We start from the raw sequence: 57,601 nt of genomic DNA, 5'->3' as shown, positions 1-57,601 counted from the left end.
AATATTATCTTGACAGTTGGTTAAAACCAGGCACAACTTGAGGAATAATGGAACTCAAAATGGGCTGGGATATCCCTGATCTGTCTGCCAGTTCCTTTCGGTATGTTCCGCGACAAATTCATCGTTCAGTTCTACCAGAATCACTCTTGGCACTCTGAAAGAGCGGATAAGCCACAAATCATCACTGGGAAGATAATCATTGTCATCTCTAAATACTCCCTCCCTTAATATTTGGGCACAATGTCCTCTGCCATAATCAAGCTGCATGTTATGGATTTTTACACTGATGGTTCACACTCTTCCCCAATCAGGAACCGTGGGTTGACAGATTGATCCGCGCTGCAGTGAACGCCCAGACCACCGCTTATAATGCTGGTCTCAACACTGGACTTTCTACTACGGCGCTGTGGAGAGCATCCCGACTCAGAACATTACTTCCTGATTTGGGAATAGCTGTGTTCAGGATCGAAAAGCCTGCAATTATTTAAATCTGATTTTAGGAAAACTTGTCATGGTATAAAAAGCACACCACCAAATGCATGAAATCTGAGTAAAATGTTTACCTTTTTAACGCAACCATAATAGAGGGGTCTGCATTTGCATTTATCACAGTCCCTGTAACAATCTAACATCATAGCACCACAACTATTGCGGATTCAGCCAACGGTGGCAACGTTACTAGCCAGCAGCGTTGTGCAGGTTACTGGAAATTACTAGTTATCAATTACTGCATATAAAAGTACTTATAACGAGGGTGGGACTGGGCCATGAGTCTGCGAGGAGTTTCGACGTGTGGTGGGTGCGGCAAGGGGCAGCATCAGCGCATGCTCCCCCAGCTTGACCTAACCTGTATATATATATATATATATGTATATATATAGCCTGATAAAGGAAGATAAGAGTGGGCTAAAGGTTGCATATTGATCACTTTAACATCGCGCCAACATCGGGGGAATATGGAATCAAATGATCGGTGGCGATGTTTCTGCAACACAGAGATGTTTGCTGATGGGTTTTCAAGCATCGCGGAGATATAGTGCCAATGCATGTGTGCTCTCTGGCTAGTTATATTATTTCAGCGTTGCAGCCATGACAGTGCCAGACAATACAACCGTCTAATTGTATCTGTCAGCGTACCTACAATATCACACATTCATCACGCCACGGTGAGGTCGGATGGCGTTACATCATAAACAGGAAATTAGGGGAACATGCTAACACTGATATCTCTTCAAGCCATCATTAGTGGCTCCCTCATCTGGCCTCAGAAGTGGTTGCATCCCAGAGCCACCTGCTGGTCTTGGTGGCACTTCAGTGTTTGCCTGTAGAGGAGATGCTCAGTGGCAGTGATGGTGGGAGTCCCAGATGAGACAAGATGAGCACAGAGCTGTCCAGCCCATTGTTGCCAAAGGTCACATTCTACCAGAATGCCCTGACACTAACTTCCAAACATCCCACGGACCCCAGCTATCCCCTGTAGGGAAACTGAATAAGAAGCCTTTACCCTGGGCAGAAAATGCATTGTTTGTACAGTACGTCTTAGTGACAGAGTACCAATTTCAGAGGGCATTTTGTTGAAAAACATGCAGTGAAATATCTAATAACGATATCGGAACATTCAAACACAGCATACAATACAGTTTGCAAATGTAAACAGTTTTATTTAAAAGGACAGTTTAATTTCAGAGCCAATGGCCGTGTGACCAAAAACATTTGAATCATTATTATTCTCTTAGTAAAATGAAAAGCAGAAAACATTCCTGGAGCCTTCAATTTAGCGTGCACAGTGCCCTCTACAGGATTCTGTCGAAACAGCATCCCCGTCAGCCTCGTTCGCAGAACGTAGGAGTTCTTTTCCCAGCGTACCCTTTTCTTTATAAATCCCAAAATCTCCTTACAAATGTAAGTATGAATGTTTGTCATCTTTTTCGGTCACACGAAGCCTTTATAAATGAGATTCCCCCATTAATGCGTTTACATGGCTATGCTCTGTAACTGCGCCATTAAAAACACATGAAAACATCTTAATTGCGTCAAGGCACGTAAACGTAGTCACTTGACAAAAGATAACTTCGTGACTTAGCAAAGTGCAGGTTCTTCGTTTCCTCTGTGTGGACCATAGAGCTGTGTATCCGAGTCTGACGACCCGCCACGTTTTAAGATACAGAGAATACACGTCAATATGCTGCTATATTTTGGAATTTTTTTAATCTGATCTCAGGAAAACTTGTCAAGGTATAAAAAGCACACCGCCATGAAATCTGAGTACAAATGTTTGCTTTTTTTTTTTAACGCAACCATAATAGAGGGGTCTGCATTTATCACAGTCCCTGTAACAATCTAACATCATAGCACCATAACTACTGCGGATTCAGCCAACGGCGGCAACGTCACTAGTCAGCAGTGTTGTGCAGGTTACTGGAAATTACTACTCATCAATTACCGCATATAAATGTACTTTTAATACGGGTGGGATTGGACCATGTGTCTGCCAGGAGTTTCGACGTGTGGTGGGTGCAAATGGTCGGTGGCGATGTTTCTGCAACACAGAGATGTTTGCTGATGGGTTTTCAAGCATCGCGGAGACATAGTGCCAATGCATGTGTGCTCTCTGGCTAGTTATATTATTTCAGTGTTGCAGCTATGACAGTGCCAGACAATACAACCGTCTAATTGTATCTATCAGCGTACCTACAATACCACCCATTCATTGCGCCATGGTGAGGTCGGGTGGCGTTACATCATAAACGGGAAATTAAGGGAACATGCTGCCTTTATCCATTAATATTTTCACGCAAGACAAAGGTAAAGAGTGCATTTAAATTTCAGCACCTTCCGTGTTTTTTAATGGCAATTAGTTACATTACTCCTTACAGACAAGAGTAGTGGGATTATAGTAACGCCTTACTACCAACACTGCTAGGCTTGCTAATGCTAACGTTAGCAGTACAGCCTTATGCTACTTCCTCTCGCAAGATAAGATAGCGTTACTGTCACTGTGCAAATACAATTTGATGTCTTTGGAGCAAGGCTGTCGACGCCATGTTAAGGATAAAAGTACAAGTAAAATACAATATAAAATCAAAGAAACATACACCAACAGTAAAGAAGAACAAGGATGCGTAAAATACTGGTACCGGAAGCAAATAAACCAATAAAACACAGTCAGAGGAACACTGGAGAGTTCGGAGCAGCTGCGAATGTGCCGCCATCATTGTTCAGAATTCTTCACTTTGCGTTGCTACAGTGGAAGAGTGAAATGGCTGAAGATGGATTACAGAATTTTCCAAGTGTGCTAAACATTCAGTTGTAAATAAAAACCAGTGTGAGATAAGAACGTCTCCTCGCCATTTCCTTCTATTCTGATTGAATGGGTCGCTTAACGATCGCTGTGAATTCTGGGAGTCTGTGGAACGTCACGTCTGCAGCTCTCGCGTTACTTGCTGCCAGGAAGGAATTCTATTTAAATACTTCAATACATTTTATTTATAACATTTTCTGTTTTTAGGCGCGTCTTCTAAATTTACGGTGCTTCTATTATCTTTCCGCGCTTTTGTCAATATATATCGTGTGTCTGGTCATTTGATTAAAGTGCTTGAAGACTTTGCCACGCGCTGACACTAATCGACCACCATATCTTAGCAACCGCATCATAACAATTCTAATTCCGTTTCGAGTTTTGATTCAAACATTCAAAGCAGCTCAGATTTGCACTTTCCCAGCAAAAGACAAGACGCGAAAGATGTCTGCCTTCATCTACCTGCGGAGAATCGACTGGCTCCTGCCAAATGACGCCGTCAGTGTCCGGATTGCTCCGGAAGACATCCCCGGTTCAGTCAGCCATGGTAAGAACGGCAAAATGATGCCTAGAATATCTCAGCACTCGAAGAATGAAAGTCAGAACAGGCTTGGCTGGTCTTGTTGAATCTTGCAGTCTGTGATAACTATCTTATTTTGGAACTACGTGTCTTAGGATACTAAATAATAAAATGGTTCACCTTTAGCCCAACGGTGATTTGTTACCATGAAGCAGTAAAAATACGGGGCTCTTTTCAGCATGTCTGCTGTACTGCACAATGAAATCCGTAAAATCTGTGGCTGTGATGTGTTTGAACATAACAGGAAAGCGACGTCAAATGGTAAGGTAACAGGTGAACATGTCCCACATTGGCAAAAGCCAGCCAACGGGAGTAACCCCCCTCCTTCTGGGGGTGTGCCTAAATTCTCGTCTGAACGCGCTCATTTATTCACTTGCAGGGTGTTGCCATGAGATGGCGCTTTCTTTACAAAAACACATTTTAGTTGTGGTCACAAGTTCATACACAAGTACAACAAGTATCAACGAGAATCTTTTGGTAGCCATTAGCAAGCTTCTGGCATAATTGATACTTTAAAGTAAACTGAAGCTACAGCCAAAGTTTTTACAACACCGGAGACAAACAGGGCTAGGTACTTGGATAGCGAGCATGCCGGTACATACTAATCCAGCGCTATGATGTCATACAGTAACGAGACAGGAACTGTTTTGAAGCTTGGCATCCTGATCAGGAGTGACAATTTGTTGTTCTAATATTCATTTATTGTTTTGCATTGTTCCTGGAATAATGTGATTGCACATTTTATTCATCGACGTTTAATCCGTTGCATGTTATAAACTGTAAAAAGGCTAGTATTGTGTCTTTTCTTACAGTTGTTTTCAATTGCTAAGACAGGGTAGTATCTAGGGTAGCATCTCCACATGCCTGATCCATCCTTGGCATTGCTCTGGAGGAATATCCTGGCATCCAACATTCATTGTTTGATCTTGTGTCAACTGACATAATTTCTTTGTATTATGTGTTTTTTACAATCTGTTTTAGAAAGGGTCTTGATAGTGATTTAGCAAAATGACATGTTTCAGTTTTGACTGTCTTATTAGCAGTTTTTGGGTCAGTATGTAGGTATGTGCAAATTGGCCTCTGAAAATGTAATATTGTGAGTGAGACAGGAATCCATGGCTTTTGAAGCATTTAGTCATTGATTGCATTTTGTATGAAAGCAAAGTGAAATGCTAAACAGTTTAGCCCACATAAGTAAATGTTGTGGTGACTGCATGAAGAGTTTTGAGAAAGCAACTTCAGTATTGCAGTATTTGTCTTAGCAAATGAAAAAAAAACCTGTAAAATTCACACTGCCTTTCCAAACTGATTGGTGTGAAGAGCAGTGACAGACAGTCCAGACTGATGGGCCATTGACAGTATGCAAAGGTCTGGTGACTCCAAAGTCACTTCAAAGTTGTAACACTTTAGTAATCAAACCTCATACAATTTTCTGAATGTCTCATTCACCTTTGTGTAGCCATCCCCTATGTCTGTAAGCTTCAGAACTCAAGCTTAGGCTAGAAATATTTATAATGTGATTTTTTACAATTTGTCAGCACCACTGAAAATAAGTTTTTGAAAAGTGTATGTTTAAAGTAGATTTTAACAAAAAAAAAAATATATATAGAATAATCACATTCTAAATGTTGACAGATTATTGGTGCTGAGTTTGTGCTGAATAAAAGCATTCGTAGCACTTTGGGATAAATGTTTTTTAGACAGGTGAAATATTTAACAGTTTTTCTGAATTGCTGAAATATTAGAAATCGTTTTGGGAACAAAACTGCCGATTGCCAAAAGTCATTTATTGAATCAGTTACTTCTTTGGCAAAACTTTAAACCATGGTCACCTAGTTAGACACAATTTGCAGATCTCAGTCATCCTTTTTGCAAAACTCAAAACACATTCCCATTCATCAAAACACATTTTGCGCTATGGTGAACTTTGATGCAAAATAGAAAACACAGGCCACAGAAGTTAAGCGCAGCCAGCACACAGTAGTCATTTGAACACAATGACTCAAAACTATTCACACACATTTCTAAACATTTGAGGAAGCCAAAGAGTGACTAGAACATAGAATACATGCCATAGAAGGATAGGAGTTGCATTTTGAAGTCAAGGTACAAATGGGTCACACAGAGGATTCTTTCTGCATCACTCAACAAGGGATAGCATCGCTAGACCCAGCCCTGAGACATGGCGATGAGGCAGGATGAATATTCTTCTGTGACTCTGGCTTGGCAGTTGCACAACATTTTACTGTAATATGCCTCTCGTTTGTTTACTTTTTGGCGTTGTTCTTTACAGTCACTTTTCTGGAGTACTGAGTATGGCAAACGTTACATATTAATTATCAGTCATATGGTAGACGACCATAATTTTTTTAAACTATTATTATAGTCTTACGGTTTCTCATTTACATGTCAACAACAGTTTTGATTGGTACTGTTTTCATTTTTTGCTGTAGAGTGCTATGACTGTTCAGTAGTGTACCTTTACCCAACTGACGAGATGCATGGTCTGAAAACAGTGTTTGCTTTTGAGCAAAGATAATATAGTTTTGAGAAGATTGTTTGATTTTGCAAGACAAGCGTAAGGTTTTGTGAGTTTAGCTTGAATTTTAGAGTTTGTGCTTAGTGGTTTGATTACAGGAGATGAGAGATTTTAGGACATGTGTTTTAGCAATTCAGAAAAACAGTAAAATGTCAAGGCCTGTCAGACTACTTTGAAAGTGGGTGAGAGGCCTCAGACTCCATAGGGTTACAGTAAATACTTGTTATGCTATGTTTCTTTTATGTTCCTCTTTTTGTGTCTGGTACTATGACAAAAAATCCCAGTCTATCTATCTAGTGCTACTTCATTATCCCATTGTCTTTCTGCAATGTTCTCATGTACAGTACTGTCAGCAAAACAGCATGATACTACCACCACCATGCTTGACCGTTGGTTCAGTGTTCTTAGGTTAAGAAAACAACCTCACCTTGATCCCCTGCAAACATATCTCTTTTCATTGTGGCCAAGCAGAGAAGTTTATGACAGATTCACACGTCATCGTGACTGCCCCCAGCCCTCCTGTGAATGTGCAGCCATCAGCAGCCTTTCAGACTGTTAGCCAGAAGGAAAGACAGAACAGACTAAGGAATGCGTCCGTTTTATTCAAGCACAGTACAGAACCATAAGCATTTTTATTTTTCATTTTCCACTCTGTCCACCTTTATTCTCCACAAGCAACCGTATTACTTTGTTTAGGCCTGTAATTATTGTATTGCACACATCTTGGGTCCGCCTTATCTCCAAAAGGTGAAGTAAAATACAAAATTCTAATTTCATCAATAAACTGACTAAAACACATTTTGCTAGTTTTAGGCCATCTTTGCCTCACAACAGAAACAATTTCTTACATTTCTCAGGCCATCTATTGCAGTGTAGTCAGTTTATTAATGAAATTGGAATTTTGTCTAAATATAAGAAAATTATACTTCCTTAGATTTTCATTTTCTGCAGTGGAGTTACAATACCTGATTTCAGGTAAGTCATTTCTGCTTCCATAATCACTGCTCTCCCTGGTGGATGGATAAATCATTGCAAGTACTTTACACACATCATCGTGGGGGATCTCATTATAGCCAAGGTGCCACCCAAGGCCCAGCAGGGACCTGTCATGGACCAGCCAAGGACCAGCCAAGGCCCCATCATGGAAACAGGGGAAAATTCAAGCGGCTACATCTGTAAATTTGGTGCACATGAACCTTTCCAGTGTTGTTTTTCGCTGTTGTTCTGCATATCAGGGAATCTGTGCACTACATGGTGTGTTTTTATAGGTCAAGTTCCCCTGCTGAAATGCAGGCAGCCCAATTCAAGACCAGCGCATAAGTCTCCCAAGCATGTGTTTCCTATATCCGATAAGATGGCAGAATTTCTCTCAATGTGCAATACTGACTGCCAAGTGCGATATCTGTGATGTATGTGATGTACTTTTCTTGTAGAGTGACATAAGGATTCACTTTAATTAAATGTGTGTCCCCTATCTTTATAATCCAAAAGGACGAACCAGTACCAGCAGTGGAGGCCGTCAGAAGAAATGCCGCACTGGGCCACCGGCACCCAGCTCCCAAACCATATCTGGATCTGCTCCCATCCCGTTGGCGACCAGCAGGGCTCAGCAGGGCAGAAGACGCCGTAGAAATACGGCGGGAGGCCGGTCAGGCCGTAGAAAGAAGTGTAAAAAACAGAAGGGGCCATTTACAAAAAATTTGCAGAACCTGCTAACCTTCAGTAACCCCTTTGATTCAATCCAGGTGGGTGACAAGATCCCGTGTGTGGATCTCACCCAGAGTGACGACGAGGTTGCTACCATCCTGTGTCGCACTCCATCAATGTCAGAGCCTGAGCCCTGCTCACCAGCCTTCTCCTCCACTTCCTTCTTATTTCCATCACCAGTCCCATCCTCTTTTGCCTCCTCTCCATCCCCATCTTTTTTTACAGACTCTCCTCCTCCGTCACCATGTGTAGTCTCACCTGTAAGCCCATCTCCACACCCATCTTCACCTCCAGCCACAGTTCATCCCACCCCTCTGTATCAGGTTCCAGCGCAAGCTGCAGCCCCCTCATCTGAGCTGGTTACGGGTCCGACACCCCTACTTATTTCCCCTTCTGTTGTTTTTGAGAAAATGGAAAGATTCAATAAGATGCATAACTTTTATCTATGCAACTATTCTAAAATGACCTATGATGCCAAGTGCCTTGCTCATTACTGGTGTAATCAGTTTTGGAATGATTTTCAACATGCAGTTTACATCTGCAAGCAGGGGAAGAATCAAAATTCAGAGAATCACTACTCATATGGTGATAATGAGGGTGCCCAAGCTGAGCTGATATTTGATGATGAGGCGCTGGATCAGCTAAGTGCCATCCCCGGGGTCCTGGAGATGGCTGTGGAGATGGGCTATCAGTGTGATGTAAATAGTTTTTCATAGAACCTGTAAATAATTAGGTGAGACATCTCACAAGTACTTAGGATAATATAAGATTAAGGTAGTTTAACCTTATCTTAACTAATCCTAAGATTGTATGATATAAGATTACATAGGATAAGACTAAGAATAGGTTAAGATAAGGTTGTATATAATGTAAGATAACATAGAATAAGATAAGACTAAGATAGGATAAGTTAAGATTAAAGTAAGATAGTATGACATAAGATTACATAGGATAAGATAAGAATAGGTTAAGATAAGACTTCTTATTCTTGTTTTTCTATTAAATAAATATGGATTATTTTGCGTATGGTTTGTGTCTGTGAGGTTATTTAAAATATTGTGAAGTTTGACACAAAATTTGATTAGTTTAAATAATGATTGGTTAAACTGATGTACATGTAGAGAATTGTAGTGGTCTTGCTATTGAATTAAAGGACTCTTCAGATCTCAAGTGCAGTGCAAAAAGTATAGAGGGGTAATTCATTAAATGCTGCACGCACAGGGACATTTTTTTGGTGTTAAATCCAAATTGCATGACCATTCTACTGCAAATACAGGCCTTTAAGTTTAAAGGTGCCATGGAACTCTACTTTGAAAGCTTGTGAAACAGCAAAAAAGTTGTTGTTTCTTTGTTTTCTGCACATGCGTCCACCAACCGGAAGGAGCCAGAGAGTGGCATTAAGAGTCTGCAGCTGTGTATTATTGCAACAGTAGACTAAGCTAATTTCCTAGATCCTTAAATTTGCAAGCACTCATTTGAAGAGACAATGAACCTTTACCATATGTAAACTTAATCAACTTAAAACACATAAAAGACATTCTCCTTCACCTTCTCCCTTATACTACAAGCCTTCCATTTCAGTTTAGCTGATTTTTAACACAGCTGACTTCTCCACTTGTAATGAATCCTGCATATGTGACAAACCACGATACGCCACTGCCTGGTCATGCCTGTGAAGTTAACTAGAATGTCACTAGCAGGCTGGCAAATTAATCCACAAGTTGTAGAGTACAGCACTGCTGCTTGCTAATTGCTTTATTTTTCCCGCCTATAATGACATTCAGTGAGGAATATTTGATAGCGTACTTTCCTGCATACTTTGTCAATTTGCACCAGGCACCAACGCAGCTTCTCCCCTTGGTTTACTAGTCATGGGAAAACAATGTTCGCGGTGAGCAAGCTGGGCCCAACAGGGTGTGTCACGTGACTTACTTGCATCTTGCCACAGGCAGTGATGGGCTATATTAAAATGTCTGTAAGCCTAGTGATAAAGGTCCTTAAAATGACAGAAAGCAAACTAATAAATAAAACTACACATTTTTGTTAATACTTTCAAATGCGTCAGACACATACAGTAAGATCTCTCAAAGTATTTTCTGACATTTTTTTTTCCCGCCCACTAAAATACAAATCAGAAAATGCTCAGAAGCAATTACACATGTATTCTAAATACGTTGAACTACATCCACACTAGGGAAACTTAAAATATTATCTTGACAGTTGGTTAAAACCAGGCACAACTTGAGGAATAATGGAACTCAAAATGGGCTGGGATATCCCTGATCTGTCTGCCAGTTCCTTTCGGTATGTTCCGCGACAAATTCATCGTTCAGTTCTACCAGAATCACTCTTGGCACTCTGAAAGAGCGGATAAGCCACAAATCATCACTGGGAAGATAATCATTGTCATCTCTAAATACTCCCTCCCTTAATATTTGGGCACAATGTCCTCTGCCATAATCAAGCTGCATGTTATGGATTTTTACACTGATGGTTCACACTCTTCCCCAATCAGGAACCGTGGGTTGACAGATTGATCCGCGCTGCAGTGAACGCCCAGACCACCGCTTATAATGCTGGTCTCAACACTGGACTTTCTACTACGGCGCTGTGGAGAGCATCCCGACTCAGAACATTACTTCCTGATTTGGGAATAGCTGTGTTCAGGATCGAAAAGCCTGCAATTATTTAAATCTGATTTTAGGAAAACTTGTCATGGTATAAAAAGCACACCACCAAATGCATGAAATCTGAGTAAAATGTTTACCTTTTTAACGCAACCATAATAGAGGGGTCTGCATTTGCATTTATCACAGTCCCTGTAACAATCTAACATCATAGCACCACAACTATTGCGGATTCAGCCAACGGTGGCAACGTTACTAGCCAGCAGCGTTGTGCAGGTTACTGGAAATTACTAGTTATCAATTACTGCATATAAAAGTACTTATAACGAGGGTGGGACTGGGCCATGAGTCTGCGAGGAGTTTCGACGTGTGGTGGGTGCGGCAAGGGGCAGCATCAGCGCATGCTCCCCCAGCTTGACCTAACCTGTATATATATATATATATATATATGTATATATATAGCCTGATAAAGGAAGATAAGAGTGGGCTAAAGGTTGCATATTGATCACTTTAACATCGCGCCAACATCGGGGGAATATGGAATCAAATGATCGGTGGCGATGTTTCTGCAACACAGAGATATTTGCTGATGGGTTTTCAAGCATCGCGGAGATATAGTGCCAATGCATGTGTGCTCTCTGGCTAGTTATATTATTTCAGCGTTGCAGCCATGACAGTGCCAGACAATACAACCGTCTAATTGTATCTGTCAGCGTACCTACAATATCACACATTCATCACGCCACGGTGAGGTCGGATGGCGTTACATCATAAACAGGAAATTAGGGGAACATGCTAACACTGATATCTCTTCAAGCCATCATTAGTGGCTCCCTCATCTGGCCTCAGAAGTGGTTGCATCCCAGAGCCACCTGCTGGTCTTGGTGGCACTTCAGTGTTTGCCTGTAGAGGAGATGCTCAGTGGCAGTGATGGTGGGAGTCCCAGATGAGACAAGATGAGCACAGAGCTGTCCAGCCCATTGTTGCCAAAGGTCACATTCTACCAGAATGCCCTGACACTAACTTCCAAACATCCCACGGACCCCAGCTATCCCCTGTAGGGAAACTGAATAAGAAGCCTTTACCCTGGGCAGAAAATGCATTGTTTGTACAGTACGTCTTAGTGACAGAGTACCAATTTCAGAGGGCATTTTGTTGAAAAACATGCAGTGAAATATCTAATAACGATATCGGAACATTCAAACACAGCATACAATACAGTTTGCAAATGTAAACAGTTTTATTTAAAAGGACAGTTTAATTTCAGAGCCAATGGCCGTGTGACCAAAAACATTTGAATCATTATTATTCTCTTAGTAAAATGAAAAGCAGAAAACATTCCTGGAGCCTTCAATTTAGCGTGCACAGTGCCCTCTACAGGATTCTGTCGAAACAGCATCCCCGTCAGCCTCGTTCGCAGAACGTAGGAGTTCTTTTCCCAGCGTACCCTTTTCTTTATAAATCCCAAAATCTCCTTACAAATGTAAGTATGAATGTTTGTCATCTTTTTCGGTCACACGAAGCCTTTATAAATGAGATTCCCCCATTAATGCGTTTACATGGCTATGCTCTGTAACTGCGCCATTAAAAACACATGAAAACATCTTAATTGCGTCAAGGCACGTAAACGTAGTCACATGACAAAAGATAACTTCGTGACTTAGCAAAGTGCAGGTTCTTCGTTTCCTCTGTGTGGACCATAGAGCTGTGTATCCGAGTCTGACGACCCGCCACGTTTTAAGATACAGAGAATACACGTCAATATGCTGCTATATTTTGGAATTTTTTTAATCTGATCTCAGGAAAACTTGTCAAGGTATAAAAAGCACACCGCCATGAAATCTTAGTACAAATGTTTGCTTTTTTTTTTTTAACGCAACCATAATAGAGGGGTCTGCATTTATCACAGTCCCTGTAACAATCTAACATCATAGCACCATAACTACTGCGGATTCAGCCAACGGCGGCAACGTCACTAGTCAGCAGTGTTGTGCAGGTTACTGGAAATTACTACTCATCAATTACCGCATATAAATGTACTTTTAATACGGGTGGGATTGGACCATGTGTCTGCCAGGAGTTTCGACGTGTGGTGGGTGCAAATGGTCGGTGGCGATGTTTCTGCAACACAGAGATGTTTGCTGATGGGTTTTCAAGCATCGCGGAGACATAGTGCCAATGCATGTGTGCTCTCTGGCTAGTTATATTATTTCAGTGTTGCAGCTATGACAGTGCCAGACAATACAACCGTCTAATTGTATCTATCAGCGTACCTACAATACCACCCATTCATTGCGCCATGGTGAGGTCGGGTGGCGTTACATCATAAACGGGAAATTAAGGGAACATGCTGCCTTTATCCATTAATATTTTCACGCAAGACAAAGGTAAAGAGTGCATTTAAATTTCAGCACCTTCCGTGTTTTTTAATGGCAATTAGTTACATTACTCCTTACAGACAAGAGTAGTGGGATTATAGTAACGCCTTACTACCAACACTGCTAGGCTTGCTAATGCTAACGTTAGCAGTACAGCCTTATGCTACTTCCTCTCGCAAGATAAGATAGCGTTACTGTCACTGTGCAAATACAATGAGATGTCTTTGGAGCAAGGCTGTCGACGCCATGTTAAGGATAAAAGTACAAGTAAAATACAATATAAAATCAAAGAAACATACACCAACAGTAAAGAAGAACAAGGATGCGTAAAATACTGGTACCGGAAGCAAATAAACCAATAAAACACAGTCAGAGGAACACTGGAGAGTTCGGAGCAGCTGCGAATGTGCCGCCATCATTGTTCAGAATTCTTCACTTTGCGTTGCTACAGTGGAAGAGTGAAATGGCTGAAGATGGATTAGAGAATTTTCCAAGTGTGCTAAACATTCAGTTGTAAATAAAAACCAGTGTGAGATAAGAACGTCTCCTCGCCATTTCCTTCTATTCTGATTGAATGGGTCGCTTAACGATCGCTGTGAATTCTGGGAGTCTGTGGAACGTCACGTCTGCAGCTCTCGCGTTACTTGCTGCCAGGAAGGAATTCTATTTAAATACTTCAATACATTTTATTTATAACATTTTCTGTTTTTAGGCGTGTCTTCTAAATTTACGGTGCTTCTATTATCTTTCCGCGCTTTTGTCAATATATATCGTGTGTCTGGTCATTTGATTAAAGTGCTTGAAGACTTTGCCACGCGCTGACACTAATCGACCACCATATCTTAGCAACCGCATCATAACAATTCTAATTCCGTTTCGAGTTTTGATTCAAACATTCAAAGCAGCTCAGATTTGCACTTTCCCAGCAAAAGACAAGACGCGAAAGATGTCTGCCTTCATCTACCTGCGGAGAATCGACTGGCTCCTGCCAAATGACGCCGTCAGTGTCCGGATTGCTCCGGAAGACATCCCCGGTTCAGTCAGCCATGGTAAGAACGGCAAAATGATGCCTAGAATATCTCAGCACTCGAAGAATGAAAGTCAGAACAGGCTTGGCTGGTCTTGTTGAATCTTGCAGTCTGTGATAACTATCTTATTTTGGAACTACGTGTCTTAGGATACTAAATAATAAAATGGTTCACCTTTAGCCCAACGGTGATTTGTTACCATGAAGCAGTAAAAATACGGGGCTCTTTTCAGCATGTCTGCTGTACTGCACAATGAAATCCGTAAAATCTGTGGCTGTGATGTGTTTGAACATAACAGGAAAGCGACGTCAAATGGTAAGGTAACAGGTGAACATGTCCCACATTGGCAAAAGCCAGCCAACGGGAGTAACCCCCCTCCTTCTGGGGGTGTGCCTAAATTCTCGTCTGAACGCGCTCATTTATTCACTTGCAGGGTGTTGCCATGAGATGGCGCTTTCTTTACAAAAACACATTTTAGTTGTGGTCACAAGTTCATACACAAGTACAACAAGTATCAACGAGAATCTTTTGGTAGCCATTAGCAAGCTTCTGGCATAATTGATACTTTAAAGTAAACTGAAGCTACAGCCAAAGTTTTTACAACACCGGAGACAAACAGGGCTAGGTACTTGGATAGCGAGCATGCCGGTACATACTAATCCAGCGCTATGATGTCATACAGTAACGAGACAGGAACTGTTTTGAAGCTTGGCATCCTGATCAGGAGTGACAATTTGTTGTTCTAATATTCATTTATTGTTTTGCATTGTTCCTGGAATAATGTGATTGCACATTTTATTCATCGACGTTTAATCCGTTGCATGTTATAAACTGTAAAAAGGCTAGTATTGTGTCTTTTCTTACAGTTGTTTTCAATTGCTAAGACAGGGTAGTATCTAGGGTAGCATCTCCACATGCCTGATCCATCCTTGGCATTGCTCTGGAGGAATATCCTGGCATCCAACATTCATTGTTTGATCTTGTGTCAACTGACATAATTTCTTTGTATTATGTGTTTTTTACAATCTGTTTTAGAAAGGGTCTTGATAGTGATTTAGCAAAATGACATGTTTCAGTTTTGACTGTCTTATTAGCAGTTTTTGGGTCAGTATGTAGGTATGTGCAAATTGGCCTCTGAAAATGTAATATTGTGAGTGAGACAGGAATCCATGGCTTTTGAAGCATTTAGTCATTGATTGCATTTTGTATGAAAGCAAAGTGAAATGCTAAACAGTTTAGCCCACATAAGTAAATGTTGTGGTGACTGCATGAAGAGTTTTGAGAAAGCAACTTCAGTATTGCAGTATTTGTCTTAGCAAATGAAAAAAAAACCTGTAAAATTCACACTGCCTTTCCAAACTGATTGGTGTGAAGAGCAGTGACAGACAGTCCAGACTGATGGGCCATTGACAGTATGCAAAGGTCTGGTGACTCCAAAGTCACTTCAAAGTTGTAACACTTTAGTAATCAAACCTCATACAATTTTCTGAATGTCTCATTCACCTTTGTGTAGCCATCCCCTATGTCTGTAAGCTTCAGAACTCAAGCTTAGGCTAGAAATATTTATAATATGATTTTTTACAATTTGTCAGCACCACTGAAAATAAGTTTTTGAAAAGTGTATGTTTAAAGTAGATTTTAACAAAAAAAAAAATATATATATAGAATAATCACATTCTAAATGTTGACAGATTATTGGTGCTGAGTTTGTGCTGAATAAAAGCATTCGTAGCACTTTGGGATAAATGTTTTTTAGACAGGTGAAATATTTAACAGTTTTTCTGAATTGCTGAAATATTAGAAATCGTTTTGGGAACAAAACTGCCGATTGCCAAAAGTCATTTATTGAATCAGTTACTTCTTTGGCAAAACTTTAAACCATGGTCACCTAGTTAGACACAATTTGCAGATCTCAGTCATCCTTTTTGCAAAACTCAAAACACATTCCCATTCATCAAAACACATTTTGCGCTATGGTGAACTTTGATGCAAAATAGAAAACACAGGCCACAGAAGTTAAGCGCAGCCAGCACACAGTAGTCATTTGAACACAATGACTCAAAACTATTCACACACATTTCTAAACATTTGAGGAAGCCAAAGAGTGACTAGAACATAGAATACGTGCCATAGAAGGATAGGAGTTGCATTTTGAAGTCAAGGTACAAATGGGTCACACAGAGGATTCTTTCTGCATCACTCAACAAGGGATAGCATCGCTAGACCCAGCCCTGAGACATGGCGATGAGGCAGGATGAATATTCTTCTGTGACTCTGGCTTGGCAGTTGCACAACATTTTACTGTAATATGCCTCTCGTTTGTTTACTTTTTGGCGTTGTTCTTTACAGTCACTTTTCTGGAGTACTGAGTATGGCAAACGTTACATATTAATTATCAGTCATATGGTAGACGACCATCATTTTTTTTTAACTATTATTATAGTCTTACGGTTTCTCATTTACATGTCAACAACAGTTTTGATTGGTACTGTTTTCATTTTTTTCTGTAGAGTGCTATGACTGTTCAGTAGTGTACCTTTACCCAACTGACGAGATGCATGGTCTGAAAACAGTGTTTGCTTTTGAGCAAAGATAATATAGTTTTGAGAAGATTGTTTGATTTTGCAAGACAAGCGTAAGGTTTTGTGAGTTTAGCTTGAATTTTAGAGTTTGTGCTTAGTGGTTTGATTACAGGAGATGAGAGATTTTAGGACATGCGTTTTAGCAATTCAGAAAAACAGTAAAATGTCAAGGCCTGTCAGACTACTTTGAAAGTGGGTGAGAGGCCTCAGACTCCATAGGGTTACAGTAAATACTTGTTATGCTATGTTTCTTTTATGTTCCTCTTTTTGTGTCTGGTACTATGACAAAAAATCCCAGTCTATCTATCTAGTGCTACTTCATTATCCCATTGTCTTTCTGCAATGTTCTCATGTACAGTACTGTCAGCAAAACAGCATGATACTACCACCACCATGCTTGACCGTTGGTTCAGTGTTCTTAGGTTAAGAAAACAACCTCACCTTGATCCCCTGCAAACATATCTCTTTTCATTGTGGCCAAGCAGAGCAGTTTATGACAGATTCACACGTCATCGTGACTGCCCCCAGCCCTCCTGTGAATGTGCAGCCATCAGCAGCCTTTCAGACTGTTAGCCAGAAGGAAAGACAGAACAGACTAAGGAATGCGTCCGTTTTATTCAAGCACAGTACAGAACCATAAGCATTTTTATTTTTCATTTTCCACTCTGTCCACCTTTATTCTCCACAAGCAACCGTATTACTTTGTTTAGGCCTGTAATTATTGTATTGCACACATCTTGGGTCCGCCTTATCTCCAAAAGGTGAAGTAAAATACAAAATTCTAATTTCATCAATAAACTGACTAAAACACATTTTGCTAGTTTTAGGCCATCTTTGCCTCACAACAGAAACAATTTCTTACATTTCACAGGCCATTTATTGCAGTGTAGTCAGTTTATTAATGAAATTGGAATTTTGTCTAAATATAAGAAAATTATACTTCCTTAGATTTTCATTTTCTGCAGTGGAGTTACAATACCTGATTTCAGGTAAGTCATTTCTGCTTCCATAATCACTGCTCTCCCTGGTGGATGGATAAATCATTGCAAGTACTTTACACACATCATCGTGGGGGATCTCATTATAGCCAAGGTGCCACCCAAGGCCCAGCAGGGACCTGTCATGGACCAGCCAAGGACCAGCCAAGGCCCCATCATGGAAACAGGGGAAAATTCAAGCGGCTACATCTGTAAATTTGGTGCACATGAACCTTTCCAGTGTTGTTTTTCGCTGTTGTTCTGCATGTCAGGGAATCTGTGCACTACATGGTGTGTTTTTATAGGTCAAGTTCCCCTGCTGAAATGCAGGCAGCCCAATTCAAGACCAGCGCATAAGTCTCCCAAGCATGTGTTTCCTATATCCGATAAGATGGCAGAATTTCTCTCAATGTGCAATACTGACTGCCAAGTGCGATATCTGTGATGTATGTGATGTACTTTTCTTGTAGAGTGACATATGGATTCACTTTGATTAAATTTGCTGTCCCCTGTCTTTATAATCCCAAAGGACGAACCAGTACCAGCAGTGGAGGCCGTCGGAGGAAATGCCACACTGGGCCGCCGGCACCCAGCTCCCTCACCATATCTGGATCTGCTCCCATCCCGGTGGCGACCAGCAGGGCTCAGCAGGGCAGAAGACGCCGTAGAAATACGGCGGGAGGCCGGTCAGGCCGTAGAAAGAAGTACAAAAAACAGAAGGGGCCATTTACCAAAAATTTACAGAAGCTGCTAACCTTCAGTGACAGCAAATTGGCAAACCCCTTTGACTCAATCCAGGTGGGTGACCAGATCCCGTGTGAGGATCTCACCCAGAGTGACGACGAGGTTGCTAGCATCCTGTGTCGCACTCCATCAATTTTAGAGCCTGAGCCCTGCTCACCAGCCTTCTCTTCCACTTCCTTCTTATTTCCATCACCAGTCCCATCCTCTTTTGCCTCCTCTCCATCCCCATCTTTTTTTACAGACTCTCCTCCTCCGTCACCATGTGTAGTCTCACCTGTAAGCCCAGCTCCACACCCATCTTCAGCTCCAGCCATGGTTCATCCCACCCCTCTGTATCAGGTTCCAGCGCAGGCTGCAGCCCCCTCATCTGAGCTGGTTACGGGTCCGAAACCCCCACTTATGTCCCCTTCTATTGTTTTTGAAAAAATGGAAAGATTCAATAAGTTCCATAACTTTTATCTATGCAACTACTCAGCCATGACCTACGATGCCAAGTGCCTTGCTCATTACTGGTGTAATCAGTTTTGGAACGATTTTCAGCATGCAGTGTACATCTGCAAGCAGGGGAGGAATCAAAATTCAGGGGGTCACTATTCATATGGTGATAATGAGGGTGCCCAAGCTGAGCTGATGTTTCCTGATGAGGCGCTGGATCAGCTGTGTGCCATTCCCGGGGTCCTGGAGATGGCTGTGGAGATGGGCTATCAGTGTGATGTAAATAGTTTTTCATAGAACCTGTAAATAATTAGGTGAGACATCTCACAAGTACTTAGGATAATATAAGATTAAGGTAGTTTAACCTTATCTTAACTAATCCTAAGATTGTATGATATAAGATTACATAGGATAAGACTAAGAATAGGTTAAGATAAGGTTGTATATAATGTAAGATAACATAGAATAAGATAAGACTAAGATAGGATAAGTTAAGATTAAAGTAAGATAGTATGACATAAGATTACATAGGATAAGATAAGAATAGGTTAAGATAAGACTTCTTATTCTTGTTTTTCTATTAAATAAATATGGATTATTTTGCGTATGGTTTGTGTCTGTGAGGTTATTTAAAATATTGTGAAGTTTGACACAAAATTTGATTAGTTTAAATAATGATTGGTTAAACTGATGTACATGTAGAGAATTGTAGTGGTCTTGCTATTGAATTAAAGGACTCTTCAGATCTCAAGTGCAGTGCAAAAAGTATAGAGGGGTAATTCATTAAATGCTGCACGCACAGGGACATTTTTTTGGTGTTAAATCCAAATTGCATGACCATTCTACTGCAAATACAGGCCTTTAAGTTTAAAGGTGCCATGGAACTCTACTTTGAAAGCTTGTGAAACAGCAAAAAAGTTGTTGTTTCTTTGTTTTCTGCACATGCGTCCACCAACCGGAAGGAGCCAGAGAGTGGCATTAAGAGTCTGCAGCTGTGTATTATTGCAACAGTAGACTAAGCTAATTTCCTAGATCCTTAAATTTGCAAGCACTCATTTGAAGAGACAATGAACCTTTACCATATGTAAACTTAATCAACTTAAAACACATAAAAGACATTCTCCTTCACCTTCTCCCTTATACTACAAGCCTTCCATTTCAGTTTAGCTGATTTTTAACACAGCTGACTTCTCCACTTGTAATGAATCCTGCATATGTGACAAACCACGATACGCCACTGCCTGGTCATGCCTGTGAAGTTAACTAGAATGTCACTAGCAGGCTGGCAAATTAATCCACAAGTTGTAGAGTACAGCACTGCTGCTTGCTAATTGCTTTATTTTTCCCGCCTATAATGACATTCAGTGAGGAATATTTGATAGCGTACTTTCCTGCATACTTTGTCAATTTGCACCAGGCACCAACGCAGCTTCTCCCCTTGGTTTACTAGTCATGGGAAAACAATGTTCGCGGTGAGCAAGCTGGGCCCAACAGGGTGTGTCACGTGACTTACTTGCATCTTGCCACAGGCAGTGATGGGCTATATTAAAATGTCTGTAAGCCTAGTGATAAAGGTCCTTAAAATGACAGAAAGCAAACTAATAAATAAAACTACACATTTTTGTTAATACTTTCAAATGCGTCAGACACATACAGTAAGATCTCTCAAAGTATTTTCTGACATTTTTTTTTCCCGCCCACTAAAATACAAATCAGAAAATGCTCAGAAGCAATTACACATGTATTCTAAATACGTTGAACTACATCCACACTAGGGAAACTTAAAATATTATCTTGACAGTTGGTTAAAACCAGGCACAACTTGAGGAATAATGGAACTCAAAATGGGCTGGGATATCCCTGATCTGTCTGCCAGTTCCTTTCGGTATGTTCCGCGACAAATTCATCGTTCAGTTCTACCAGAATCACTCTTGGCACTCTGAAAGAGCGGATAAGCCACAAATCATCACTGGGAAGATAATCATTGTCATCTCTAAATACTCCCTCCCTTAATATTTGGGCACAATGTCCTCTGCCATAATCAAGCTGCATGTTATGGATTTTTACACTGATGGTTCACACTCTTCCCCAATCAGGAACCGTGGGTTGACAGATTGATCCGCGCTGCAGTGAACGCCCAGACCACCGCTTATAATGCTGGTCTCAACACTGGACTTTCTACTACGGCGCTGTGGAGAGCATCCCGACTCAGAACATTACTTCCTGATTTGGGAATAGCTGTGTTCAGGATCGAAAAGCCTGCAATTATTTAAATCTGATTTTAGGAAAACTTGTCATGGTATAAAAAGCACACCACCAAATGCATGAAATCTGAGTAAAATGTTTACCTTTTTAACGCAACCATAATAGAGGGGTCTGCATTTGCATTTATCACAGTCCCTGTAACAATCTAACATCATAGCACCACAACTATTGCGGATTCAGCCAACGGTGGCAACGTTACTAGCCAGCAGCGTTGTGCAGGTTACTGGAAATTACTAGTTATCAATTACTGCATATAAAAGTACTTATAACGAGGGTGGGACTGGGCCATGAGTCTGCGAGGAGTTTCGACGTGTGGTGGGTGCGGCAAGGGGCAGCATCAGCGCATGCTCCCCCAGCTTGACCTAACCTGTATATATATATATATATATGTATATATATAGCCTGATAAAGGAAGATAAGAGTGGGCTAAAGGTTGCATATTGATCACTTTAACATCGCGCCAACATCGGGGGAATATGGAATCAAATGATCGGTGGCGATGTTTCTGCAACACAGAGATGTTTGCTGATGGGTTTTCAAGCATCGCGGAGATATAGTGCCAATGCATGTGTGCTCTCTGGCTAGTTATATTATTTCAGCGTTGCAGCCATGACAGTGCCAGACAATACAACCGTCTAATTGTATCTGTCAGCGTACCTACAATATCACACATTCATCACGCCACGGTGAGGTCGGATGGCGTTACATCATAAACAGGAAATTAGGGGAACATGCTAACACTGATATCTCTTCAAGCCATCATTAGTGGCTCCCTCATCTGGCCTCAGAAGTGGTTGCATCCCAGAGCCACCTGCTGGTCTTGGTGGCACTTCAGTGTTTGCCTGTAGAGGAGATGCTCAGTGGCAGTGATGGTGGGAGTCCCAGATGAGACAAGATGAGCACAGAGCTGTCCAGCCCATTGTTGCCAAAGGTCACATTCTACCAGAATGCCCTGACACTAACTTCCAAACATCCCACGGACCCCAGCTATCCCCTGTAGGGAAACTGAATAAGAAGCCTTTACCCTGGGCAGAAAATGCATTGTTTGTACAGTACGTCTTAGTGACAGAGTACCAATTTCAGAGGGCATTTTGTTGAAAAACATGCAGTGAAATATCTAATAACGATATCGGAACATTCAAACACAGCATACAATACAGTTTGCAAATGTAAACAGTTTTATTTAAAAGGACAGTTTAATTTCAGAGCCAATGGCCGTGTGACCAAAAACATTTGAATCATTATTATTCTCTTAGTAAAATGAAAAGCAGAAAACATTCCTGGAGCCTTCAATTTAGCGTGCACAGTGCCCTCTACAGGATTCTGTCGAAACAGCATCCCCGTCAGCCTCGTTCGCAGAACGTAGGAGTTCTTTTCCCAGCGTACCCTTTTCTTTATAAATCCCAAAATCTCCTTACAAATGTAAGTATGAATGTTTGTCATCTTTTTCGGTCACACGAAGCCTTTATAAATGAGATTCCCCCATTAATGCGTTTACATGGCTATGCTCTGTAACTGCGCCATTAAAAACACATGAAAACATCTTAATTGCGTCAAGGCACGTAAACGTAGTCACATGACAAAAGATAACTTCGTGACTTAGCAAAGTGCAGGTTCTTCGTTTCCTCTGTGTGGACCATAGAGCTGTGTATCCGAGTCTGACGACCCGCCACGTTTTAAGATACAGAGAATACACGTCAATATGCTGCTATATTTTGGAATTTTTTTTTATCTGATCTCAGGAAAACTTGTCAAGGTATAAAAAGCACACCGCCATGAAATCTGAGTACAAATGTTTGCTTTTTTTTTTTAACGCAACCATAATAGAGGGGTCTGCATTTATCACAGTCCCTGTAACAATCTAACATCATAGCACCATAACTACTGCGGATTCAGCCAACGGCGGCAACGTCACTAGTCAGCAGTGTTGTGCAGGTTACTGGAAATTACTACTCATCAATTACCGCATATAAATGTACTTTTAATACGGGTGGGATTGGACCATGTGTCTGCCAGGAGTTTCGACGTGTGGTGGGTGCAAATGGTCGGTGGCGATGTTTCTGCAACACAGAGATGTTTGCTGATGGGTTTTCAAGCATCGCGGAGACATAGTGCCAATGCATGTGTGCTCTCTGGCTAGTTATATTATTTCAGTGTTGCAGCTATGACAGTGCCAGACAATACAACCGTCTAATTGTATCTATCAGCGTACCTACAATACCACCCATTCATTGCGCCATGGTGAGGTCGGGTGGCGTTACATCATAAACGGGAAATTAAGGGAACATGCTGCCTTTATCCATTAATATTTTCACGCAAGACAAAGGTAAAGAGTGCATTTAAATTTCAGCACCTTCCGTGTTTTTTAATGGCAATTAGTTACATTACTCCTTACAGACAAGAGTAGTGGGATTATAGTAACGCCTTACTACCAACACTGCTAGGCTTGCTAATGCTAACGTTAGCAGTACAGCCTTATGCTACTTCCTCTCGCAAGATAAGATAGCGTTACTGTCACTGTGCAAATACAATGAGATGTCTTTGGAGCAAGGCTGTCGACGCCATGTTAAGGATAAAAGTACAAGTAAAATACAATATAAAATCAAAGAAACATACACCAACAGTAAAGAAGAACAAGGATGCGTAAAATACTGGTACCGGAAGCAAATAAACCAATAAAACACAGTCAGAGGAACACTGGAGAGTTCGGAGCAGCTGCGAATGTGCCGCCATCATTGTTCAGAATTCTTCACTTTGCGTTGCTACAGTGGAAGAGTGAAATGGCTGAAGATGGATTACAGAATTTTCCAAGTGTGCTAAACATTCAGTTGTAAATAAAAACCAGTGTGAGATAAGAACGTCTCCTCGCCATTTCCTTCTATTCTGATTGAATGGGTCGCTTAACGATCGCTGTGAATTCTGGGAGTCTGTGGAACGTCACGTCTGCAGCTCTCGCGTTACTTGCTGCCAGGAAGGAATTCTATTTAAATACTTCAATACATTTTATTTATAACATTTTCTGTTTTTAGGCGTGTCTTCTAAATTTACGGTGCTTCTATTATCTTTCCGCGCTTTTGTCAATATATATCGTGTGTCTGGTCATTTGATTAAAGTGCTTGAAGACTTTGCCACGCGCTGACACTAATCGACCACCATATCTTAGCAACCGCATCATAACAATTCTAATTCCGTTTCGAGTTTTGATTCAAACATTCAAAGCAGCTCAGATTTGCACTTTCCCAGCAAAAGACAAGACGCGAAAGATGTCTGCCTTCATCTACCTGCGGAGAATCGACTGGCTCCTGCCAAATGACGCCGTCAGTGTCCGGATTGCTCCGGAAGACATCCCCGGTTCAGTCAGCCATGGTAAGAACGGCAAAATGATGCCTAGAATATCTCAGCACTCGAAGAATGAAAGTCAGAACAGGCTTGGCTGGTCTTGTTGAATCTTGCAGTCTGTGATAACTATCTTATTTTGGAACTACGTGTCTTAGGATACTAAATAATAAAATGGTTCACCTTTAGCCCAACGGTGATTTGTTACCATGAAGCAGTAAAAATACGGGGCTCTTTTCAGCATGTCTGCTGTACTGCACAATGAAATCCGTAAAATCTGTGGCTGTGATGTGTTTGAACATAACAGGAAAGCGACGTCAAATGGTAAGGTAACAGGTGAACATGTCCCACATTGGCAAAAGCCAGCCAACGGGAGTAACCCCCCTCCTTCTGGGGGTGTGCCTAAATTCTCGTCTGAACGCGCTCATTTATTCACTTGCAGGGTGTTGCCATGAGATGGCGCTTTCTTTACAAAAACACATTTTAGTTGTGGTCACAAGTTCATACACAAGTACAACAAGTATCAACGAGAATCTTTTGGTAGCCATTAGCAAGCTTCTGGCATAATTGATACTTTAAAGTAAACTGAAGCTACAGCCAAAGTTTTTACAACACCGGAGACAAACAGGGCTAGGTACTTGGATAGCGAGCATGCCGGTACATACTAATCCAGCGCTATGATGTCATACAGTAACGAGACAGGAACTGTTTTGAAGCTTGGCATCCTGATCAGGAGTGACAATTTGTTGTTCTAATATTCATTTATTGTTTTGCATTGTTCCTGGAATAATGTGATTGCACATTTTATTCATCGACGTTTAATCCGTTGCATGTTATAAACTGTAAAAAGGCTAGTATTGTGTCTTTTCTTACAGTTGTTTTCAATTGCTAAGACAGGGTAGTATCTAGGGTAGCATCTCCACATGCCTGATCCATCCTTGGCATTGCTCTGGAGGAATATCCTGGCATCCAACATTCATTGTTTGATCTTGTGTCAACTGACATAATTTCTTTGTATTATGTGTTTTTTACAATCTGTTTTAGAAAGGGTCTTGATAGTGATTTAGCAAAATGACATGTTTCAGTTTTGACTGTCTTATTAGCAGTTTTTGGGTCAGTATGTAGGTATGTGCAAATTGGCCTCTGAAAATGTAATATTGTGAGTGAGACAGGAATCCATGGCTTTTGAAGCATTTAGTCATTGATTGCATTTTGTATGAAAGCAAAGTGAAATGCTAAACAGTTTAGCCCACATAAGTAAATGTTGTGGTGACTGCATGAAGAGTTTTGAGAAAGCAACTTCAGTATTGCAGTATTTGTCTTAGCAAATGAAAAAAAAACCTGTAAAATTCACACTGCCTTTCCAAACTGATTGGTGTGAAGAGCAGTGACAGACAGTCCAGACTGATGGGCCATTGACAGTATGCAAAGGTCTGGTGACTCCAAAGTCACTTCAAAGTTGTAACACTTTAGTAATCAAACCTCATACAATTTTCTGAATGTCTCATTCACCTTTGTGTAGCCATCCCCTATGTCTGTAAGCTTCAGAGCTCAAGCTTAGGCTAGAAATATTTATAATGTGATTTTTTACAATTTGTCAGCACCACTGAAAATAGGTTTTTGAAGAGTGTATGTTTAAAGTAGATTTTAACAAAAAAATAAAAAATAAATAGAATAATCACATTCTAAATGTTGACAGATTATTGGTGCTGAGTTTGTGCTGAATAAAGCCAAAGAGTGACTAGAACATAGAATACGTGCCATAGAAGGATAGGAGTTGCATTTTGAAGTCAAGGTACAAATGGGTCACACAGAGGATTCTTTCTGCATCACTCAACAAGGGATAGCATCGCTAGACCCAGCCCTGAGACATGGCGATGAGGCAGGATGAATATTCTTCTGTGACTCTGGCTTGGCAGTTGCACAACATTTTACTGTAATATGCCTCTCGTTTGTTTACTTTTTGGCGTTGTTCTTTACAGTCACTTTTCTGGAGTACTGAGTATGGCAAACGTTACATATTAATTATCAGTCATATGGTAGACGACCATAATTTTTTTTAACTATTATTATAGTCTTACGGTTTCTCATTTACATGTCAACAACAGTTTTGATTGGTACTGTTTTCATTTTTTGCTGTAGAGTGCTATGACTGTTCAGTAGTGTACCTTTACCCAACTGACGAGATGCATGGTCTGAAAACAGTGTTTGCTTTTGAGCAAAGATAATATAGTTTTGAGAAGATTGTTTGATTTTGCAAGACAAGCGTAAGGTTTTGTGAGTTTAGCTTGAATTTTAGAGTTTGTGCTTAGTGGTTTGATTACAGGAGATGAGAGATTTTAGGACATGCGTTTTAGCAATTCAGAAAAACAGTAAAATGTCAAGGCCTGTCAGACTACTTTGAAAGTGGGTGAGAGGCCTCAGACTCCATAGGGTTACAGTAAATACTTGTTATGCTATGTTTCTTTTATGTTCCTCTTTTTGTGTCTGGTACTATGACAAAAAATCCCAGTCTATCTATCTAGTGCTACTTCATTATCCCATTGTCTTTCTGCAATGTTCTCATGTACAGTACTGTCAGCAAAACAGCATGATACTACCACCACCATGCTTGACCGTTGGTTCAGTGTTCTTAGGTTAAGAAAACAACCTCACCTTGATCCCCTGCAAACATATCTCTTTTCATTGTGGCCAAGCAGAGCAGTTTATGACAGATTCACACGTCATCGTGACTGCCCCCAGCCCTCCTGTGAATGTGCAGCCATCAGCAGCCTTTCAGACTGTTAGCCAGAAGGAAAGACAGAACAGACTAAGGAATGCGTCCGTTTTATTCAAGCACAGTACAGAACCATAAGCATTTTTATTTTTCATTTTCCACTCTGTCCACCTTTATTCTCCACAAGCAACCGTATTACTTTGTTTAGGCCTGTAATTATTGTATTGCACACATCTTGGGTCCGCCTTATCTCCAAAAGGTGAAGTAAAATACAAAATTCTAATTTCATCAATAAACTGACTAAAACACATTTTGCTAGTTTTAGGCCATCTTTGCCTCACAACAGAAACAATTTCTTACATTTCACAGGCCATTTATTGCAGTGTAGTCAGTTTATTAATGAAATTGGAATTTTGTCTAAATATAAGAAAATTATACTTCCTTAGATTTTCATTTTCTGCAGTGGAGTTACAATACCTGATTTCAGGTAAGTCATTTCTGCTTCCATAATCACTGCTCTCCCTGGTGGATGGATAAATCATTGCAAGTACTTTACACACATCATCGTGGGGGATCTCATTATAGCCAAGGTGCCACCCAAGGCCCAGCAGGGACCTGTCATGGACCAGCCAAGGACCAGCCAAGGCCCCATCATGGAAACAGGGGAAAATTCAAGCGGCTACATCTGTAAATTTGGTGCACATGAACCTTTCCAGTGTTGTTTTTCGCTGTTGTTCTGCATGTCAGGGAATCTGTGCACTACATGGTGTGTTTTTATAGGTCAAGTTCCCCTGCTGAAATGCAGGCAGCCCAATTCAAGACCAGCGCATAAGTCTCCCAAGCATGTGTTTCCTATATCCGATAAGATGGCAGAATTTCTCTCAATGTGCAATACTGACTGCCAAGTGCGATATCTGTGATGTATGTGATGTACTTTTCTTGTAGAGTGACATATGGATTCACTTTGATTAAATTTGCTGTCCCCTGTCTTTATAATCCCAAAGGACGAACCAGTACCAGCAGTGGAGGCCGTCGGAGGAAATGCCACACTGGGCCGCCGGCACCCAGCTCCCTCACCATATCTGGATCTGCTCCCATCCCGGTGGCGACCAGCAGGGCTCAGCAGGGCAGAAGACGCCGTAGAAATACGGCGGGAGGCCGGTCAGGCCGTAGAAAGAAGTACAAAAAACAGAAGGGGCCATTTACCAAAAATTTACAGAAGCTGCTAACCTTCAGTGACAGCAAATTGGCAAACCCCTTTGACTCAATCCAGGTGGGTGACCAGATCCCGTGTGAGGATCTCACCCAGAGTGACGACGAGGTTGCTAGCATCCTGTGTCGCACTCCATCAATTTTAGAGCCTGAGCTGCTCACCAGCCTTCTCTTCCACTTCCTTCTTATTTCCATCACCAGTCCCATCCTCTTTTGCCTCCTCTCCATCCCCATCTTTTTTTACAGACTCTCCTCCTCCGTCACCATGTGTAGTCTCACCTGTAAGCCCAGCTCCACACCCATCTTCAGCTCCAGCCATGGTTCATCCCACCCCTCTGTATCAGGTTCCAGCGCAGGCTGCAGCCCCCTCATCTGAGCTGGTTACGGGTCCGAAACCCCCACTTATGTCCCCTTCTATTGTTTTTGAAAAAATGGAAAGATTCAATAAGTTCCATAACTTTTATCTATGCAACTACTCAGCCATGACCTACGATGCCAAGTGCCTTGCTCATTACTGGTGTAATCAGTTTTGGAACGATTTTCAGCATGCAGTGTACATCTGCAAGCAGGGGAGGAATCAAAATTCAGGGGGTCACTATTCATATGGTGATAATGAGGGTGCCCAAGCTGAGCTGATGTTTCCTGATGAGGCGCTGGATCAGCTGTGTGCCATTCCCGGGGTCCTGGAGATGGCTGTGGAGATGGGCTATCAGTGTGATGTAAATAGTTTTTCATAGAACCTGTAAATAATTAGGTGAGACATCTCACAAGTACTTAGGATAATATAAGATTAAGGTAGTTTAACCTTATCTTAACTAATCCTAAGATTGTATGATATAAGATTACATAGGATAAGACTAAGAATAGGTTAAGATAAGGTTGTATATAATGTAAGATAACATAGAATAAGATAAGACTAAGATAGGATAAGTTAAGATTAAAGTAAGATAGTATGACATAAGATTACATAGGATAAGATAAGAATAGGTTAAGATAAGACTTCTTATTCTTGTTTTTCTATTAAATAAATATGGATTATTTTGCGTATGGTTTGTGTCTGTGAGGTTATTTAAAATATTGTGAAGTTTGACACAAAATTTGATTAGTTTAAATAATGATTGGTTAAACTGATGTACATGTAGAGAATTGTAGTGGTCTTGCTATTGAATTAAAGGACTCTTCAGATCTCAAGTGCAGTGCAAAAAGTATAGAGGGGTAATTCATTAAATGCTGCACGCACAGGGACATTTTTTTGGTGTTAAATCCAAATTGCATGACCATTCTACTGCAAATACAGGCCTTTAAGTTTAAAGGTGCCATGGAACTCTACTTTGAAAGCTTGTGAAACAGCAAAAAAGTTGTTGTTTCTTTGTTTTCTGCACATGCGTCCACCAACCGGAAGGAGCCAGAGAGTGGCATTAAGAGTCTGCAGCTGTGTATTATTGCAACAGTAGACTAAGCTAATTTCCTAGATCCTTAAATTTGCAAGCACTCATTTGAAGAGACAATGAACCTTTACCATATGTAAACTTAATCAACTTAAAACACATAAAAGACATTCTCCTTCACCTTCTCCCTTATACTACAAGCCTTCCATTTCAGTTTAGCTGATTTTTAACACAGCTGACTTCTCCACTTGTAATGAATCCTGCATATGTGACAAACCACGATACGCCACTGCCTGGTCATGCCTGTGAAGTTAACTAGAATGTCACTAGCAGGCTGGCAAATTAATCCACAAGTTGTAGAGTACAGCACTGCTGCTTGCTAATTGCTTTATTTTTCCCGCCTATAATGACATTCAGTGAGGAATATTTGATAGCGTACTTTCCTGCATACTTTGTCAATTTGCACCAGGCACCAACGCAGCTTCTCCCCTTGGTTTACTAGTCATGGGAAAACAATGTTCGCGGTGAGCAAGCTGGGCCCAACAGGGTGTGTCACGTGACTTACTTGCATCTTGCCACAGGCAGTGATGGGCTATATTAAAATGTCTGTAAGCCTAGTGATAAAGGTCCTTAAAATGACAGAAAGCAAACTAATAAATAAAACTACACATTTTTGTTAATACTTTCAAATGCGTCAGACACATACAGTAAGATCTCTCAAAGTATTTTCTGACATTTTTTTTTCCCGCCCACTAAAATAAAAATCAGAAAATGCTCAGAAGCAATTACACATGTATTCTAAATACGTTGAACTACATCCACACTAGGGAAACTTAAAATATTATCTTGACAGTTGGTTAAAACCAGGCACAACTTGAGGAATAATGGAACTCAAAATGGGCTGGGATATCCCTGATCTGTCTGCCAGTTCCTTTCGGTATGTTCCGCGACAAATTCATCGTTCAGTTCTACCAGAATCACTCTTGGCACTCTGAAAGAGCGGATAAGCCACAAATCATCACTGGGAAGATAATCATTGTCATCTCTAAATACTCCCTCCCTTAATATTTGGGCACAATGTCCTCTGCCATAATCAAGCTGCATGTTATGGATTTTTACACTGATGGTTCACACTCTTCCCCAATCAGGAACCGTGGGTTGACAGATTGATCCGCGCTGCAGTGAACGCCCAGACCACCGCTTATAATGCTGGTCTCAACACTGGACTTTCTACTACGGCGCTGTGGAGAGCATCCCGACTCAGAACATTACTTCCTGATTTGGGAATAGCTGTGTTCAGGATCGAAAAGCCTGCAATTATTTAAATCTGATTTTAGGAAAACTTGTCATGGTATAAAAAGCACACCACCAAATGCATGAAATCTGAGTAAAATGTTTACCTTTTTAACGCAACCATAATAGAGGGGTCTGCATTTGCATTTATCACAGTCCCTGTAACAATCTAACATCATAGCACCACAACTATTGCGGATTCAGCCAACGGTGGCAACGTTACTAGCCAGCAGCGTTGTGCAGGTTACTGGAAATTACTAGTTATCAATTACTGCATATAAAAGTACTTATAACGAGGGTGGGACTGGGCCATGAGTCTGCGAGGAGTTTCGACGTGTGGTGGGTGCGGCAAGGGGCAGCATCAGCGCATGCTCCCCCAGCTTGACCTAACCTGTATATATATATATATATAGCCTGATAAAGGAAGATAAGAGTGGGCTAAAGGTTGCATATTGATCACTTTAACATCGCGCCAACATCGGGGGAATATGGAATCAAATGATCGGTGGCGATGTTTCTGCAACACAGAGATGTTTGCTGATGGGTTTTCAAGCATCGCGGAGATATAGTGCCAATGCATGTGTGCTCTCTGGCTAGTTATATTATTTCAGCGTTGCAGCCATGACAGTGCCAGACAATACAACCGTCTAATTGTATCTGTCAGCGTACCTACAATATCACACATTCATCACGCCACGGTGAGGTCGGATGGCGTTACATCATAAACAGGAAATTAGGGGAACATGCTAACACTGATATCTCTTCAAGCCATCATTAGTGGCTCCCTCATCTGGCCTCAGAAGTGGTTGCATCCCAGAGCCACCTGCTGGTCTTGGTGGCACTTCAGTGTTTGCCTGTAGAGGAGATGCTCAGTGGCAGTGATGGTGGGAGTCCCAGATGAGACAAGATGAGCACAGAGCTGTCCAGCCCATTGTTGCCAAAGGTCACATTCTACCAGAATGCCCTGACACTAACTTCCAAACATCCCACGGACCCCAGCTATCCCCTGTAGGGAAACTGAATAAGAAGCCTTTACCCTGGGCAGAAAATGCATTGTTTGTACAGTACGTCTTAGTGACAGAGTACCAATTTCAGAGGGCATTTTGTTGAAAAACATGCAGTGAAATATCTAATAACGATATCTGAACATTCAAACACAGCATACAATACAGTTTGCAAATGTAAACAGTTTTATTTAAAAGGACAGTTTAATTTCAGAGCCAATGGCCGTGTGACCAAAAACATTTGAATCATTATTATTCTCTTAGTAAAATGAAAAGCAGAAAACATTCCTGGAGCCTTCAATTTAGCGTGCACAGTGCCCTCTACAGGATTCTGTCGAAACAGCATCCCCGTCAGCCTCGTTCGCAGAACGTAGGAGTTCTTTTCCCAGCGTACCCTTTTCTTTATAAATCCCAAAATCTCCTTACAAATGTAAGTATGAATGTTTGTCATCTTTTTCGGTCACACGAAGCCTTTATAAATGAGATTCCCCCATTAATGCGTTTACATGGCTATGCTCTGTAACTGCGCCATTAAAAACACATGAAAACATCTTAATTGCGTCAAGGCACGTAAACGTAGTCACATGACAAAAGATAACTTCGTGACTTAGCAAAGTGCAGGTTCTTCATCTCCTCTGTGTGGACCATAGAGCTGTGTATCCGAGTCTGACGACCCGCCACGTTTTAAGATACAGAGAATACACGTCAATATGCTGCTATATTTTGGAATTTTTTTAATCTGATCTCAGGAAAACTTGTCAAGGTATAAAAAGCACACCGCCATGAAATCTGAGTACAAATGTTTGCTTTTTTTTTAACGCAACCATAATAGAGGGGTCTGCATTTATCACAGTCCCTGTAACAATCTAACATCATAGCACCATAACTACTGCGGATTCAGCCAACGGCGGCAACGTCACTAGTCAGCAGTGTTGTGCAGGTTACTGGAAATTACTACTCATCAATTACCGCATATAAATGTACTTTTAATACGGGTGGGATTGGACCATGTGTCTGCCAGGAGTTTCGACGTGTGGTGGGTGCAAATGGTCGGTGGCGATGTTTCTGCAACACAGAGATGTTTGCTGATGGGTTTTCAAGCATCGCGGAGACATAGTGCCAATGCATGTGTGCTCTCTGGCTAGTTATATTATTTCAGTGTTGCAGCTATGACAGTGCCAGACAATACAACCGTCTAATTGTATCTATCAGCGTACCTACAATACCACCCATTCATTGCGCCATGGTGAGGTCGGGTGGCGTTACATCATAAACGGGAAATTAAGGGAACATGCTGCCTTTATCCATTAATATTTTCACGCAAGACAAAGGTAAAGAGTGCATTTAAATTTCAGCACCTTCCGTGTTTTTTAATGGCAATTAGTTACATTACTCCTTACAGACAAGAGTAGTGGGATTATAGTAACGCCTTACTACCAACACTGCTAGGCTTGCTAATGCTAACGTTAGCAGTACAGCCTTATGCTACTTCCTCTCGCAAGATAAGATAGCGTTACTGTCACTGTGCAAATACAATGAGATGTCTTTGGAGCAAGGCTGTCGACGCCATGTTAAGGATAAAAGTACAAGTAAAATACAATATAAAATCAAAGAAACATACACCAACAGTAAAGAAGAACAAGGATGCGTAAAATACTGGTACCGGAAGCAAATAAACCAATAAAACACAGTCAGAGGAACACTGGAGAGTTCGGAGCAGCTGCGAATGTGCCGCCATCATTGTTCAGAATTCTTCACTTTGCGTTGCTACAGTGGAAGAGTGAAATGGCTGAAGATGGATTAGAGAATTTTCCAAGTGTGCTAAACATTCAGTTGTAAATAAAAACCAGTGTGAGATAAGAACGTCTCCTCGCCATTTCCTTCTATTCTGATTGAATGGGTCGCTTAACGATCGCTGTGAATTCTGGGAGTCTGTGGAACGTCACGTCTGCAGCTCTCGCGTTACTTGCTGCCAGGAAGGAATTCTATTTAAATACTTCAATACATTTTATTTATAACATTTTCTGTTTTTAGGCGTGTCTTCTAAATTTACGGTGCTTCTATTATCTTTCCGCGCTTTTGTCAATATATATCGTGTGTCTGGTCATTTGATTAAAGTGCTTGAAGACTTTGCCACGCGCTGACACTAATCGACCACCATATCTTAGCAACCGCATCATAACAATTCTAATTCCGTTTCGAGTTTTGATTCAAACATTCAAAGCAGCTCAGATTTGCACTTTCCCAGCAAAAGACAAGACGCGAAAGATGTCTGCCTTCATCTACCTGCGGAGAATCGACTGGCTCCTGCCAAATGACGCCGTCAGTGTCCGGATTGCTCCGGAAGACATCCCCGGTTCAGTCAGCCATGGTAAGAACGGCAAAATGATGCCTAGAATATCTCAGCACTCGAAGAATGAAAGTCAGAACAGGCTTGGCTGGTCTTGTTGAATCTTGCAGTCTGTGATAACTATCTTATTTTGGAACTACGTGTCTTAGGATACTAAATAATAAAATGGTTCACCTTTAGCCCAACGGTGATTTGTTACCATGAAGCAGTAAAAATACGGGGCTCTTTTCAGCATGTCTGCTGTACTGCACAATGAAATCCGTAAAATCTGTGGCTGTGATGTGTTTGAACATAACAGGAAAGCGACGTCAAATGGTAAGGTAACAGGTGAACATGTCCCACATTGGCAAAAGCCAGCCAACGGGAGTAACCCCCCTCCTTCTGGGGGTGTGCCTAAATTCTCGTCTGAACGCGCTCATTTATTCACTTGCAGGGTGTTGCCATGAGATGGCGCTTTCTTTACAAAAACACATTTTAGTTGTGGTCACAAGTTCATACACAAGTACAACAAGTATCAACGAGAATCTTTTGGTAGCCATTAGCAAGCTTCTGGCATAATTGATACTTTAAAGTAAACTGAAGCTACAGCCAAAGTTTTTACAACACCGGAGACAAACAGGGCTAGGTACTTGGATAGCGAGCATGCCGGTACATACTAATCCAGCGCTATGATGTCATACAGTAACGAGACAGGAACTGTTTTGAAGCTTGGCATCCTGATCAGGAGTGACAATTTGTTGTTCTAATATTCATTTATTGTTTTGCATTGTTCCTGGAATAATGTGATTGCACATTTTATTCATCGACGTTTAATCCGTTGCATGTTATAAACTGTAAAAAGGCTAGTATTGTGTCTTTTCTTACAGTTGTTTTCAATTGCTAAGACAGGGTAGTATCTAGGGTAGCATCTCCACATGCCTGATCCATCCTTGGCATTGCTCTGGAGGAATATCCTGGCATCCAACATTCATTGTTTGATCTTGTGTCAACTGACATAATTTCTTTGTATTATGTGTTTTTTACAATCTGTTTTAGAAAGGGTCTTGATAGTGATTTAGCAAAATGACATGTTTCAGTTTTGACTGTCTTATTAGCAGTTTTTGGGTCAGTATGTAGGTATGTGCAAATTGGCCTCTGAAAATGTAATATTGTGAGTGAGACAGGAATCCATGGCTTTTGAAGCATTTAGTCATTGATTGCATTTTGTATGAAAGCAAAGTGAAATGCTAAACAGTTTAGCCCACATAAGTAAATGTTGTGGTGACTGCATGAAGAGTTTTGAGAAAGCAACTTCAGTATTGCAGTATTTGTCTTAGCAAATGAAAAAAAAACCTGTAAAATTCACACTGCCTTTCCAAACTGATTGGTGTGAAGAGCAGTGACAGACAGTCCAGACTGATGGGCCATTGACAGTATGCAAAGGTCTGGTGACTCCAAAGTCACTTCAAAGTTGTAACACTTTAGTAATCAAACCTCATACAATTTTCTGAATGTCTCATTCACCTTTGTGTAGCCATCCCCTATGTCTGTAAGCTTCAGAACTCAAGCTTAGGCTAGAAATATTTATAATGTGATTTTTTACAATTTGTCAGCACCACTGAAAATAAGTTTTTGAAAAGTGTATGTTTAAAGTAGATTTTAACAAAAAAAAATATATATATATAGAATAATCACATTCTAAATGTTGACAGATTATTGGTGCTGAGTTTGTGCTGAATAAAAGCATTCGTAGCACTTTGGGATAAATGTTTTTTAGACAGGTGAAATATTTAACAGTTTTTCTGAATTGCTGAAATATTAGAAATCGTTTTGGGAACAAAACTGCCGATTGCCAAAAGTCATTTATTGAATCAGTTACTTCTTTGGCAAAACTTTAAACCATGGTCACCTAGTTAGACACAATTTGCAGATCTCAGTCATCCTTTTTGCAAAACTCAAAACACATTCCCATTCATCAAAACACATTTTGCGCTATGGTGAACTTTGATGCAAAATAGAAAACACAGGCCACAGAAGTTAAGCGCAGCCAGCACACAGTAGTCATTTGAACACAATGACTCAAAACTATTCACACACATTTCTAAACATTTGAGGAAGCCAAAGAGTGACTAGAACATAGAATACGTGCCATAGAAGGATAGGAGTTGCATTTTGAAGTCAAGGTACAAATGGGTCACACAGAGGATTCTTTCTGCATCACTCAACAAGGGATAGCATCGCTAGACCCAGCCCTGAGACATGGCGATGAGGCAGGATGAATATTCTTCTGTGACTCTGGCTTGGCAGTTGCACAACATTTTACTGTAATATGCCTCTCGTTTGTTTACTTTTTGGCGTTGTTCTTTACAGTCACTTTTCTGGAGTACTGAGTATGGCAAACGTTACATATTAATTATCAGTCATATGGTAGACGACCATCATTTTTTTTAACTATTATTATAGTCTTACGGTTTCTCATTTACATGTCAACAACAGTTTTGATTGGTACTGTTTTCATTTTTTGCTGTAGAGTGCTATGACTGTTCAGTAGTGTACCTTTACCCAACTGACGAGATGCATGGTCTGAAAACAGTGTTTGCTTTTGAGCAAAGATAATATAGTTTTGAGAAGATTGTTTGATTTTGCAAGACAAGCGTAAGGTTTTGTGAGTTTAGCTTGAATTTTAGAGTTTGTGCTTAGTGGTTTGATTACAGGAGATGAGAGATTTTAGGACATGCGTTTTAGCAATTCAGAAAAACAGTAAAATGTCAAGGCCTGTCAGACTACTTTGAAAGTGGGTGAGAGGCCTCAGACTCCATAGGGTTACAGTAAATACTTGTTATGCTATGTTTCTTTTATGTTCCTCTTTTTGTGTCTGGTACTATGACAAAAAATCCCAGTCTATCTATCTAGTGCTACTTCATTATCCCATTGTCTTTCTGCAATGTTCTCATGTACAGTACTGTCAGCAAAACAGCATGATACTACCACCACCATGCTTGACCGTTGGTTCAGTGTTCTTAGGTTAAGAAAACAACCTCACCTTGATCCCCTGCAAACATATCTCTTTTCATTGTGGCCAAGCAGAGCAGTTTATGACAGATTCACACGTCATCGTGACTGCCCCCAGCCCTCCTGTGAATGTGCAGCCATCAGCAGCCTTTCAGACTGTTAGCCAGAAGGAAAGACAGAACAGACTAAGGAATGCGTCCGTTTTATTCAAGCACAGTACAGAACCATAAGCATTTTTATTTTTCATTTTCCACTCTGTCCACCTTTATTCTCCACAAGCAACCGTATTACTTTGTTTAGGCCTGTAATTATTGTATTGCACACATCTTGGGTCCGCCTTATCTCCAAAAGGTGAAGTAAAATACAAAATTCTAATTTCATCAATAAACTGACTAAAACACATTTTGCTAGTTTTAGGCCATCTTTGCCTCACAACAGAAACAATTTCTTACATTTCACAGGCCATTTATTGCAGTGTAGTCAGTTTATTAATGAAATTGGAATTTTGTCTAAATATAAGAAAATTATACTTCCTTAGATTTTCATTTTCTGCAGTGGAGTTACAATACCTGATTTCAGGTAAGTCATTTCTGCTTCCATAATCACTGCTCTCCCTGGTGGATGGATAAATCATTGCAAGTACTTTACACACATCATCGTGGGGGATCTCATTATAGCCAAGGTGCCACCCAAGGCCCAGCAGGGACCTGTCATGGACCAGCCAAGGACCAGCCAAGGCCCCATCATGGAAACAGGGGAAAATTCAAGCGGCTACATCTGTAAATTTGGTGCACATGAACCTTTCCAGTGTTGTTTTTCGCTGTTGTTCTGCATGTCAGGGAATCTGTGCACTACATGGTGTGTTTTTATAGGTCAAGTTCCCCTGCTGAAATGCAGGCAGCCCAATTCAAGACCAGCGCATAAGTCTCCCAAGCATGTGTTTCCTATATCCGATAAGATGGCAGAATTTCTCTCAATGTGCAATACTGACTGCCAAGTGCGATATCTGTGATGTATGTGATGTACTTTTCTTGTAGAGTGACATATGGATTCACTTTGATTAAATTTGCTGTCCCCTGTCTTTATAATCCCAAAGGACGAACCAGTACCAGCAGTGGAGGCCGTCGGAGGAAATGCCACACTGGGCCGCCGGCACCCAGCTCCCTCACCATATCTGGATCTGCTCCCATCCCGGTGGCGACCAGCAGGGCTCAGCAGGGCAGAAGACGCCGTAGAAATACGGCGGGAGGCCGGTCAGGCCGTAGAAAGAAGTACAAAAAACAGAAGGGGCCATTTACCAAAAATTTACAGAAGCTGCTAACCTTCAGTGACAGCAAATTGGCAAACCCCTTTGACTCAATCCAGGTGGGTGACCAGATCCCGTGTGAGGATCTCACCCAGAGTGACGACGAGGTTGCTAGCATCCTGTGTCGCACTCCATCAATTTTAGAGCCTGAGCCCTGCTCACCAGCCTTCTCTTCCACTTCCTTCTTATTTCCATCACCAGTCCCATCCTCTTTTGCCTCCTCTCCATCCCCATCTTTTTTTACAGACTCTCCTCCTCCGTCACCATGTGTAGTCTCACCTGTAAGCCCAGCTCCACACCCATCTTCAGCTCCAGCCATGGTTCATCCCACCCCTCTGTATCAGGTTCCAGCGCAGGCTGCAGCCCCCTCATCTGAGCTGGTTACGGGTCCGAAACCCCCACTTATGTCCCCTTCTATTGTTTTTGAAAAAATGGAAAGATTCAATAAGTTCCATAACTTTTATCTATGCAACTACTCAGCCATGACCTACGATGCCAAGTGCCTTGCTCATTACTGGTGTAATCAGTTTTGGAACGATTTTCAGCATGCAGTGTACATCTGCAAGCAGGGGAGGAATCAAAATTCAGGGGGTCACTATTCATATGGTGATAATGAGGGTGCCCAAGCTGAGCTGATGTTTCCTGATGAGGCGCTGGATCAGCTGTGTGCCATTCCCGGGGTCCTGGAGATGGCTGTGGAGATGGGCTATCAGTGTGATGTAAATAGTTTTTCATAGAACCTGTAAATAATTAGGTGAGACATCTCACAAGTACTTAGGATAATATAAGATTAAGGTAGTTTAACCTTATCTTAACTAATCCTAAGATTGTATGATATAAGATTACATAGGATAAGACTAAGAATAGGTTAAGATAAGGTTGTATATAATGTAAGATAACATAGAATAAGATAAGACTAAGATAGGATAAGTTAAGATTAAAGTAAGATAGTATGACATAAGATTACATAGGATAAGATAAGAATAGGTTAAGATAAGACTTCTTATTCTTGTTTTTCTATTAAATAAATATGGATTATTTTGCGTATGGTTTGTGTCTGTGAGGTTATTTAAAATATTGTGAAGTTTGACACAAAATTTGATTAGTTTAAATAATGATTGGTTAAACTGATGTACATGTAGAGAATTGTAGTGGTCTTGCTATTGAATTAAAGGACTCTTCAGATCTCAAGTGCAGTGCAAAAAGTATAGAGGGGTAATTCATTAAATGCTGCACGCACAGGGACATTTTTTTGGTGTTAAATCCAAATTGCATGACCATTCTACTGCAAATACAGGCCTTTAAGTTTAAAGGTGCCATGGAACTCTACTTTGAAAGCTTGTGAAACAGCAAAAAAGTTGTTGTTTCTTTGTTTTCTGCACATGCGTCCACCAACCGGAAGGAGCCAGAGAGTGGCATTAAGAGTCTGCAGCTGTGTATTATTGCAACAGTAGACTAAGCTAATTTCCTAGATCCTTAAATTTGCAAGCACTCATTTGAAGAGACAATGAACCTTTACCATATGTAAACTTAATCAACTTAAAACACATAAAAGACATTCTCCTTCACCTTCTCCCTTATACTACAAGCCTTCCATTTCAGTTTAGCTGATTTTTAACACAGCTGACTTCTCCACTTGTAATGAATCCTGCATATGTGACAAACCACGATACGCCACTGCCTGGTCATGCCTGTGAAGTTAACTAGAATGTCACTAGCAGGCTGGCAAATTAATCCACAAGTTGTAGAGTACAGCACTGCTGCTTGCTAATTGCTTTATTTTTCCCGCCTATAATGACATTCAGTGAGGAATATTTGATAGCGTACTTTCCTGCATACTTTGTCAATTTGCACCAGGCACCAACGCAGCTTCTCCCCTTGGTTTACTAGTCATGGGAAAACAATGTTCGCGGTGAGCAAGCTGGGCCCAACAGGGTGTGTCACGTGACTTACTTGCATCTTGCCACAGGCAGTGATGGGCTATATTAAAATGTCTGTAAGCCTAGTGATAAAGGTCCTTAAAATGACAGAAAGCAAACTAATAAATAAAACTACACATTTTTGTTAATACTTTCAAATGCGTCAGACACATACAGTAAGATCTCTCAAAGTATTTTCTGACATTTTTTTTTCCCGCCCACTAAAATACAAATCAGAAAATGCTCAGAAGCAATTACACATGTATTCTAAATACGTTGAACTACATCCACACTAGGGAAACTTAAAATATTATCTTGACAGTTGGTTAAAACCAGGCACAACTTGAGGAATAATGGAACTCAAAATGGGCTGGGATATCCCTGATCTGTCTGCCAGTTCCTTTCGGTATGTTCCGCGACAAATTCATCGTTCAGTTCTACCAGAATCACTCTTGGCACTCTGAAAGAGCGGATAAGCCACAAATCATCACTGGGAAGATAATCATTGTCATCTCTAAATACTCCCTCCCTTAATATTTGGGCACAATGTCCTCTGCCATAATCAAGCTGCATGTTATGGATTTTTACACTGATGGTTCACACTCTTCCCCAATCAGGAACCGTGGGTTGACAGATTGATCCGCGCTGCAGTGAACGCCCAGACCACCGCTTATAATGCTGGTCTCAACACTGGACTTTCTACTACGGCGCTGTGGAGAGCATCCCGACTCAGAACATTACTTCCTGATTTGGGAATAGCTGTGTTCAGGATCGAAAAGCCTGCAATTATTTAAATCTGATTTTAGGAAAACTTGTCATGGTATAAAAAGCACACCACCAAATGCATGAAATCTGAGTAAAATGTTTACCTTTTTAACGCAACCATAATAGAGGGGTCTGCATTTGCATTTATCACAGTCCCTGTAACAATCTAACATCATAGCACCACAACTATTGCGGATTCAGCCAACGGTGGCAACGTTACTAGCCAGCAGCGTTGTGCAGGTTACTGGAAATTACTAGTTATCAATTACTGCATATAAAAGTACTTATAACGAGGGTGGGACTGGGCCATGAGTCTGCGAGGAGTTTCGACGTGTGGTGGGTGCGGCAAGGGGCAGCATCAGCGCATGCTCCCCCAGCTTGACCTAACCTGTATATATATATATATATAGCCTGATAAAGGAAGATAAGAGTGGGCTAAAGGTTGCATATTGATCACTTTAACATCGCGCCACCATCGGGGGAATATGGAATCAAATGATCGGTGGCGATGTTTCTGCAACACAGAGATGTTTGCTGATGGGTTTTCAAGCATCGCGGAGATATAGTGCCAATGCATGTGTGCTCTCTGGCTAGTTATATTATTTCAGCGTTGCAGCCATGACAGTGCCAGACAATACAACCGTCTAATTGTATCTGTCAGCGTACCTACAATATCACACATTCATCACGCCACGGTGAGGTCGGATGGCGTTACATCATAAACAGGAAATTAGGGGAACATGCTAACACTGATATCTCTTCAAGCCATCATTAGTGGCTCCCTCATCTGGCCTCAGAAGTGGTTGCATCCCAGAGCCACCTGCTGGTCTTGGTGGCACTTCAGTGTTTGCCTGTAGAGGAGATGCTCAGTGGCAGTGATGGTGGGAGTCCCAGATGAGACAAGATGAGCACAGAGCTGTCCAGCCCATTGTTGCCAAAGGTCACATTCTACCAGAATGCCCTGACACTAACTTCCAAACATCCCACGGACCCCAGCTATCCCCTGTAGGGAAACTGAATAAGAAGCCTTTACCCTGGGCAGAAAATGCATTGTTTGTACAGTACGTCTTAGTGACAGAGTACCAATTTCAGAGGGCATTTTGTTGAAAAACATGCAGTGAAATATCTAATAACGATATCGGAACATTCAAACACAGCATACAATACAGTTTGCAAATGTAAACAGTTTTATTTAAAAGGACAGTTTAATTTCAGAGCCAATGGCCGTGTGACCAAAAACATTTGAATCATTATTATTCTCTTAGTAAAATGAAAAGCAGAAAACATTCCTGGAGCCTTCAATTTAGCGTGCACAGTGCCCTCTACAGGATTCTGTCGAAACAGCATCCCCGTCAGCCTCGTTCGCAGAACGTAGGAGTTCTTTTCCCAGCGTACCCTTTTCTTTATAAATCCCAAAATCTCCTTACAAATGTAAGTATGAATGTTTGTCATCTTTTTCGGTCACACGAAGCCTTTATAAATGAGATTCCCCCATTAATGCGTTTACATGGCTATGCTCTGTAACTGCGCCATTAAAAACACATGAAAACATCTTAATTGCGTCAAGGCACGTAAACGTAGTCACATGACAAAAGATAACTTCGTGACTTAGCAAAGTGCAGGTTCTTCGTTTCCTCTGTGTGGACCATAGAGCTGTGTATCCGAGTCTGACGACCCGCCACGTTTTAAGATACAGAGAATACACGTCAATATGCTGCTATATTTTGGATTTTTTTTTATCTGATCTCAGGAAAACTTGTCAAGGTATAAAAAGCACACCGCCATGAAATCTGAGTACAAATGTTTGCTTTTTTTTTTTTTTAACGCAACCATAATAGAGGGGTCTGCATTTATCACAGTCCCTGTAACAATCTAACATCATAGCACCATAACTACTGCGGATTCAGCCAACGGCGGCAACGTCACTAGTCAGCAGTGTTGTGCAGGTTACTGGAAATTACTACTCATCAATTACCGCATATAAATGTACTTTTAATACGGGTGGGATTGGACCATGTGTCTGCCAGGAGTTTCGACGTGTGGTGGGTGCAAATGGTCGGTGGCGATGTTTCTGCAACACAGAGATGTTTGCTGATGGGTTTTCAAGCATCGCGGAGACATAGTGCCAATGCATGTGTGCTCTCTGGCTAGTTATATTATTTCAGTGTTGCAGCTATGACAGTGCCAGACAATACAACCGTCTAATTGTATCTATCAGCGTACCTACAATACCACCCATTCATTGCGCCATGGTGAGGTCGGGTGGCGTTACATCATAAACGGGAAATTAAGGGAACATGCTGCCTTTATCCATTAATATTTTCACGCAAGACAAAGGTAAAGAGTGCATTTAAATTTCAGCACCTTCCGTGTTTTTTAATGGCAATTAGTTACATTACTCCTTACAGACAAGAGTAGTGGGATTATAGTAACGCCTTACTACCAACACTGCTAGGCTTGCTAATGCTAACGTTAGCAGTACAGCCTTATGCTACTTCCTCTCGCAAGATAAGATAGCGTTACTGTCACTGTGCAAATACAATGAGATGTCTTTGGAGCAAGGCTGTCGACGCCATGTTAAGGATAAAAGTACAAGTAAAATACAATATAAAATCAAAGAAACATACACCAACAGTAAAGAAGAACAAGGATGCGTAAAATACTGGTACCGGAAGCAAATAAACCAATAAAACACAGTCAGAGGAACACTGGAGAGTTCGGAGCAGCTGCGAATGTGCCGCCATCATTGTTCAGAATTCTTCACTTTGCGTTGCTACAGTGGAAGAGTGAAATGGCTGAAGATGGATTACAGAATTTTCCAAGTGTGCTAAACATTCAGTTGTAAATAAAAACCAGTGTGAGATAAGAACGTCTCCTCGCCATTTCCTTCTATTCTGATTGAATGGGTCGCTTAACGATCGCTGTGAATTCTGGGAGTCTGTGGAACGTCACGTCTGCAGCTCTCGCGTTACTTGCTGCCAGGAAGGAATTCTATTTAAATACTTCAATACATTTTATTTATAACATTTTCTGTTTTTAGGCGTGTCTTCTAAATTTACGGTGCTTCTATTATCTTTCCGCGCTTTTGTCAATATATATCGTGTGTCTGGTCATTTGATTAAAGTGCTTGAAGACTTTGCCACGCGCTGACACTAATCGACCACCATATCTTAGCAACCGCATCATAACAATTCTAATTCCGTTTCGAGTTTTGATTCAAACATTCAAAGCAGCTCAGATTTGCACTTTCCCAGCAAAAGACAAGACGCGAAAGATGTCTGCCTTCATCTACCTGCGGAGAATCGACTGGCTCCTGCCAAATGACGCCGTCAGTGTCCGGATTGCTCCGGAAGACATCCCCGGTTCAGTCAGCCATGGTAAGAACGGCAAAATGATGCCTAGAATATCTCAGCACTCGAAGAATGAAAGTCAGAACAGGCTTGGCTGGTCTTGTTGAATCTTGCAGTCTGTGATAACTATCTTATTTTGGAACTACGTGTCTTAGGATACTAAATAATAAAATGGTTCACCTTTAGCCCAACGGTGATTTGTTACCATGAAGCAGTAAAAATACGGGGCTCTTTTCAGCATGTCTGCTGTACTGCACAATGAAATCCGTAAAATCTGTGGCTGTGATGTGTTTGAACATAACAGGAAAGCGACGTCAAATGGTAAGGTAACAGGTGAACATGTCCCACATTGGCAAAAGCCAGCCAACGGGAGTAACCCCCCTCCTTCTGGGGGTGTGCCTAAATTCTCGTCTGAACGCGCTCATTTATTCACTTGCAGGGTGTTGCCATGAGATGGCGCTTTCTTTACAAAAACACATTTTAGTTGTGGTCACAAGTTCATACACAAGTACAACAAGTATCAACGAGAATCTTTTGGTAGCCATTAGCAAGCTTCTGGCATAATTGATACTTTAAAGTAAACTGAAGCTACAGCCAAAGTTTTTACAACACCGGAGACAAACAGGGCTAGGTACTTGGATAGCGAGCATGCCGGTACATACTAATCCAGCGCTATGATGTCATACAGTAACGAGACAGGAACTGTTTTGAAGCTTGGCATCCTGATCAGGAGTGACAATTTGTTGTTCTAATATTCATTTATTGTTTTGCATTGTTCCTGGAATAATGTGATTGCACATTTTATTCATCGACGTTTAATCCGTTGCATGTTATAAACTGTAAAAAGGCTAGTATTGTGTCTTTTCTTACAGTTGTTTTCAATTGCTAAGACAGGGTAGTATCTAGGGTAGCATCTCCACATGCCTGATCCATCCTTGGCATTGCTCTGGAGGAATATCCTGGCATCCAACATTCATTGTTTGATCTTGTGTCAACTGACATAATTTCTTTGTATTATGTGTTTTTTACAATCTGTTTTAGAAAGGGTCTTGATAGTGATTTAGCAAAATGACATGTTTCAGTTTTGACTGTCTTATTAGCAGTTTTTGGGTCAGTATGTAGGTATGTGCAAATTGGCCTCTGAAAATGTAATATTGTGAGTGAGACAGGAATCCATGGCTTTTGAAGCATTTAGTCATTGATTGCATTTTGTATGAAAGCAAAGTGAAATGCTAAACAGTTTAGCCCACATAAGTAAATGTTGTGGTGACTGCATGAAGAGTTTTGAGAAAGCAACTTCAGTATTGCAGTATTTGTCTTAGCAAATGAAAAAAAAACCTGTAAAATTCACACTGCCTTTCCAAACTGATTGGTGTGAAGAGCAGTGACAGACAGTCCAGACTGATGGGCCATTGACAGTATGCAAAGGTCTGGTGACTCCAAAGTCACTTCAAAGTTGTAACACTTTAGTAATCAAACCTCATACAATTTTCTGAATGTCTCATTCACCTTTGTGTAGCCATCCCCTATGTCTGTAAGCTTCAGAACTCAAGCTTAGGCTAGAAATATTTATAATGTGATTTTTTACAATTTGTCAGCACCACTGAAAATAAGTTTTTGAAAAGTGTATGTTTAAAGTAGATTTTAACAAAAAATAAAATATATATAGAATAATCACATTCTAAATGTTGACAGATTATTGGTGCTGAGTTTGTGCTGAATAAAAGCATTCGTAGCACTTTGGGATAAATGTTTTTTAGACAGGTGAAATATTTAACAGTTTTTCTGAATTGCTGAAATATTAGAAATCGTTTTGGGAACAAAACTGCCGATTGCCAAAAGTCATTTATTGAATCAGTTACTTCTTTGGCAAAACTTTAAACCATGGTCACCTAGTTAGACACAATTTGCAGATCTCAGTCATCCTTTTTGCAAAACTCAAAACACATTCCCATTCATCAAAACACATTTTGCGCTATGGTGAACTTTGATGCAAAATAGAAAACACAGGCCACAGAAGTTAAGCGCAGCCAGCACACAGTAGTCATTTGAACACAATGACTCAAAACTATTCACACACATTTCTAAACATTTGAGGAAGCCAAAGAGTGACTAGAACATAGAATACGTGCCATAGAAGGATAGGAGTTGCATTTTGAAGTCAAGGTACAAATGGGTCACACAGAGGATTCTTTCTGCATCACTCAACAAGGGATAGCATCGCTAGACCCAGCCCTGAGACATGGCGATGAGGCAGGATGAATATTCTTCTGTGACTCTGGCTTGGCAGTTGCACAACATTTTACTGTAATATGCCTCTCGTTTGTTTACTTTTTGGCGTTGTTCTTTACAGTCACTTTTCTGGAGTACTGAGTATGGCAAACGTTACATATTAATTATCAGTCATATGGTAGACGACCATAATTTTTTTTAACTATTATTATAGTCTTACGGTTTCTCATTTACATGTCAACAACAGTTTTGATTGGTACTGTTTTCATTTTTTGCTGTAGAGTGCTATGACTGTTCAGTAGTGTACCTTTACCCAACTGACGAGATGCATGGTCTGAAAACAGTGTTTGCTTTTGAGCAAAGATAATATAGTTTTGAGAAGATTGTTTGATTTTGCAAGACAAGCGTAAGGTTTTGTGAGTTTAGCTTGAATTTTAGAGTTTGTGCTTAGTGGTTTGATTACAGGAGATGAGAGATTTTAGGACATGTGTTTTAGCAATTCAGAAAAACAGTAAAATGTCAAGGCCTGTCAGACTACTTTGAAAGTGGGTGAGAGGCCTCAGACTCCATAGGGTTACAGTAAATACTTGTTATGCTATGTTTCTTTTATGTTCCTCTTTTTGTGTCTGGTACTATGACAAAAAATCCCAGTCTATCTATCTAGTGCTACTTCATTATCCCATTGTCTTTCTGCAATGTTCTCATGTACAGTACTGTCAGCAAAACAGCATGATACTACCACCACCATGCTTGACCGTTGGTTCAGTGTTCTTAGGTTAAGAAAACAACCTCACCTTGATCCCCTGCAAACATATCTCTTTTCATTGTGGCCAAGCAGAGAAGTTTATGACAGATTCACACGTCATCGTGACTGCCCCCAGCCCTCCTGTGAATGTGCAGCCATCAGCAGCCTTTCAGACTGTTAGCCAGAAGGAAAGACAGAACAGACTAAGGAATGCGTCCGTTTTATTCAAGCACAGTACAGAACCATAAGCATTTTTATTTTTCATTTTCCACTCTGTCCACCTTTATTCTCCACAAGCAACCGTATTACTTTGTTTAGGCCTGTAATTATTGTATTGCACACATCTTGGGTCCGCCTTATCTCCAAAAGGTGAAGTAAAATACAAAATTCTAATTTCATCAATAAACTGACTAAAACACATTTTGCTAGTTTTAGGCCATCTTTGCCTCACAACAGAAACAATTTCTTACATTTCTCAGGCCATCTATTGCAGTGTAGTCAGTTTATTAATGAAATTGGAATTTTGTCTAAATATAAGAAAATTATACTTCCTTAGATTTTCATTTTCTGCAGTGGAGTTACAATACCTGATTTCAGGTAAGTCATTTCTGCTTCCATAATCACTGCTCTCCCTGGTGGATGGATAAATCATTGCAAGTACTTTACACACATCATCGTGGGGGATCTCATTATAGCCAAGGTGCCACCCAAGGCCCAGCAGGGACCTGTCATGGACCAGCCAAGGACCAGCCAAGGCCCTATCATGGAAACAGGGGAAAATTCAAGCGGCTACATCTGTAAATTTGGTGCACATGAACCTTTCCAGTGTTGTTTTTCGCTGTTGTTCTGCATATCAGGGAATCTGTGCACTACATGGTGTGTTTTTATAGGTCAAGTTCCCCTGCTGAAATGCAGGCAGCCCAATTCAAGACCAGCGCATAAGTCTCCCAAGCATGTGTTTCCTATATCCGATAAGATGGCAGAATTTCTCTCAATGTGCAATACTGACTGCCAAGTGCGATATCTGTGATGTATGTGATGTACTTTTCTTGTAGAGTGACATAAGGATTCACTTTAATTAAATGTGTGTCCCCTATCTTTATAATCCAAAAGGACGAACCAGTACCAGCAGTGGAGGCCGTCAGAAGAAATGCCGCACTGGGCCACCGGCACCCAGCTCCCAAACCATATCTGGATCTGCTCCCATCCCGTTGGCGACCAGCAGGGCTCAGCAGGGCAGAAGACGCCGTAGAAATACGGCGGGAGGCCGGTCAGGCCGTAGAAAGAAGTGTAAAAAACAGAAGGGGCCATTTACAAAAAATTTGCAGAACCTGCTAACCTTCAGTAACCCCTTTGATTCAATCCAGGTGGGTGACAAGATCCCGTGTGTGGATCTCACCCAGAGTGACGACGAGGTTGCTACCATCCTGTGTCGCACTCCATCAATGTCAGAGCCTGAGCCCTGCTCACCAGCCTTCTCCTCCACTTCCTTCTTATTTCCATCACCAGTCCCATCCTCTTTTGCCTCCTCTCCATCCCCATCTTTTTTTACAGACTCTCCTCCTCCGTCACCATGTGTAGTCTCACCTGTAAGCCCATCTCCACACCCATCTTCACCTCCAGCCACAGTTCATCCCACCCCTCTGTATCAGGTTCCAGCGCAAGCTGCAGCCCCCTCATCTGAGCTGGTTACGGGTCCGACACCCCTACTTATTTCCCCTTCTGTTGTTTTTGAGAAAATGGAAAGATTCAATAAGATGCATAACTTTTATCTATGCAACTATTCTAAAATGACCTATGATGCCAAGTGCCTTGCTCATTACTGGTGTAATCAGTTTTGGAATGATTTTCAACATGCAGTTTACATCTGCAAGCAGGGGAAGAATCAAAATTCAGAGAATCACTACTCATATGGTGATAATGAGGGTGCCCAAGCTGAGCTGATATTTGATGATGAGGCGCTGGATCAGCTAAGTGCCATCCCCGGGGTCCTGGAGATGGCTGTGGAGATGGGCTATCTTGTGTGATGTAAATAGTTTTTTTATAGAACCTGTAAATAATTAGGTGAGAGATCTCACAAGTACTTAGGATAAGATAAGATTAAGGTAGTTTAACCTTATCTTAACTAATCCTAAGATTGTATGATATAAGATTACATAGGATAAGACTAAGGATAGCTTAAGATAAGATAGTATAGAATAAGATAAGCCTAAGATAGGATAAGTTAAGGTTAAACTAAGATAATATGACATAAGATTACATAGAATAAACTAAGAATAGGTTAAGATAAGATTGTATATAACGTAAGATAGTATAGAATAAGATAAGAATAAGATAGGGTAAGTTAAGATAAGATTATATAATATGCAATAACACAGGATAAGATAAGATAGGTTTGTCAGGGACTGTACTGTTCCTATCCTGCCCTTCATTCCCCAAATGGGGGGGGCACGAGGTTAATATAAAGTTGTATAATTTTAGTTTTTAGTTTTCTTATTCTTCTATTTGTATTAAATAAATATGGATTATTTTGAGTATGGTTTGTGTCTGTGTGATTATTTAAAACATTGTGAAGTTTCACACAAAATTTGATTAGTTTAAATAATGATTGGTTAAACTCATAAGGTTCTCCACCAGAAGGAGATCAAAGTATTTGGTTCTATCGATGATCTCTACGCATGACCCGTTGATGTGCAGCTGAGAGTGGTCACTCCGTGTTCAACAACCATTTCTTTTGTTTTGTCTACATTCAGAAACAGGTGGTTGGCTCTGCACCAGTTCGATAGTCATTGCACTTCCTCTTTGTATGCTTCCTCATCGTGTTTACTGATGAGACCCACCATAGCTGCGTCATCAGCAAACTTGATGATGTGATTTGAACTGTGCATTGGCACATAGTCATGAGTCATCAGAGTGAACAGTAGTGGACTGAGCACACAGCCCTGGCGGGCTCCAGTGCTCAGTGTGGTGGTGCTGGAAGTGTTGCTCCTGATCCAGACTGACTGAGGTTTCTCAGTAAAGTCCAAGGTCCAATTGGAAAGAGAGCCGTTCAGGCCCAGGAGGCTCAGTTCTTCAATCAGCTGCGGAATGATTGTGTTGAATGCTGAACTGAAGTCTATGAACAGCATTTGAACGCAAGTGTCTTGTGAGTAAGGGCCAAATGGAGTGTGGTGGCTATGGCATTGTCCATGGAACAGTCGTGGTGATATGTGAATTGCAGGGGGTCTAGTAATTAGGGCAGCAGGGTCTTGATGTGCTTTATGACGAGCCTCTTGAAGCACTTCATAATGATGGGTGTGAGTGCAGCAGGACAGTATTTGTTGAGGCTGAACAATGAAGTTTTCTTCAGCATGGGGACGATGGTGGTGGTCTATTTCACTGGTTTGATTGATGAGAGAGAACTGACCGACTTTGACACGGGGAGAAGATGCAAAGTCCTCACTCATGGAATCCTGGTGGAGACTCGAAACCAGGTCCCAATGGTCTGAGACGACAGTGCTTGAAGCTGTGCCATTATGTTACGAGTAGTAGAATGGAAAAATGAAGGACGTTGTTTGAGAGTAATGACTCTGGGCTCTGCTAATGGAATTACTGCTGTTGGGTTCTTGACTCCTTGATGAAGTTTTACAATATTTCCCTCAGTCTAACATATTTGAGCAATCGGACCTGAGCATGAGACTCTGATAGCATGAATGTCACATCAGATGCAAAAGTGACCACTGACTCTTAGAGTCAAAATATTGCATTTACACTACATCAACTAATTTCAACAAAGTCATCTGACCACTAACCTGCTCTGTTAACGACGTTTTCAATTTCCCTTTTTCTGTGTCATTTGAAGTATGCAGCCATTGCTCAGTGGCTGCATTGCTCAAATACTGCTGTCATTTTTAGATTAACAGTATTGGTCTAGTTTAATATATGCGCTCACTATTCCTTCTGGTTTTCCTGGTCAGGGTCATAGGGGGTGCTATCACAGACAGCACTGGCTACAGGGCTGGGGTACATGCTGGACAGGGTGCCACTCCTTCACATAACACACACTATGGGCAACTGAGAAACACCAGTTCATCAAACTGCATCTTTAAATGGCGGAAAAAAAACTGCACAAGAATCTACAACCTACTGAACCAGCTTGCCACTTGTTTAACATGCGACTATAATAGATTAGTACTTGCAGTTAATTAGTTTATAAACGTTTATGGCATTATTTTATGGCCATGTGCTTTGCATGTAAGACCTATAAATTATTTACAATTGTTTTTTTTTTTATTGTAACCTGCACAGTTGTAACGTTCCTGGAATATCTTATTCCATAGTTACTGTTTTTCTAGGTATCATCATGTACTTTAGTGATGTACTTTTTATGACCAGTGATTGATGTGACAGAGTAACCCAATCAATAAGCAATTCATATATCTGTGATTTAGGAAAAACGCCTCCTGAATCCACAGAGGTAACACACCCCCAAGCCGCCAGAGGGCACTCTTACCATTTTATATAGTCTGCTGATAATTATATGCCTTTAATACACACTTCTGTTTAAGGTAAATAAGTTAAAAAGGGGAGTTGTGGAGGGGTGGGGGAAGGTTTGTTCTGAAGTATTGGAGGAGGGATTATCACTGGAGTGATATATTTACATTTCTTTCATTTGTAGATTTTTTTATGTGTGAATTTTGTGTTCATTTATGGGTTTTTTTTTGTTACTGTAAATCTGGTGAAACTTACCGTCAAGTAGAACAGTTTTGGACTTAAATTTGTAATTTTTCATACAATATATTGTATTTTCAAAATGTTTTTTATTGCTGCGAGGACTATCCCCATTAGGGAAACGGTGCATAACAAGCCTTCACCCTGGGGAAGATGGTGGTAGTGCTATCGTTTGACAACCAGAAGGTTGCAGGTTCAAGCCCTGGTTCCTCCTGTCCCCATCAAAATGGGGCCTTGAGCAAGACCCTAAACCCCAAATTGCTTCTAGTGTGTAGGTTGGCACCTTGCATGGAAGCCTTCGCCACCGGAGTGTGTGTGTGGCATAAAATGTAAAGTGCTTTGAGTACTTTGAAACGCGTTATATAAATGCAGTCCATTTACCCTGGGCAGAAAATGCATTGTTTGTACAGTATGCCTTAGTGACAGAGTACCAATTTCAGAGGGTATTAACTTGAAAAATATGCAATGAAATACCTCATAATAATGTCTGAACATTCAAACACAGCATACAATTCAGTTTGCAAATTTAAACAATTTTATCTAAAAAGGACAGTTTAATTTCAGAGCCAATGGCCGTGTGACAAAAAACATTTGAATTATTATTATTTTCTTAGTAAGATGAAACGCCGAAAACATTCCTGGAGCCTTCAATTTAGCGTACACAGTGCCCTCTACAGGATTCTGTCGAAACAGCATCCCCGTCAACCTCGTTTGCAGAATGTACGCATTTTTTTCCAGCATACGTTTTTCTTTATAAATCCCAAAATCTCCTTAGAAATGTAACAAATGTTATGAATGAAGCATTTATAAATGAGTTCCCCAATTAATGCGTTTACATGGCTAGCTCTGTAATTGCATTATTAAAATCACATGAAAACATCTTAATTGCATCAAGGCACGTAAACGTAGTCACATGACAAAAGATAACTTCGTGACTTAGCAAAGTGCAGGTTCTTCGTTTCCTCTGTGTGGACCATAGAGCTGTGTATCCGAGTCTGACGACCCGCCACGTTTTAAGATACAGAGAATACACGTCAATATGCTGCTATATTTTGGATTTTTTTTTATCTGATCTCAGGAAAACTTGTCAAGGTATAAAAAGCACACCGCCATGAAATCTGAGTACAAATGTTTGCTTTTTTTTTTTTTTAACGCAACCATAATAGAGGGGTCTGCATTTATCACAGTCCTTGTAACAATCTAACATCATAGCACCATAACTACTGCGGATTCAGCCAACGGCGGCAACGTCACTAGTCAGCAGTGTTGTGCAGGTTACTGGAAATTACTACTCATCAATTACCGCATATAAATGTACTTTTAATACGGGTGGGATTGGACCATGTGTCTGCCAGGAGTTTCGACGTGTGGTGGGTGCAAATGGTCGGTGGCGATGTTTCTGCAACACAGAGATGTTTGCTGATGGGTTTTCAAGCATCGCGGAGACATAGTGCCAATGCATGTGTGCTCTCTGGCTAGTTATATTATTTCAGTGTTGCAGCTATGACAGTGCCAGACAATACAACCGTCTAATTGTATCTATCAGCGTACCTACAATACCACCCATTCATTGCGCCATGGTGAGGTCGGGTGGCGTTACATCATAAACGGGAAATTAAGGGAACATGCTGCCTTTATCCATTAATATTTTCACGCAAGACAAAGGTAAAGAGTGCATTTAAATTTCAGCACCTTCCGTGTTTTTTAATGGCAATTAGTTACATTACTCCTTACAGACAAGAGTAGTGGGATTATAGTAACGCCTTACTACCAACACTGCTAGGCTTGCTAATGCTAACGTTAGCAGTACAGCCTTATGCTACTTCCTCTCGCAAGATAAGATAGCGTTACTGTCACTGTGCAAATACAATGAGATGTCTTTGGAGCAAGGCTGTCGACGCCATGTTAAGGATAAAAGTACAAGTAAAATACAATATAAAATCAAAGAAACATACACCAACAGTAAAGAAGAACAAGGATGCGTAAAATACTGGTACCGGAAGCAAATAAACCAATAAAACACAGTCAGAGGAACACTGGAGAGTTCGGAGCAGCTGCGAATGTGCCGCCATCATTGTTCAGAATTCTTCACTTTGCGTTGCTACAGTGGAAGAGTGAAATGGCTGAAGATGGATTACAGCACTGCTGTCTAACGGTCTGGGGGTAAGACAGAGCACAAAGTAAACCACCGCGGGAACCTTTGCATGTAAACTGTTAATTAGAATCCGTACCTTTAGGACAAAACACAACATGGCAATAAGTGTATCGACATATCCCTAGATTCTTAGGAATATTGGCAATACGGGAAATTTTCCAAGTGTGCTAAACATTCAGTTGTAAATAAAAACCAGTGTGAGATAAGAACGTCTCCTCGCCATTTCCTTCTATTCTGATTGAATGGGTCGCTTAACGATCGCTGTGAATTCTGGGAGTCTGTGGAACGTCACGTCTGCAGCTCTCGCGTTACTTGCTGCCAGGAAGGAATTCTATTTAAATACTTCAATACATTTTATTTATAACATTTTCTGTTTTTAGACGTGTCTTCTAAATTTACGGTGCTTCTATTATCTTTCCGCGCTTTTGTCAATATATATCGTGTGTCTGGTCATTTGATTAAAGTGCTTGAAGACTTTGCCACGCGCTGACACTAATCGACTACCATATCTTAGCAACCGCATCATAACAATTCTAATTCCGTTTCGAGTTTTGATTCAAACATTCAAAGCAGCTCAGATTTGCACTTTCCCAGCAAAAGACAAGACGCGAAAGATGTCTGCCTTCATCTACCTGCGGAGAATCGACTGGCTCCTGCCAAATGACGCCGTCAGTGTCCGGATTGCTCCGGAAGACATCCCCGGTTCAGTCAGCCATGGTAAGAACGGCAAAATGATGCCTAGAATATCTCAGCACTCGAAGAATGAAAGTCAGAACAGGCTTGGCTGGTCTTGTTGAATCTTGCAGTCTGTGATAACTATCTTTGTTAGAAAGGCTCTTGTGTCTTTAAGAAACGGCGGTGCGTGCAAAGGACTATGGGTGCACGCAGGACTAGAGCGCGGGAGAGCCGGAGAGATAGGTAGCATGTCAGCGAGCGGTAGCTTATAATTAGTTAACTTAGTTGTTCCTGAAAGTAATAAACTCCGTGGGTTATGTATGCGTCACTGATGAACGTAAGTATTGAGTTTATTGAATAAGTTGTAATTATCGCTGACGAGTGTTTTGTTATACCTTAGGAAGGTATTTACGTTAATTTCCTACCCAATCATTCCCTTTACTTCGATTATGTATTGTGTTGGTGTGTTATGGTAATGGCTTTTGTAAGCATTGTAGTAATTGGTTTTCCGTTTATCTGTTATAGAACCATACATACATCCATTCATATGTACAGGAAATAAAACTCATAACAACCTCCCTCCATCTTGTCTACCCTGCATCGTAATTGATATCCCGCAGCGAGTACTACCCTCCTGCAGCAACTCGTACAGTTTTCCCAGGGGAGTGTGGCCCCCCTTTTCCACAATCTTATTTTGGAACTACGTGTCTTAGGATACTAAATAATAAAATGGTTCACCTTTAGCCCAACGGTGATTTGTTACCATGAAGCAGTAAAAATACGGGGCTCTTTTCAGCATGTCTGCTGTACTGCACAATGAAATCCGTTAAAATCTGTGGCTGTGATGTGTTTGAACATAACAGGAAAGCGACGTCAAATGGTAAGGTAACAGGTGAACATGTCCCACATTGGCAAAAGCCAGCCAACGGGAGTAACCCCCCTCCTTCTGGGGGTGTGCCTAAATTCTCGTCTGAACGCGCTCATTTATTCACTTGCAGGGTGTTGCCATGAGATGGCGCTTTCTTTACAAAAACACATTTTAGTTGTGGTCACAAGTTCATACACAAGTATCAACGAGAATCTTTTGGTAGCCATTAGCAAGCTTCTGGCATAATTGATACTTTATTGATCCCCTGTAGGGAAATTATCTGCGTGTGGCTCAGTGGGCTAAGCCTGTGTCCTTGTAATCGGAAGGGCGCAGGTTCAAACCCAGCCTCAGCACGTCTGCGGCTCCTTGAGCAAGACCCTTAACCCCCAGCTCGGGTGGCAGCCCTTCGTGGTCAACTTACTCCACAAAAGAGCAAGTTGAGGGAGGCGTAAAGATAATTTCCCTACAGGGGAGATCAATAAAGTATCAGTTAGCAAGCTTCTGGCATAATTCCAGCTGCATGTTTGACCACTCTTTTTTGCAGAATTTCTAGTTCATTTAAACTAGTTGGGCTCCTGGCACGGACCCACAAATTTTCAATAGGGTTGAGATCGGGGGTACTTCACAAAGCAGGATTTCTTGCTTAGCCGAATAACTTGTTGGAGTTAAAGTAAACTGAAGCTACAGCCAGAGTTTTTACAACACCGGAGACAAACAGGGCTAGGTACTTGGATAGCGAGCATGCCGGTACATACTAATCCAGCGCTATGATGTCATACAGTAACGAGACAGGAACTGTTTTGAAGCTTGGCATCCTGATCAGGAGTGACAATTTGTAGTTCTAATATTCATTTATTGTTTTGCATTGTTCCTGGAATAATGTGATTGCACATTTTATTCATCGACGTTTAATCCGTTGCATGTTATAAACTGTAAAAAGGCTAGTATTGTGTCTTTTCTTACAGTTGTTTTCAATTGCTAAGACAGGGTAGTATCTAGGGTAACATCTCCACATGCCTGATCCATCCTTGGCATTGCTCTGGAGGAATATCCTGGCATCCAACATTCATTGTTTGATCTTGTGTCAACTGACATAATTTCTTTGTATTATGTGTTTTTTACAATCTGTTTTAGAAAGGGTCTTGATAGTGATTTAGCAAAATGACATGTTTCAGTTTTGACTGTCTTATTAGCAGTTTTTGGGTCAGTATGTAGGTATGTGCAAATTGGCCTCTGAAAATGTAATATTGTGAGTGAGACAGGAATCCATGGCTTTTGAAGCATTTAGTCATTGATTGCATTTTGTATGAAAGCAAAGTGAAATGCTAAACAGTTTAGCCCACATAAGTAAATGTTGTGGTGACTGCATGAAGAGTTTTGAGAAAGCAACTTCAGTATTGCAGTATTTGTCTTAGCAAATGAAAAA

General features: G+C 41.0%; 1 protein-coding gene and 2 long non-coding RNA genes across 6 annotated transcripts; 1 reads left to right on the top strand and 2 right to left on the bottom strand.

Annotated features, from left to right (window-relative positions):
- Positions 1–3,720: 3,720 nt before the first annotated feature.
- Positions 3,721–28,800, top strand: LOC125729865 (uncharacterized). Of its 4 annotated transcripts, none has more exons than XR_007390265.1 (2): positions 3,721–3,845; positions 7,909–8,038. XR_007390265.1 is itself a non-coding variant. In XM_049005707.1 (2 exons), the coding sequence occupies exons 1-2, from the start codon at positions 3,743–3,745 to the stop codon at positions 28,798–28,800; spliced, it is 687 nt and encodes a 228-aa protein (XP_048861664.1). In that variant the 5' UTR covers positions 3,727–3,742. The 4 variants fall into 4 exon arrangements, 3 of the variants coding, with proteins under 3 accessions (XP_048861664.1, XP_048861663.1, XP_048861662.1); XM_049005707.1 differs by lacking the exon at positions 7,909–8,038 and adding an exon at positions 28,217–28,800 and having other exon boundaries at positions 3,727–3,845; XM_049005706.1 differs by lacking the exons at positions 3,721–3,845; positions 7,909–8,038 and adding exons at positions 14,060–14,178; positions 28,217–28,800.
- LOC125729868 (uncharacterized) lies at positions 16,396–18,826 on the bottom strand. Its single transcript, XR_007390268.1, has 3 exons — positions 18,319–18,826; positions 17,181–17,305; positions 16,396–16,522 (listed from the first exon to the last, which is right to left on the bottom strand). It is a non-coding gene; the product is annotated as an uncharacterized LOC125729868 (long non-coding RNA).
- On the bottom strand, positions 26,368–28,402 carry LOC125729867 (uncharacterized). Its single transcript, XR_007390266.1, has 3 exons — positions 28,290–28,402; positions 27,152–27,276; positions 26,368–26,494 (listed from the first exon to the last, which is right to left on the bottom strand). It is a non-coding gene; the product is annotated as an uncharacterized LOC125729867 (long non-coding RNA).
- Positions 28,801–57,601: the final 28,801 nt, after the last annotated feature.

This window comes from Brienomyrus brachyistius, unplaced genomic scaffold, assembly GCF_023856365.1.
Source record: "Brienomyrus brachyistius isolate T26 unplaced genomic scaffold, BBRACH_0.4 scaffold828, whole genome shotgun sequence".
NCBI classification, from domain to species: Eukaryota; Metazoa; Chordata; class Actinopteri; order Osteoglossiformes; family Mormyridae; genus Brienomyrus; species Brienomyrus brachyistius.
This window is presented reverse-complemented; position numbering and strand designations above follow the sequence as displayed.

Coding starts and splice junctions, on each gene's coding strand:
- LOC125729865 (XM_049005707.1), top strand. CDS start 3,743: ATGTCTGCCTTCATCTACCTGCGGAGAATCGACTGGCTCCTGCCAAAT. Junction 3,846..28,216: donor CCCCGGTTCAGTCAGCCATG/GTAAGAACGGCA, acceptor ATAATCCCAAAG/GACGAACCAGTACCAGCAGT.